Below are 67,615 nucleotides of genomic sequence, written 5' to 3' on the forward strand. Positions count from 1 at the left end.
AGTTAAAGAGGGCAGGGAGCAATTTTGAAGGACATGAGGTTTCAGCTCCTAATCCAGGGGAACGGGGGTGACTTGGTGAGGTCAGTTTGGGATGCAACCCAGGTCTTCTGGCACCCAGGCCCGTGCCCTTTCGCCTCCTGGCGTTGCCAGCGACAGTGGCCTACCAAGGGCCCCGGGATGGGGGGGGGGGGGAAGCGGCGGCTTCGCCCGGCAGCAGAACTCAAGGCTTTGAACCCCACCCTTCCGGACGTGGAGGCGACTGCAGTGCGCTCTCCTAAGGGCCAGAGGGCGGTCTCGCGCACACTCGGGCCGCTCTGGCCCCGCCCGTCTCAGTGGCCGCGGAAGGTGACGTGGACACGGAAGTGGTCGTCGTCGCGGCGGCACCGGTGGGAGCGGGGCGCGGGGCTCAGAGTGCAGCGGGCGGTCGGGCGGACGGCGGCGTTTCGCACCTGCGGCGGCGGCGGACGCAGGCGTTGTCGGTTGGGTGCGAGTCCGCTGAACCGACGAGCGGCTTCTCGGCGCCTCTCCTGCCCGTCGGAGCCCCGGAGCCGGCACCGCTCAGCCGGCGTCACCATGACCAAGGCCGGTAGCAAGGGCGGGAACCTCCGCGACAAGCTGGACGGCAACGAGCTGGACCTGAGCCTCAGCGACCTGAATGAGGTCCCCATCAAGGAGCTGGTCAGTACAGTCCCGCGGGGCACAGGTGCCCACCCGAGACCGGCGCTGGCCCCTGCGCGGGCCGCCTCCTTTCCCACGCCTCAGTTTCCAGGTCTTAAAACCAGGTGGGAGGATTGGGACTCGGTCCTCGGGCGCCCACCTCTGCCCCCAGTTTTCTTCCTTGGATGTACACGTGTCACTTTGGCGCAGTTCCAGAAGATGAGAAGGAGCTGCTTGTTCGGCCCTGAGCTTTTTACGGTTCGGGAGTGAATCTCCCCTCGTCTGGGGGCTTTCGCAGCGCTCAGCTCCGTGCTTGACTCAAAGTAGGCGCCCACGGTGTGGTTGCTGGCTGCATTGGGAGAATGAATGAACAAATGAATGAATGACTCGGCCGAGAAGTAGGCCTCTGGGTAGACCTGGGTGTGGCCCAGAACCGTGCATTTCTAGGAAGCCGGCCATCCCAGCCGGCTGTCCCAGCCCTGAGGCGTCCTTCCTTGAATTCTGCGAAGTGTCACTGCGGGGCCGGCGAGGGCTCTTCCCAAATTCCAGCTTAAACTGGCTGGAATCCGGGCGCTGCCGCCCACCCCACCACCCCGCTCCTCCCAGGCTCCCACTCAGGAAACTGAGGCCCGAGGTCCCAGAAGGTTACACGGCTGGATTGTTGCCAGGGTAGAGTTAGATCTTAGTCCCCGCTTTTCCCGCCGGGTTTCCTACCTGCACCCCCCACCCTAGCATTACTTGGGATGACCTACGTTTTCCCCACTGCCTTTAACGAATTGCACTTGGCTCTGTAGTGCGGAAGTTAGAACAGATTTCCAGTTTCATTGCTTAATCTCTTGAGTGCCCTTGGCAAGCTAGTTAATCTTTATGCCTAGACCTCCTCATTTATCAAATGGTGATAATAGTTCCCATCTTCTAGGGTTATGAGGATTAAGACTAATGTAGAATACTCGCCAGGTAGCAAGTGCTGATGCACGCTGCTCTTACTACGTTATATTTCAGTGCCGATTTTTTTTTTTCAACGTTTATTTATTTTTGGGACAGACAGAGACAGAGCATGAACGGGGGAGGGGCAGAGAGAGAGGGAGACACAGAATCGGAAACAGGCTCCAGGCTCTGAGCCATCAGCCCAGAGCCCGACGCGGGGCTCAAACTCACGGACCGCGAGATCGTGACCTGGCTGAAGTCGGACGCTTAACCGACTGTGCCACCCAGGCGCCCCTCAGTGCCGATTTTTAAAGGCCTTTCCTAGTTGTGGGAATTTTCTCTGGAAATTGCCTCGTTAGCAGATGTCACTGAATCATTCCATGTGCTGGTCTGACATTTTGTTCTTGTTCCTTTTCCTAGGTTGCCCTCCCAAAGGCCACCATACTGGATCTGTCCTGCAATAAACTGACTAGTCTACCGGTAAGATCGGCAAGCAAGCACAGTTCCTTCTAGAGCCTGATGCTGCTTCTCCTTCTTGTTTGGTTTTTTTTTTTTTTTCATTTCTTTAATGTTTATTTTTGAGAGAGAGGGAGAGAGACAGTGCAAGTGGGGGAGGGGCAGAGAGGGAGGGAGACACAGAATCCGAAGCAGGCTCCAGGCTCTGAGCTGTCAGCACAGAGCCTGACGCGGGGCCCGAACTCGTGAACCGTGAGATCGTGACCTGAGCCGAAGTCAGATGCTCAACTGACTGAACCACCCAGGCACCCCTCTCCTTGTTTAGAGGAGTTAGGTCATAAGGCGCAATTTCAGGACAGGCCCTGCAGACAGGCTGTGACTGAATCGGAGCATGCTGGGGGGTGGGTGAGGTGGGGTGGATTGTCTCAGCAAGAAGGGAAGCAAGGCTTCATTCTTCAGAACAGTGGGAAAGTCGGGCCACGAAACACTAAAGGCAGCGGAGTGCTGGCTGAATCTCTTATTGGGCTCATCTTTTTTTCTGCCTTATTTTATTCCTTTGAAGAACAGTTTACCTCTCTATCGGGTAGAGGAGATTAGAAGCCATTCCGGAAGTTGCTGTGCAGCGCAGGGAGAAAGCTGCTTATGAACAGCCTCCTTTTGATGGGGAACAGGAAAAAAGTGTGGTTTTGGGGGACTACCGTATTAGTATTCTCCCAGCCCTTGAATTACTCGAGACACTTTTTTTGTTCAACACAGCCAGTCTGTGGTCAGATCCTTTTGCTTTTTCTTGCACAGCTTCTCCCAGTTCTCCTCTTTCATATGCTTCGAGATTTGTTCAGTTCGCCATCCTTTATACCCGTCTAGGCCCTGGAGTGGTTCAGCCCTTCAGCCTCTCCGGAGTGATAGCCATTCTCCTCCAGAGCAGTGCTCCTTCCTCGTTGCCTTTTCCATCCATCACTCTGGCCGTGTCACTCCCTGACGTACCCCACTGGGCTCCGGCTCAGGGACCGAGTCTCAGAAGTTGGCAGGTCATTCATTGGATCATTAGTCTGTTCCCCTCTCAGTATTCTCCCGGGCCTCGCTCATTATCTGCAGCGTCTTCCTGCGGCTCATCAGGAACCGTTTTTTCACACTGAAAAAGCAGCTGAGGTCCCGCTGCCCCTAGGAAGTATTCCATGTCTAATGACAGGATGGTGGCTGTTCCATGTAGCCTGATGCTGCTGCACACTTTGTGGGGAGTCACTCAAGCAGCCCCTGGTGCTCTTTTCAGTCTGAACTCAGTTGTTTGTGCCTTCCTCGGCAGTGCAGAATCACTGGCGGTTTCAGGTCCCCGGAGAGCATGAGTAGTGTTTCTTAGCCGAGGCCGGAGCTTGATTTCAGGTGGGTACTGTGCTAGGTGCCGTGAAGAACAAAGAGTGACACTGAGCGCTTAAGGGGCGCATCATCTTTCCAGGAAGGCGGATGGTTCCGTTGTGTTTCGACAGCTCCTGTGAAAGGAGAACACAGGGTGCTGTGGGGGCACAGGAGGGACCCCCCTCATGGCTCCAGTCGCAGCGAGAACAGAGCATGAGGGAACACACTTATTTCGTGCCCACTTTGTGCTACGTCCTTTTCCACGTACTTCTCACTGCTTGGCACCAGAGGGGCTGAGTGTTAGCCGCACTTCATCCAAGGTGGAACAGCCGGTGGCAGGTAGGGTCAGGGTTTACACGTCGGTGCCTCTGGCTCGCGGGCTTCTGCAGTGGCTACACCAGAGCGTGCGCCCGAGGCTTAGGTGCTGTCTCTTTGGGTCCTAGTCGGATTTCTGTGGCCTCACACACCTGGTGAAGCTGGACCTGAGTAAGAACAGACTGCAGCAGCTGCCGGCAGACTTTGGCCGTCTGGTCAACCTCCAGCACCTGGATCTCCTCAACAACAAGCTGGTGACCCTGCCCGTCAGCTTTGCTCAGCTCAAGGTAACGGTTCACGAAGCAGTGTTCCACGGTCGGGTGAGGCACGGGGCTCGGGGGCCGATGGAGCATGGCTGTGAGGAAGGCCGGCAGAAATGCCACCTTGTTGGTGCTGCCTCGCACGGCTTTCCCTGCAGCTGGAACACACAGGGGCTTTCTTCCTGCTCATTTTGCTCGCCTTGAGGGACTCTCTTGTGAACTTGGGCTTAGCCAGCCTCTCTGTTCTATCCCTTCAGAGCCTGAAGTGGCTGGACCTGAAGGATAACCCCCTGGATCCTGTCCTGGCCAAAGTGGCAGGGGATTGCTTGGATGAGAAGCAGTGTAAGCAGTGTGCCAACAAGGTAAGCACGAAGCTCCCCCGGGTCGCCTCTGCCATTCCCCGGGGACTAGCCTCTGCCTCCTCTTGTTTTTCCCTCCCAGGGCACCTGTAGCTGTGCGTTGATTCGAGCACTAAGGTCCCAGTGAAATACATCTGCTATGAGCCTGTCAGGCAGAGGGACCTTTGTTTCTATGTTGACTTTACAAGTAGCAGAACAAGACTGTCTTCTCTACTGCAAAACTTCCGTTCTTAAGAAACCAGGACCTTGGGTCGCCTGGGGGGCTCAGTCAGTTAAGCATCCGGCTCTTGATTTTGGCTCAGGTTATGATTTCTTGGTTTGTGAGGTCGAGCCCCATGTGTCAGCGCAGCGCCTGCTTGGGATTCTCTCACTCCCTCTCTGCTCCTCCCCCACTTGCTCACGCACTTGCTCTCTTGTGCATTCTCTTTCTGTCTCTCTCTCTGTCTCTCTCAAAATAAATAAATATTTAAGAAACCAGGACCTTGCCTGATCCCACATTACACTATTGACAGTTGTTCAAATGGGACAAGAAGGGTAGGGGCTGTGGCCTTTCTAAGTCACGGTGGTTATAGGAATTTTGATAACGGTGTCAACATTTGGGTGCTGTACCGATAGGCAGACACGTCCTGGGCAGATCTGATTGATTTCAGTCAAGTCATCTGATAGAGGAGCGAGGAACCAAAGGCGGCACGGAAGCAGACACAGCCAGCAACCCTGAGGGGGCCTTGTGCTGCTTCTTAAGAACGACACCACGCATCTCTCACACTCCAGCCACAGTCCCTCTTCCCTCCAGCTTTAGAACAGATTGCTGCTGCTTCAGCTGAGCACCAGATGACTTACTTGGCCATGTTGAGGAGGCTTGACGAACAGAATAGACTTTAAACGCTTTAGATTTAAATCCTAGAATTGATGTCAGTGAGATGTGGGCACGAGGTGGGGGGGGGCGCGGGTCTCTAGGTGAGGCTCAAGAATAATGGCCTTGTCTTGTCATTAGCTCAGGGTTTCTGAGAGAGTCTCATCATCTCTGTCATCCACTGGCACAGGAGATCCAAGTACAAGGTCAGTGCAGCCAGGTAGCCACGGCAACAGCTTGCCCTTAGCTGAGAACAGTACAAGTGATCAGGGAACTCCTGGCGCTTTAGGAGTGATGTGCGTTCTGAGGAAGAACGATAGCTGTAAGGGATGACTCTCCCTTCGTCCTGCATGCTTTGTATTTCACCTCATGCTCCTCATAACCCCGGGAAGTAGATACGACTTCCGTTTCTCTGACCCGAGACATGCCCAGTACGCACACGTTTCATTTCTCCCTTTATTCATTCAACTAGTAATATGTGAAACCTCATGAAATTGCTGATACTCCACGAGGATAACTTCTGTTGAGCACAGAGGTCTTTAGTGTTAGCACCTACCTTCCAGACATAGCTCCAGGTAGCACACTGCGTCGTGACTATGGTAACTAGAGCCACGCTCCCTGGCACTGCTGCCCAGAGCAGTCTCTGGCACACCTTTAGGCGTTGTAGTAGCGTGGCTTGGGCCGGCCAGAACGAGGTCAGTTGTCCCCGGGAGATAGCGTAGATCTCACCAGCCCTGACCTTGTGGCTGCATGGGTCAGCTGTAGTCACTGATAAGCCTGGGGCATAGTACAGCACCTTTTAAAAATAATTTGTTAGCTGGAAAGCATTCATCAAGTGCTTATCAGAAAACGTGGACTGGGACCGGTGGACAAAATCCACCCTCGGGGCTCACGGTCTGCACCAGAGGAGTCGCTCCTTTTTCTGAACTGGCTGTTTTCGACTAACTCCTGATGTATTAGGGCCCGGGGAAAAAGGGAGGTCTCTTAAACCTCTCAGCTCTTTATTTAGCCACCTGTACACCCCTTAAAACCGCCGGAATGGTTGGTGCTTACTTAGTATTCGGAATTCAGAGTGAGACAGGGACTTTGAACTTGGGCTGCCTCTCACCATCAGGCTTGACCTTCCTGCAGATCCTGCACTCCTTGTTGAGTGGCCATTTTTTTTTAGTAAGACTGACTCCCTTCTGAGAGGTTGCGGCAGGTTCAAGGCCTGGGTTGCTCAGGACAGGGTTCCTTGTGGCTTCAAAGCAGGCTCTTGCAGCAGGGAGCCTGAGAGGTTGAGTCACTTGCTAAGGTCACAGGGTCCGTAAGTGGTAGCGTTAGGATTGTGCCGGGCTCTAAGCTTTCACTCTGTCTCTACAGACAAGGGATAGCTTCTAAAAACACAGCCTGAAAAAATAAAGTCTTTTACCTCCTCCCCTAACCATGCCCGTAGTGAGAATCTCTGGGGCTGTTTTTGTCAGGGGCTGTCCACGACTGACTGGACGAGGATTTGAGGGGCTCTGGGAGCCACGGCTTTGAGCGGTGTGTGGGCCAAATGGCTCTTGGCTTCCTGCTAGAGGCTTCCTTAGTTTGTGTGCTGACTTGAGTGGGACAAGCTCTGGCCCAGGAGCTCAGAAGACCAGTCCTCTGAGCTGTGCTACCTTCCAGCCACGCGAGGCGGACAGATCACCCCCCGTCAGCCTTGGCTTTCTTCCTTTTGAGGTGGGGATCCAGTCAGTCATCCATCAAACACATACTGAGTGTCTAGCCCGCAGATGGGACGGTAGTCGCCACCCTTAGGGAAACTAGCGTTACGACTGACGTAGGTAAGACACCTCCCGAGGACTGGGAAGAGCGGAACTTTGTAAGGTGGCCCAGGGAGGGAGGTCAGGAAGTCAGAAGGTCTCGGCGGAAGTGCCGTCCTGCCCACCACCAAGAGTTGCCTGGGGCACACGTGAGATCGTGCGTGTGACAGGGACTGTAAAGAGCAGGACTCCTTCCACGCTCCAGTTGGCAGTGGGTTTCACAAACGTGTTTGCTCACAGCTTTAGTGGCCTGGGCTCAGCTGGCCCTTCTCCAGCTAAGGCTGGCGTAGTAAGGTAGGAGACGAAGACAGGATGGCCTCCGTTAGCTCCGCGCTGCCACGGGGCTGTGCTCACCTAAAAGGAGCCATCGTGCGTTTGAGCCTCCTGAGCAGATGTGTGTGCCGTGGAGCCCCTGGCTTGGGCTAGTTCAGATCTCCGCTCCCCCTTTGCAGGTGTTACAGCACATGAAGGCCGTGCAGGCTAACCAGGAGCGAGAGAGGCAGCGGCGGCTGGAAGTAGAACGAGGTAGGTGCCGTCCCTCCGCCAGCCATCTTCCCGTCCTCGCCCGGCCGCTGGCTCCCACGGGTCAGGAGCCGGGGTCCGTGGAAGCATCGTGAGGAGGAGTATGGTGGTGTATGGTGTCATCTGTGTCTAGTCCTGGCTTCTCCGCTGAGCTCCAGAGTCCGGCAGCCGGCTGGGAGGGTTAAGAGGCAGCTCAACTTAAGTGTGGCCGAGACGGTCAGTCCCCTGCGAGCCCTCCCGGGGGTCCCCTGGACTAGACTGTCACCATCCCTGTAGTTATTCAAGCCTGAAACTGGAAAGATGTCTGGACGTCTGTCTTCAGTTCCCCAGTATCCAGTGTGTCAGCAAGGCCCTTGTGTGATGGTTCCTCCACCCCCGGGCCGTACTGTAATTCAGCCTCCGCGCTGTAGACCCCTCCCAGCTCTGTGGCCTGTCTCCACGCTGGTGCCCCTTCCGCACAGCAGCCACAGGGATCCCTTTACAACATAAGTCGGTGATGCTGCTATTTGCTTAAGACACTCTAATGGCTCCTGATTGAATTTAGGATGAAATTCAAACTTAGCTCCACAGACGACCGGGCCCGCCATGGCCCCAGGCCTGCTTGCTTCTCCAGCTGTGTCCCGCACCCAGGGGAGAGAACACTGTTAACTTCAGCCACACGAGCCTCTGCTGTTGCTCGAACACGCTAAGTCCGGTCTTACTGCAGGGGCTGTGCCTGGTTTCTTCTTCGGGTCTTTACGTGGCTGGGTTCATGTCCTTCTTGTCTGCTCAGATGTTGCCGTAGCTTTACCGTAACCCCTTCCGAACCACCCAGACGTGGGTAGCATCCCTCCCGTCACTCCATCACAGTCTCTGTTACTCTCTTTGTGGTGCATGTTGTTGTCTTTTTTCTGTTTGTTCACTCGTTTGTCTCCGTCTCTAGAAGGTCTTAGGTGCTGGAACCCGATTTGTCTTCACTGCTGTATCTCAAGCACTTAGAACAAGACTTGGCGCACAGCGGGCGCTCTGTTGACTGGCAGATGTCTGAGCCCCCTTACTGGAGGATTCCGTGGTTGGAGGGGGGGAGGACGTGCTTAGTACTGGTCATGGGCAGACCCTGAAAGAGCCTGAGTGACACTGGGCCTTCTCACATGCGTGGCTGCTGTGATGCTGTATTTCCTTGGACCACTGCTGCTTGACTTCCTGCCTCCACATGTTCTCTCCGGGTGGGGTAGAATGTGCTCTTGGCATTGTCGTTGCCCAGCTGGAACTTGGAGCTTGTTTGTACACAGAAAAGCAGTGGAAAGCTCCAGTACTTCGCATACTACAATTCAGCTACATTATGGGTCAGATGGGCTTTTAAGCCCAGAAAGACATTTAACTCCCTAATTTGTGGCATTCTGGCTTTGGAAAAATGTACTTCAGGCTTCCAAATAACTAATCTGGAAGTGCATTTTTAGAACCCAGTAATTTGTAAGCTGGGCATTGGATGTAAACGTACTTGAACCGTGAAGTAAATCAGAATGTGTCACAGATTCCTGAGTGGGAGCCTAGAGGTTCCCTCTGACAAATGATTAGTCTTGCTTTCTCAGGAAAACATTTCCATCGTGTCTAACTGTGAACTTGAGTGCTCACTTTGTCTTCTTACTTGCCCTTCCCATGCTACGTTCCCTTCTGAAGCTTGGGAAGACAGGAATCCCATAGAATCACGGTTTCTTCTCTTGACAGCCAAGTTGTATAATAAGGGTGTCCCTCTGTGCTTTCTGATCACCAGGCTCGCCACCCATGCCTTCCTCATGTACCCTTGTTACATTACCCTAATCTCTCCACTGCACGGGGCTGGGAACCTTTCAGTAATCCATCCAGCAAACCCTGAGAGCAGTTTACCGTATTTGAGGGAGGGCTTACTTCCTGGAGAGCAGGAAGATAGCTGCCTCCTTAAGACTGCTTCAGTGACCTGTGGCATAAGGGAAAGGCCAAGCCCGTGCTTTTAGTCACTCAGGAAAGCACTCTTGCAGGTTTGTGGGTGAGAAGTCATCTTGGGGTGGATTTTCCTGCAGAGGCCGAGAAGAAGCGGGAGGCCAAGCAGCGAGCTAAGGAGGCACAGGAGCGGGAGCTGCGGAAGCGGGAGAAGGCGGAAGAGAAGGAGCGCCGGAGAAAGGAGTACGACGCCCTCAAAGCAGCCAAGCGGGAGCAGGAGAAGAAGCCGAAGAAGGAAGCAAATCAGGCTCCGAGTATGTTTTCGCAGTTGCAGGGTTCCGGCGGGGGTGCCGTGGGGGCACTGAGGGGGCAGTGAGCAAGGCTGCAGACCTGGTCAGATCCAGCATGCTCTCAGTCCTGGGAGTCGCGTGGAGGGTTTGCCTACGGGGGGGGGGCTGTCCTGGGGAGCAGGTGCTTACGTGCAGGTGTTTGGTGAGACATGGCTTAGAGTGTTCCCAGAATAGGGAGCTGCCCTTCTTTCTTATAAGGGTTGGATGGCAAAATCACCATAAAGCGAAGATTGCATGTGGTCACATTGCCCTTAAAAGTCCCTCGCATCATCTGTGAAGTGCACTAGGGCATTCTGAGTGCACGGTACCGTCTCAGAGATGCCAGCACTACCTCTGGTTTTCTCTCCAAGTCGGAACAGAGCGCCCTCTTTTTGCTTGAACACAAGAGGAATCGTTTTGCTGCCTTCAGGGGCCATGCTGTATAAAAAACAACAGTGTTTTGCCTGAATACGTCCAGTTGGATTTGTGTAGGGACATTGCTCCATATATAGGGGAGGATTGTACACCTTCTGGGCCAATGGGGCCCGTGAGGGAGAGGCCCCTGAGCCGGGGAAGGAATTCTGTAGGGAAGGTGAAGGCGTGGGGCCCGGCCGCGGCTCTCCCTCGCTGGCCTGGAGCAGGTTGCCTGGCCACCCACCGTTCTGTTTCCTTGTGTAAAATGAGGATTCCACCTCCTCACAGGGTAGCGACAGCATTAAGCAAGAAAACCTATGTGACAGGATCATGTAGTTCTTGGCATGTGGGTGCTCAGTCAAGTTTTTAAAAGTTTTGGCTAAAAATCTCAAAACCAGGGGCGCCTGAGTGGCTCAGTCGATTAAGTGGCCGACTTCGGCTCAGGTCACGGTCTCACCTCGTGAGTTCAAGCGCCGCACCGGGCTCTGTGCTGACAGCTCAGAGCCTGGAGCCTGCTTCGGATTCTGTCTCTCTCCCTGCCCCTCCCCCACGCATGTGCACGTTGTCTCTCTTTTTCAAAGATAATAAACATTAAAAAAATTTTTTTTTAATCTCAAAACCGGTTTTTATTTTATTGTATTTATTTTTTTTAAGCGTTTCAAACATTTTATTATTTTTTAAAATGTTTATTTTTGAGAGAAACAGAGACAGAGCATGAATGGGGGAGGGGCAGAGAGACAGCAAGACACAGAATCCGAAGCAGGCTCCAGGCTCCGAGCTGTCAGCACAGAGCCCGGTGCGGGGCTTGAACTCAAAAACCATGAGATCATGACCTGAGCCGAAGTCAGACACTCACCTGACTGAGCTCCTCAAGCACCCCATAAAACCAATTTTTTAAAAAAATTAGAAATGTAACATATATACTCACTCTAGCATTGAAAGCATTGAAGCAGCATTCTAACTGTGCTTGTTGCCCCCTGAAAAGCCCCTCCCCTGATCCCAAGGGACCCTGGGGACTGAGCTCCGTGAGGCGCCCGGAATGACTCCTCGTTCTGAGTGTGCCCTCTTGAGATCCACTGGAGGAGGACTTCTGTTTCAGGCTCTGCATAAGCAGAGGGTTTCAAGAACTCAGATGGCCTTAAAAAGTCCTCTTGTCAGGGCCTGGGAGTTTGCCTTTGAGGAGGGGGTTCTGGCGGATCTGCCTCAATGGGTAGAGTGTGGGTCGTCTCCCACTGACTGAACGTTCTTGTCCGCTATGACTCTGTCCCTCCAGAATCGAAGTCCGGCTCTCGCCCCCGCAAGCCGCCCCCCCGGAAACACACCAGGTCCTGGGCCGTGCTGAAGCTGCTGCTGCTGCTGCTGCTGTGTGTGGCCGGCGGGCTGGTCTCCTGTCGGGTGACAGAGCTGCAGCGGCAGCCCCTGTGCACCAGCGTGAACACCATCTACGAAAACGTGGTCCGGGGTCTGCGCAGCCACGACATCCTGCAGTGGGTGCTGCAGGCCGATTCTCAGCAGTGAGCCTGTCCTCCACACCTGCTGCCTCCCAGCCTTGGAGCTTGGATTCCTATGGAATTGGGTTCTGCTGGACACAACCTCTTTTTAGCGTCCGACCTACCTGCCATCATCAAATGGCTGCCGATTGGTACTTGAGATCCCCTCTTTGTAGGACTTCTCCGTTCCTTGGTCAGGGTCCCCTGGCGGAATAAGAAGTGAGACGTGGGGAGAGTTACCTGCATGCCTAAAGGAATAGGCTTGGGGTGGGGAGAGGGAAAAACGGCCTTTTCTAGTTGTTCTACAAAGCTGTGTGAAGGCAAGGCTCGTTTCTACTAAACGGTCAGGTCAGCTGTCACTACATTTATACTTTTGTATGTCACAAACCCTTTCTTTCATTCCTCCCTGGGCAGCCAGGGCAGATCAGGAGGCAGTGTGATTGGGGACTATGGGAACACCATACTCGGCAAATCTAGCCTAAATTGGGAGGGGGGGGGGGATACCTATTTTCTTAAGGACCTCAGACATTTTTAATGACCATATAAAACCTCAGGCTGTGAAAGGGACTTCAGGACCACCCAGTCCAATAGAACACTTGCAGACAGGGAAACTGAGGCCTTCTGTGACTTGCCTATGGTCTCCCAGCTAGTTGAGGCAGAACTGAACTCCTGCTCCAGTATCCTCTCTCTCTGTCATTTTGCTTCCATAATAATGTCAGGAGAGAACAGAAGTCACACCAGAACTGAGTGTCTCTCAGCTGGGGTGTAAAATCTTTGATGGTAGGCAAGCTTCATGTCCCACAAATAGAAATCTCATAGCCATGAGGGTCCTGGCAGCTCCTGTAGAGCCCTGCCCCCGGCTCATGTGGCTTTCGCAAAATGGGAACGGCCCAGGCTCCTTGCCTCAATTTTAGAGCATTAACTCCCTGATTGCCAGTAAACAACGAGGTGGACCATTGCAAAGCCATATTGTCTCGGGCAGCTGTTGGTAGTTGGTGCGACAAAGTAAGTCAAAGTCAACCTGAAAACTCCAAAGTTTCATGGAGATGGACGTCTAGAATTGTTTGGGTCTAGACCTAGAACCACCTCTGCAATGAAGGGAAGCGAGTGGCACCACGGAGTTTAAAAGTGGCGCACTTCCTAATGACCAGCACAGACGGGCAGGACTGTCCATCCTCTTGTCTCCCAGATTATGCCTCTGCTTGCTCTGTGGCCTCCTTGGCCTCTCTTTTTCACAAAAGCCGGATGAAGGGAAAAGAAATGGCCATCATGGTGCTCATTCACTGAAAGGTCCCAGTTACGAGCTTCTTGTCTCTCCCTCAGGGGAACAAGAACCTGTCATGGTTCAGAGACAGAGTGAGGTCCAGGGTTTTTAGCCTTAGTGGCTCATTTGGATAGGATGGCCACTTATGACCGTCCTATTGGAAGAAGTGACTTGTTCCTTTCTCCCTCCCCAGATAGCTCTGCTGCAAAAGCCCATACCTTACTCAGAATCACTACACATTCCTTAGTCTTCCTCCAAGCTCCAGAGCCATTGGTACAAATGCTTTATTGAAACTAAACAGTACGTGACATGAGATTAAGAGGATATGGAAGTCCCCACGCAGGGGCTGGTTGAGGCGGCTTCAGTGGGTGTAGGAAGGCAGGGCACACCTGGCCCTAGTCAAGTCAACCCGCTGAGGGAAGTTCACTCATGATCTCGAGATTTGATGCTGAGGTTCTTCTGGATTTCTACAATTATTAAATATGTGTCTGAGTGGTCTGTCTTTGTTTCTTTGTGTTTTGAGGGTTGAGGGCTGGCTGGGGGAGGGGGAGGGGTGATTTGTGCACGGCAGCTGGGTTTTTGCTAGGAGAGGAAAATTAAAGGCTTGTGAAGGTAAACACAAGTATCTCAGCCATCTGTCCCAAGCTGACAGGGAGACTTCTGCAGATAAGGGCGCCCAGGGAACAGCCTGTGGTCCGACCCAGGCTTGTGCTTCAAGGAGGCGCGTCCAGTCTCTTCCTGTGGCCAAAGGCGGAGGAGATGCAAACCTCGTTTGTCATCCTTGTCCCCGAGGGCTGGCATCAGTCTGCACTGTCTAAAGAGAGAGCTGGCTGCAGAGTGGTCATCTGAAGGTAGATCCGCCTGGAGAGCTCTGGTCCAACACGGCGGGAGGTGGAGGTCACACCTTCCCCACGGCGAACCTGTATGTCCGCAAGCAAATTCTGGCGCTCTTGCTCCGAAAAACACCGCCTGTAAGCCTGCAAGTGGCAAATGACCGCTCAATACTGTACCATCCAGTCACCCTTGTGCATCCATAAGGGGGCATTAAGCTAGGGTGTTGGGGAGGAGAACCTGTCCTCCCCGGGTCAGTGTTAACGGCTTTCTGCAGGCCCACACTGTGGACCACCGGTGTGCCCCAAGGAAGCTGCCTGGGAGTCCACCGAGGCCATGGGGTGCCAGGTGGGGGGTGACCCCTGCAGCAGCATACCTGGACCAGACGCTGCGGGGAGGGATAGGTGTCCACAATGGCACTGGCCATGTCCAGGCTGACTCTGTTCAGCTGCTGAATCTGTCTCCTCCAGACCAGCGCGAGCCCCCTGCCAGCTCGGTCAACCTTTGCCCCTCCCGCCCAGTCACTCTCCAGGCAGAAAGAGAAACTGGTTTGATCTCGAAGCTTCCTGTGAATAGCAGTTGAAGAGTCATGAGTCAGTCACTCCACCTGTCTCCTCGGCTGGGAACTTAAAAACCCTCCCTTCCTTCCACTGACCTCCCAAGAAGCAGGCACAGTGTTGTATCTGGCCTATTTGAGTGCTTTGTTCCCAAACACCGCTAGTTGCTGGTTCCCTTAAAAACACCACCTAGTCCTTTCCATTAAGAGAGAAAGCACCTAGAAAGTACCAGATTGTTTCACATGCTGAAATTGGGTTGTGTTGACCAGAGAGCAGTGTGCACAAGGACAGACAGACACAAGGGACCGGGTGTCAGGCAATCGGGGAACCTGGTCCAGTTCTAACTTGCTAGGAGCTTAGACAAGGCACTCTCTTAAGGCCTCAGTTCCCTCAGGTATAGAATGAGGAGGGACTTGGCCTGAATGGTCTCTGAGGTCTTTTACTAACTCTAAATTCCGACCACGAACACTCCTAGAACTAAGTAGGCTAAAAGTTTGTTTCATGAGGGCTTATTACACTGTGACCTGCCATGTAATGAAACCTGGCAACTTGGCTTACTGGTGACCCAGGGCAGCCTGCAGGCCACGAACTTACATGAACATGAGCTAAAGCAGAACATTTTACAGGCGCTAGGCTTGAGGGCTCCTCATGAGAATCCCCAGCATGAGGTCTGCTCCTTCCACCGCCAGCTTGACCGACAGTGAGCCGGCAGCAGACCCCGGGGGAAGAGGACATCCGCACAGAACCAGGCCTGGCGGTGGGGCGGAGACTTGCTGGGGGCACTCACTTGAAGGGCGCCTCGGCCACAGCCTTTGTAAATGCGCAAGCGAAGTCGGCCAGCTCTTTCCAGCTCTGCACGATTCGGGCCTGGGCTTCGGTGTATAGCTGCAGATCCACCAATGCCTAGACACCCAAAAGCGCGACGGGCTGGAAGGGCAGAGGGACTCGGCCTCATCGAAGTTGCCCTCTCACACCCGCCGAAGCTGCACCCCAGCGCCATGGCTCCCTGTTTTAGCCCCTTCTCTCCTACTCGGTGCCAAGGCAGAGAGTCGTGTCCAGCAGGCACTTTGTTCCTTATCCACAGCAAACTGGGTTAGGGGAGAGTGAGAGCCCAGCCCGACTCAGGCAACACCGAGTTCTTACCTCTTCCACGTCTACCCTGGACACCATTTGCCCCGCGCTGGCCTCTGGTTGTCTCCGCTTCTTCTCCTTGGCCTGTTCTCTGTTTGCCACTCCCCGTTTCCTTCTTCTCGGAAGATGGGGAGCGCTGGAATCGGGGGGGGGGGGTCAAAGAGCAGCAGCTCCAGGCTGAGCTCAGGCAGGAAAGGGGTGAAAAGACCAGACCAGAGGGTCCCACAGGGCTTGCCAGGGAGGACCCAGATATGCGATGAGTAAGTGCACCCCGACGGCCTAAGAGCTGCCCCTTTTCAGGCTGTCTTGAGGACAAATTCAAACCTGAAGCATTTCTCCTGGTCCACAATCACCAGGGACAGAGCCTTCCCAGCTGTCCTCGCTGCGGTGTCAGTTACGAAGCTCCGGAGTGTTTCCTTCCCTTTCTCAGAGTCACCCAGGCTTCCCTGCGCGAAGGCAGACGCTGCGTTAACGTCTGTTCCCTAGAGTCGGCCCTCTGCCCCGTGCCTCGCGGGACACTCGTCTCTGCCCACCTGCTTGAACTTGTAGACCATGGACACAAACGCCTCTGCCAGGAGCAGCACCAGGACCATCGGTTCCTCCACCCAGCCTTCCTCTCCATCCTGCCAAAGGACCCGGGACCCAGCAGAGAGGGGCAGCTCAGCAGGTGCTCAGCACCCGTGAGAGAGACCCAGGCCTTCCGGGTGATGAACTTATTCCCATCAGCCGAGCCCACTTGTGCAGTATTCTTCTGGAATGAAGCCGTGGTGGCCAGAAACGGTAACCCGTGATCCTGTCCCTCCCAGTCCTCCCCTGCTCGACCTTGGCATACTGCATCTCAGAGGCGGTGAGTAAAAGGTGTGGAAATGCTGAGAACTGCCAATGTTTCTGGGCGCTTTGGATAGGGGGGTGGAGGGGAAGGAAACTCTTCCAGAGGGGTTGGTACAAATAAGTAACTTGGCCCTTGAGGGTAGATGTTGACTGGGAGCTGAGTGGCCCTTACACACACACACAGGTTTTGTGTGACAGAGATAAGAGCCACAGGGGAACTTCCGCCTGGGAGAGCACCTTCTCTTCACCAGGGCCAACAATCCAGTGTCGCACAGTGACCGGGAGCGGGGCCAGTGCAGTTTTCTGACTGGGTCCCTGGAAACAAAAGCCAAGGCCTAGAACAGAGCAAAGTGCAGTGGGAGGAGCTGTGGGCTCTAGTTGCCGCTCAGCTGTGCTCCTCTGACCTGCCTCCCCCCGCCTGTGATGTGGGGGTAAGAACTCCCTCTGTGCGGGGTGACTGGCGTGACTGCGACTGACGCACGAGGGAGAATGCGGAAGTGCCTTGAAAGGTTAAGCTGCGACATGGATATAAAGATTTGCTAACAACCCAAATTAAAAAGTGTGCAATTAGGGGCGCCTGGGTGGCTCAGTCGGTTAAGCGTCTGAACCTTGATTTCAGCTCAAGTCACAATCTCACGGTTCGTGAGTTTGAGCCCTGGGTCAGCCTCTGTACGGACAGTGCGGAGCCTGCTTGGGATTCTCTCTTTCTCTCTGCCCCTCCTGTGTGTGCTCTCTCTCTCTCAAAAGAAATAAAATCAATTAAGAAAAAAAAAAGTATGCAATTGCCCTAAATTATTGAGCAAATGAGAGCCAAATGCGAGGAAAAATATTTTTAAGCAGGCTCCACACCCTAAGTGGGGCTTGAACTCATGACCCCAAGATCAAGAGTCAAGTGCTCTACTGACTGAGCCAGCCAGGTGCCCCAAGAGGAAAAAATCTTAACGTTTTCATCTAGAAACTCTTAAATGAGGGGTGGAGTATTGTGGATTCACAGACCAGATGAGTGGAAGGCACAGCAGCTGTAGTAACCTGGGAGCCCGGGCCAAGGAAGGAACATTTGCTGTGTGCCTGCTACGGGCCAGTGCTTGGTTATCTTAGTCCCCACGACACGGGGCACCCAAAAGGATGTAACGGTGTCCTCATTTTACACACGAGGCACAAGGAGATAAAATAATTTGCCTAGGCTCATAGCCATAAAGGCCTGGGGCTGAGATTCAAGCACAAGCCCACCCATTCCCAAAGCCCAGCTAGAGAGAAGTAGAAATCCTGTGAGAATTACCTTCTCTCTGCCCCCCACGGATCCCCTCTCCCTCCTTCCCCACTCTGCTCCCTGCAGGAGGCCACACCACCAGGCTGTCTCGTGCAAAGGTTGGCGGGGAAACCCAGGAGGAGATTGGAGGGAGGGAGGGAGGGAGGGAGGGAGGGAGGGAGGGAGGAATGAAGTCGAGATATTTCCCTGGCTCCCTCGAGATGGGGTCACTTAGGGTTTGCTACCTTCCTCTACTGGAGGTCAAGCCTCTCTCAAGGTGGGTGCTGTCTACATTTCTCTCTCCTGGATTCTGATAACCACTTCTCCCCTTCATCCATTCAGGCCGAGGTATGGTAAGAAACATGTCAGTGGTTCTCAACCAGGGGTGAGTTTTTCCCACATGGGATGTTTGGCACCACCTAGAGACGTTTTTGATTGTCATGCCCGGGAGTGTGCTAACTGGCATCTGGTGGTTAGAGGCCAGGGATGCCGTTCAACGTTCTACAGTGCACAGGACAACCCCCACAACAGAGAATTATCGGACCTGAAATGCCGGCCGTACCTGAGGTGGAGAAATCCTGAGTTAATGGTGTTATCATTACCTTGAGGTACTGTGTCGTCCCTTGTCGTTTCCTTGTAGCCTGCCCACGCTTTACAAAACAGATCCTCTATTAAATCTTCCTCAAATTACCCTAAGTTGAGTGTGCCTTCTGTTTTCCTGCTGGGACCTTGCCTAATATTCTTAACAATAAAAGCACACGTATCGGGTGGCTCGAAGAGGGGAGGAGAGACGTCAGCCAGAAAGCTGCTACCTCAGCTAGCCCGGCCCTTCTCCTCCAGGTGATGCTGCAAGGCACGGCCTGTGCCTCAATCACACAGCGGCACTCCATGGACTGCAGCGCCCCGAGGAGCTGGCCTCCGCCTTCCATCTGTAAGAGCACTGCAACAGACGACAGGAAAGGCGCTATCAGTGGGTGGCCCAGGAGCAGGAAGGGCCCAGCACAGGATGAAGACAGTTGCCAGGAGCACCTGGATCCAGCCCCACAATGATGTGCCTTAAGCATTCCTCGGGCCTCTGCGCTTTCAGCCTATTCACCAGGGCCGCCTTCTTCTGCCTTTCCTGTTGTCTCAGGGTGCTCTCCTTCCGGCTTGCTTGTCCCCGCGGCTGGCATCCCCGTGAGCCTCTCCTCTGGACCTTCTGACTATGCTTGGTTCTCTTCTGAAGTGGGGGGGCTTCAGCATTTGTTTTGGTTGCTGTCAAGCTGTCGCTCTGCACAGGGCAGGGGGCTTGGAAGGCTGGAAGCTGATGGCACAGACGGTCTCCCACAGGGTCCCTGTTACTTGATGAACGTCTCTCTGAGGTGTCACGGAAGGAGGCATCAGGGACCTTTGGAAAGGACTGTTTTTTCCAGCCGCATGATGCTCCTTCAGTACTCCGATGACCCCACACAGTTTGAATCGGGGAGCTAGCGTCCTCAGGGCTCAGCTGCTTGTGGGTCAGAAACTTACATGTAAGCCTCTGGGCCAGGGGGATTAATTCTTCCTCATCCTCACTTCCACTGCTTAGCACCCTGACTGGCTCCGCTTGTGGGACAGGTTCCGCTATGTCTGGGACAGGTGGTGTATCTTTCAACTTTGGTGATGGAGGACGGGAGGCCTCAGAATCCGAGGTGTCAACCACAACAATCTTCTCCCTCTGAGGCTGCCTCCTCTTCGTTGAAGACACTACCTGCTTCAGAAAGGCAAACGTTGGCAACTCTTCAGAGTCACTCTCACTGGACTCCAGCGACAGTGATGACTTTGTTAGAGCCATCGATAGGCGCTATCAAATTAATTCCCTAAAAGGAAAAAGAGAGATGAGACACAGACTAGCACTGAATTCAGTCCAGTAGACACGTTCTGTGGCCCAACTTTACGGAAATACATACGGTATCTAGAGAAACAGAAAAGACAGGATGCGGTCCCAGCACATTCAACCTGGAACTCAGCTGTCTGTAGCCTAACGGGACGCCTCAAATCCCTTCTAGGTCAAGGCGACCTATAAACAAAGTGGAGATTACCATGAGAAAATTTCAACGCCAAGACTCACCACCACCCCTGGTTGATCTCTGCATTTGACATGCAGGTTATCAAGGCATCCTTTCTTTAAAGATTGAGGTGTAACACTGCGTAGATAGGCCACACTTTGTTTATCCATTCAGCACTGACGGATATTTGGTTCGTTTCTGGGGTTTGCCCATTATGAACAATGCTGCCGCGAACATCCATCTCCACGTTTTCGTGGGGGCGTGTTTTCAACCCTCTTGCACATACACCTAGGAGTGCAACTGTTGGGTCGGGTACAAGAATCCGTATCTTTGAATAAACACTCACTAACACTGTAGGTGTGACCCCCGGATGAGCCACCTAACCTTCCCCAGCCTCGCTTTCCAATGTAGCAAAATAGGGATGATAACAATACCTACGTGGTAACATTGTTGAGGAGTAAAATCGTGCGTCTACAGCGTTCGGTACAGCACGAGGCACACACGCTAAGCACTCAGTAAACACGCTGAATGCCTCCAGAGGGACCTCCTCCCGGTCCCCTCCCTGGGTCTCGCATTCGTCCGGCAAAACGAGGCTGCCTGCCAGACGCGCCCGGCTCGTCCACACCGCGCGGCACAGCCCCCGATGCCCTGGTCACCCAGGCCCTGCAGAGGGGTGCTCAGGAGGCAGGCCCCCGCTCGCCGCCCGCCGCGCCAGCACAGCGACGCTCCCCAGCCACTCCCCGCGCCACTTTTTCAACCGCCGCGAAGACCCCGGAAGTAGATCGCCCGGTAGCGGAAGCAGGTCTCTGAGACCGGAAGCGAATGTACGGCAAATATGGCGTTGGCGGCGCTGGCGCTGAGGACGCGGGCGGCCGGTAACGGGACGCCGCGGCTGTTGCGGGGCGAGGGGTGCCGGCGGAGCGGGGGCCCTGCAGGGAGCCTGGGGGTGGAGGCCGTTCTCTGCGGAGGACACTGGGCGCGGAGTCGGGCGTGTGGGAGGGCCCACGATCTTCGAGGGGCGGCTGTCACCGGTCACGTGACACCCCTCGGGCGGCCGGCAGTGGGTGGTGGATGGGTTGGGGGAGCACGTGTTCTTCCTTTGCCGGGCGCGCCAGTACAGCTTCCCTGGCGCTTGGTGACTTGGGCACCTCGCTTCCACTCCTGGTGTATTTGGATCCCTTCATCTATAAATACTGTACATTGGTGTCCCGCCCCCCCCCCCCCCCCCCCCAATAACCCGCTCGGTCTCTGTGCTAGACTGTGGTTCGGTGTTGGGGATCTCAGCAGAGAAGATGAAGACAGTCTCTGTCCCCCGGACCGGTTCTTTCTAGTGGAGAAGCCAATACATAATAAGCACGTACACAAAATGGTTTTAAATTGTGACACGTGCTGTTAAGGAAAGCAAAAATACGTGTGTGGGGGTGTCTTTTCTGGGCGCGGGGGGTTGGTGATTAGGGAAGGCCTTTCAGGAGGTGACATCTAAGTTAAGACCCAAAGCACGATAGGAGGCCTAGCCCTGTCAGAGAATGAGGGGCCGGAGAGTGACTCACGCCAGTGTTACATTTTGAGAAGCAAACAGCTGCTCTTACGTGAATTTAAAGAGGGTTTTAAGAGAGGAAACGAGGAAACCAGATGGGAAGCTGAAATGGGAGCCTTGATGAGAGAGGATTTCCCCAAGATGCTAGTGTCAGTGAACTTGGAGGGAAATGGTGGGTGGTTTTTAAGATCTGTTTGGGAGATAGAGCCCAGAGTTTGCTGGTGAGCTGGATATGTGAGATGAGCCAAGATGAGCTGGATATGTGAGCGATCTGCAAGGTCTTGATTTCTTCCTGAGCAACTGCATAGGTAGTCGCATCATTTACTTTGAGGTGAAGGATGGGGAGTAGGCTGAAAGGCAAAGATTTATGAAAGAGAAAATGTAGGTAAAACAAAAGCCCCATTCTTCAGGTTAATAAGAGGATGAATAAACGAATAGGTTTAAAGGTAGATAGATCCCGGTGCTGGGTATTTAACATGTCTTTTTGAGCATTTATATCTGGTCCTTTGCCCCAGCTACTCTCTGTGCTCATTAAAGCTTCAGAAACCTGGTTTCAGGAACACTGAACTTGTAGGCTCCGGGGACTCACAAGACTTCTCTAAAGACTCTGGCATAGCCCTGGCCGTGTCCGGACACCTGAAAGCAAGGACTGCCAGCCCTGTGCTTGTCATATAGCAAGGGGCTTCTAGCTTGGTTAGTGTGAATTTTAGTTCACTTCCTTTTTCAGAAGTAAATGCCGTTGAGCATTTCGGAATGCGTATGGGGAGGTCAGGTTGTCAAGGGCAGGGTGTCAGTCTTGGCTAGGACCTGTGCTGGATAGGCTTGCCCAAGAGAATCTAGCCTTCTGAAATGGCTGGGAGCCTGTGGGAGCCACCCTCAGAGAAGCTGCCCTTTTTTGTTTACACGTATCTGGTGTGCAGTGGATGGGTGGATGGCTGAGAAAGTGGTGGGTGAGGCCAAAGCAGGACCCTCTGTCTGGGTGTCCTGTTGCTGGGCCCTGTGGTCTGGCCCCTCCGCAGTGCCTGGAGCTTTGACAACATGTGGTGAGTGAGGCTGAAGCCAGCAGCTCTGTGGTGTCCTCTTGATGGCTTACGTTTCTGTGGTGTTTGTCTCTCCTCAACAGGACTGAATGTGTCAGGACCCAGGGCACATGGTGTTTATTTATCTTCCGTGAATATTTCACTACCCATCACCTCCCCTGGCCACACACACTCTTCGCATGAGTGCATACACCCAGGACAATACAAGGAACGACTTGTCCCCTGCCGTGGGAGAAGGCCAAGGGCTTGCAGACACTCCCTGAAAACCAACACAGTCAAGTGGCATTTCTGCTCACATATCTTCCTCCCCTCCCCTGCCACTGCCCCCCCCCCCCCCCCGTCACCTCTCAGCTTAGCAGATGGCCCATTGAGGCAGAGGACGAGTGATTGGGAGCCTCTCTGAACAACTTTTCTGTTCTGTCTGCAGTTACAACCCTGCTGGGCCCCCCTCAGACTGCGTCTCTTGCCGTCCGATACGCATCCAAGAAGACAGGCGGCAGCTCCAAAAACCTGGGTGGAAAGTCACCAGGCAAACGCTTTGGCCTCAAGAAAATGGAGGGTGAGGGTGTGCCTTGGCTTCCACTTCCCACCTGCCCCCTCCCGTGCTGTCCCCAGCATTCCTTTGCAGAACAGGAAAACCACGCACACGCCTGGTCCTCTGCTCTGCACTTAGCTCGCCAGAGCACTTGGTTCCAGATTCCAGATGCAGAGAAGACCTGGGGCAGGGAGGGGGTCCTGAGGAAGAGCAGATAGCTGTGAACCTGGGCCACGTGACTGGAGAGAGACAACTGGCAGAGGGAGACCCGGAGCTGCTGCTGCATGAAGAAATTGACTTTGTCCAGGGTCAGGCTTAGAGGTCGGCGTGTGGCACTTGGTCCAGGAAAGCGAGGGCCGGTGTGTTTTCCCAGCAGTTAGCTGTGCTGCCCCAGCACTGGGGCCCAGCGTCAGTGTGCTTGTGGACTTCTCTTTTAGATCACTACGTTCATGCCGGCAACATCCTTGCGACTCAGCGCCACTTCCGTTGGCACCCGGGTGCCCATGTGAGTTGCTCCATGGCCCTTTCCCCTTTTTTCTTTCCCAGGACCACCTCTCTGTGCTCCTAAGCATGATAGTAAATAACAAAACAGTTGCGTTCATTGGGTACTTATCAAATGCCAATCATCATTTTGCTTCCTGGGCCTGCATTATCTCGTTTCATCCTTAGCCCATCCCTGTGATGCGGTGATGGCACTGTGATGGCACTTCCATTGTCCAGGTAAGATGCCAGAGACTTAGAGAGTGGAGGGGTCCACGTGACAGAGCTGGGGTTCATGCGAGGGATGCCTGACTCCCGGTCACTGTGCCTTGCCTTGTGTAGCAGCAGCCTGGTTCTCTCGGGTCTCCTTTCTAACCCCCACCTGTTAGAGGAGGAGACACTTAGTGATCTGAGATATTTTTTGAATCTGGGGAAGCTAATTCCAGTGTATTCCTTTTTCTTTCTTTCTAATCGCTCTTTTGCACGAAGTTAATAGATGGCTGAAAAAGATAGTTTGGATTTAATAAATACAGCGGACGTGCAAGAAATCAGGTCTACAGCAGGCAGGGATTTCAGCTTCAGCAAGCTGGGATTACTTTCTGACGTAGGAAAGATCTTTGTCAACGCAGATCGGTACGAGACTCTTCACGTTATCTTAAATGTTGGTTTGGTTTCCTTTGGAATCCGTTTCCCCTACCGCCCCTTTTTTGGCAATTTTAGGAGGCACCGAAAGACTGATAGTAGCCAATACTTACGTCAGAAATGCTAATTTGTATGTGAATTGATTGTACTTGCAGGAGCTTTGTCTTTTAGAACTTGAGACATTGGCTGTGTGGCTGTGTTAACTCTTGGGACTTGCCAAAGTAATAACAGCGACAATAACAAAAGCTAACGTGTTGTGAGCTAGGCAGTATTCTGAGCTCTTAATGATGAACTCGTTTAATTCCTCGAGTTGACCCCATAAAGCAGTTAATATTACCCCCGTTTTGCAGATGAGAAAACCCAGACACAGTGAAGTAACACAGCTCGTCCGGGTCACACGATAGTAGGTAGTCGTGCTAGGATTTGAACCAGGCACTCTAGCTCCAGGGCTCATTCCTTTAGTCAGAGAAATACTGAGTACCGTGTTGCCAATCTCAAGCTCTAAAAGAAAAATGCCGAAATACATACAGTTTACAAACCGTGTATGCAACTCGTAGTTTATTTAGTTTACTCTCTGCTCATAGTCTTCGCCCAAAGAACAGCTAGAAATAAACAGCTGCCCCGGCAGGTGAGAGTTAACCGAGTTGATGCACATATCAGCGGATACCATTGGTACTGCTGTTTTGTTAGTGTACGTGTTGCCATACATATGGCCTTGCTCTGTCCTTCCCGTGAAGCCTGAACTTTAGAGATCACTGTTTGGATGAAAATATGGCAAACGTATGTTTACTCTGACAACTCCAGCGCTTTTTCATTTTAAGCGAGGCAAGCTTCCAGGGGCAGTGATGAGGGGCAGTTTCCCCGGGCCTGGGGTTTGGGGATTTGTCTGGTGTGGCTTCTGGCCAGCTGCACAGACACGGGTCCAGATCCCAGCCTTCGGGGACGGAGCAACCCTGTGGATTGGCTGTCGGAGTTTTTGTTTTCCCCCTTCTGTCCCAGGGTCGGTAAAGAAGTAGAAGTCAAGGAAGTGCCAAGCAGTAGGAAAGGGAACCCAGGGTAGAGCTTTCTGATCTCCCGTTTGGGCCCAGGGCCTGAATCCTTTCGAGAAGTTTGTTCTGAAGCCCTGGGATGGACCACCTGGCCGTCGGTCCAGCTGACTGGGTCTTTGTGTTGCAGGTGGGGCTGGGGAAGAAGAAGTACCTCTATGCCCTGGAGGAGGGGATAGTCCGCTACACTAAGGAGGTCTATGTGCCCAGTCCCAGCAACGCGGAGGCTGTGGACCTGGTCACCAGGCTGCCCAAGGGTGCTGTGCTCTATAAGACTTTTGTCCATGTGGTTCCTACCAAGCCTGAGGGCACCTTCAAACTGGTGGCTATGCTTTGAACTCCTGGTCGAGGCCGCCGGACAGAGACTGGAGCCCGGGTGACAGGAGAGGATGGCAGCAGCAGAAGTCAAGGGTTGGCACGACAAGGTCTGCTGAGGACGTCTGTTTGGTGGTGATTGCAGAAGACTCTGAAGTGACTGGCTCTTGGGAGACCTGACCTGGGGCCAGAAATAAAGTGTGCTGGAGTCATGAGTCTGTGCTGTGTGGGGATAAACCTGGATGGCGCTGCTTGCTGGTTTTTTGGCCCTTACCCACGTTCTGTAGTGTGCACCACGGAGCACCCTCAAAGCAGAGAAGCGGCCTGCCAGAGTGAGGAAAAGAGAAGAGGGGAGTGTGTTTGAGAAGGGATTGCTTTAGAGCCATCTCCCCGAGGGGAAGGAGGAGGAGAGCTTGTGCTTGAGGGTGTCACTGCTCCTTCTCCCCCAGGAACCCATCCCAGGCCGGGTCCTGGGGGGAGTGGGGGTGTGGGGGAGGGGCCGTAAAGGAAGCAACATGGTCATGTCCTCTCCTGGAGCCATATTTGGAGGGAGCTGGGGCTGCAGCCCCAGGAGTGGCCACATGGTCAACCCCTGTCTGACTCTGTGGGTCCAGCGTAGAAAGTCCCCATCTACCCTGGAATACCCAGGTCCTTTCAGTGATGAGGCAGAATGGGTGACAAATGGGCTGCTTTCCATTTCCTGGGGAAAGACACGCCCACCTCACATCCTTTTCTGGTTCTTGATCTATCACAAACCATAAACAGCAAAGGATCTGGCTTTAGGAACTCAATCTGGGCCTGGACTGGGCTGGGGCCTTCACTGTCAGTCCAGCCCAAGACCTTAGACGCTTGGCTTCGAGTGGCAAGGCCAGGAAGAAAGTCTCAGCTGGGGCAGAGGGCTGTCTTGGCTGTTGGGGGTGGGCAGTTTGGGCTGCAGCCCCAGCAGGGCCTGTAGGGTCCAGTGGCTTCCTTCCAAGGACTTTCAGCCCTGCAGGCAGGAGCTTCAGGGACCGGGGCACAGAAGCCTCCCAACCTAAGAAGGTCTGCCTTTAACTTGTCACCTTATTTTCTCAGGACACGACCCCAGATTCTCCACCTCCTGCAGATCCTTGGCAGAGGTGGCCCAGGGTTTGTTGAGGTTCACTTTGGCTTCCTTCTTGTGGGGGCTCAGGTACCAAGGCCCAGCTGGGGGAGATGGCTGGAGGTGTCTCTGTAGGCTCAGCACCGTCCCTGCCAGTCCTCTGGAAAAGCAGAAAGGGGCAGGATGGAAGAGGGTGTTCCTCCTACACAGTGGTGTTTCCCTGAGCAGAGCAGGTGTCGCTTCATGGGGTGGATGAGCAGAGCCGCAGTTCGGTCGTGGTGCAGGCAGTGACCTGAGGGCCTCGCCTCCTCAACTTGGTGACAGCTGAGGGATAGGAGAGTAAAGGCTTTAGCCGTTCCCTGACACACCAGCCTTTCCACCCGCCCGTACACACGTCCTTTCTTTTGGCTTCAGCTTCCTATGTCTCCTCTCCCCTAGTGATGTTCCTTCCTGGAGACACGCTGAGTCGTGGAGCTGTTGGCTGCACAGAATCCCTTCCGCAGGAGCCTGTTCTGAATCCCAGGGCAGACCCCCCCCCTGGGCTGGGGTCTGCCATCCTTCCCTCCACCCGAAGAGGTGAAGTGGGGCCTCCTCTCAAAGCCTGGGGCTCTCCACCAGTGACCCCTTCCTCACCCTGGGCTCTAACTGGGCATTATGTATCAGAGTAATATGAACAAAAGCTCAGTTGTCCAAGGCGCCCAAGGTTAGGAATGCCAAACATTCGCCTCTCTGCAGGCCCAGATCCCGAAGCGCCGTGCAATCAGCTGGTGAACCTGCTGCTGCTGGGTCTTCTTTCGAATACTCTCATAGCTGGGCAGGTGAGCCAGCTGCCACAGAGGCAGCTGGTAGCTGCTGGGAAGCCACGCACAGAATAGCCCTGTGACCAAGAAAAGCTGAAGGGGGGCAGGCAGGCACACATGACCCTTTAGCTTCCATCCAGCTAAGGGTCTTAGCTGGGGGAGCTTCTTCCCCAGGATGAGTCTGAGATTGGGGTACCACTCGGCCTACGCTCCCAGAAGTCTCTAGGCATCATCCCATCCCTAGCCACCCTGAGCCCCTGGCCTGACTTCAGCCTCCCCTCCCTTCCCGTCCCTCCCCCCCACCCCAACATCTCTCTGCTGACTCCCGGGTGACAGTCCCAAGGATCCTCCCTCACGTGTGTCCCCTGGGAATCTCAGCAGCTTCCCACTGCCTGGACTTCGCTAGGGTGTCCCGTGGTATGGAAGCAGGAAGGGTGGCAGTCCTGGGGAGCATGAAGGATGACTGAGTAAACTCAGGATTTGGGGTCAGCAAGCAAGAGAGCAGAGCCCAACCCCTTCTGTCCCTATGGCTCTCTCCCCTCTAGTTGTCTCCAGGCCAAGGCACAGAGCTCAATCCTCTGCATCTCAGAGATGCACCCGGTGTAGAGATCCCAGTCCTCTCTGACCACTAGCTCATTCTCACATGACCTGGCAGCCGGCTCTGATGACCTTTGAGAGTCAGAGAAAGCCTCCTCCTCCTGCCCTGGGGAGGTTACAGGTCAGATGATTCCTTTTGCTCTCTGTACCCAGGCTCCCATAACGGTATCCTGTCCCTGGGGAGCAGCCTGACTGTAGTCACCACCTCTCTCCAGTGAAGGCAGCGCTCTGGGCTTTCCCCTGGGAACTAGGGAGAGGGTGGGCCTCCAGTTGCTTGTAGAGCTGGGATGAGACCACTGTCCTCACCAGCAGCTCCCAGCACTGGGTCCCAGTTAACAATAACCAGGCAGGACGCTGACAACGTTATTAACCTTTTCCATGCTGATGCTCTGGCCCCAAGGGAACCCAGGCTGGGAGTGCAGAGTCCGTAACGCTACCTCCTCCCCGCCCCCAGGGGCACAGGTCAAGGGTCCAGCCTGGACCTGGCACGCACAGGCCCACCTCACCTCCCCACATTGGAATCCTGCTCCAGAAGTTTAGTAGGGTTGAGCTGGCCAGTCTGACATCAGCTTGACAGGCAGGGGAGACTGGGGTGCGGGCAGCTCCCTTTTTGCTGCTGCATCAACCCCCTGCGGGCAGAGATTTATTTAGGAGAGCCATGTAGCTTTATCCTGTCTCTTTCTTCAGTTCGGGGAAGTGATGTGTGTAAGGACTTTAGAGAGGGACAAACTTGAGGAGAAGGAACTTGTGGCACCCTTAGAAGCTGTGAGTCTGAAGGGAAAGGGGAGGACTCCAGAGCCTGAACTCTGACCCCAGTGCCCAGCCCCTTCTCCACTGTGACAGACTGTGGCATCTCAGAACTCGGCAGGGAAGGGACTAGCCATACACAGCATTCTTCCCAAGTGGCTTACCCTAGGTGACCCTATAGATGAAGAGGCTGGGCTTCTGGCCTACGGTGAGGGGTCAAGGGTACATCTGATCCAACCCTGGGACTCACCAGTGGCTACAACTAGGACGAGGAAGGAGGCTATTGCCCATGGTGGTCTCTGCATGCAGAACAGCAGTGGCAGAGGGGTGCCAAGACAGGGCATCGGCCTTGAGCCACCTTGAAGACAGTCGGCAGGGCCACAGGACTGCTGTCACCAGGCCACCCCCAGCCCAGGAACTCTGGCCCAGAGGAGCAACTGCATTCGAGGCAGGGTATCTGTGAGCAGGTCTGCCCCTGCTGGACCTGCCAGTACGGTGCCAGGACCTCCTGTCCCACAGAGGGCGCTCCCCTCTGTGGACCTGGCAGCCACCAAGTCCCCTCTACAACCTTCAGAAGGGGTTTTGGCAGGAATGGGCTCAGCTTCTTCTACACCCCATGGCCAGCCAGGGGAGCTCCAACTGGCCCAGACCTCTGTACTCCTCCGTTCCAGATCACCTCGCAGGAACTCTGGCCCGCCACTTCCCATTGGCCCAGGTAACTGGGCTCCGGATGCCAACTGGCTGTCCTCTGGTCTCCGCTCCTGCCTCTAAGGGAACCGAGGCGTCCACGGTTGCTCTGGAAACCGGGCATGGGCCACAAAACACAAAAGCCTCTCTGCGAGGGATCTCCCCCTCTCCTTCCAAAGGAATTATCCCAGCAGCCTAGGGGTCCAGCCTGCCCCAGAAGACCCCCACCCCCACCCCGTCCACATCCCGCCTGCCCTGAATCCTGATCTTGACCCCAGGGGCCCCACCAGGAGAGGATTTCAAAGAAGCCTCAAAAAGCCCAAGCCTCCAGGTTGAGCTCACCCTACAGACAGATGGGGGTGAGGAACACGGCGGAGAAGCTGCACTCGCTCTTGCCTCACTGGTTTGCACAGCAGAGAGGACAGGAGAGGAGAGCTGCCTTCTGAACCAGCCCAGGTCCTGCAATGCTTCCAGCTCAGGAGGCCAAAGCAGGCCCGCCAGAGCAGTGCGGGTGGAGCTGGCCCGCACATTAGAGTCTCCTGGGGGAGGGGCGACTGCTCAGGTCAGGATCTTCGGGTTCATGAGTTTGAGCCCCGCATTGGTCTCTGCATCGGTCTCTGCTCTGAAGGCGTGGAGCCTGCTTGGGATTCTGTCTCTCCTTCTCTCTGACCTTCCCCCGCCTGTGCGCACAGGCGCTCTCTCGCGCGCTCTCTCTCAAAATAAACACAATCTCCTGGGGGAGCTTTGAGCCCATACTTTCCCTGGGTTCCCTCCTCACACCAGTGAACTCTGAACCCTCAGTCAGGAGGCCAGGCCACTAGGCTAAAAGTGCAAACTCAGAACGCCCACACCCGGGGACAGTCCGGAGTAATAAGTAACAGAGGGCCTGGTGTGATGGGGTGAGTGTGGCAGGGGCCGAGATGGCGCTCACGCCCCACCAAGTTAAAGAGACAAGACTTTGGAAACTGTTGCACTAAGCCCAACAGCAGCACAGCCCGGGTGAAACCTGCCCGCTGGACAGCAAGTCCTCAGCCAGCAGAGTCTCATGTTCTGACCCTTACTGCCTGTGCGTGACAGGCTGGACCCACTTAGCAATTTTTCTTTTTATCGACCTGAGAGTCGATGTGAAAAGAAAAAAAAATTCTAGAGAATCGGAGGGGAGTTTCAGATGTTCACAAAAAAAGCAGCCGGAAAAAAAGTCATCCTAGCCCCTAACCCGAGCACTATTTCCTGGGAGATCCTACTGTGGGCTCCTTCCTGGTTCGCCGCCCTAAGGACAGCAGGGTGTAGTGAGAGTGGTTCGGAGGCAGGAGGCAGGCGTCTGTGAGGCTTGCTGCCACCCACCTGATAGCTGTGGGCTCGTCATTCCAGTCTCCTAATGTGCTACATGCTACATGCAGGTAATAAAAGTTCCTGCCTCACAGGTTGGGAGGATGCCACAGGACGCCGCCTGCAGGGTCAGCACGCGGGCTGCAAGCACAACCCCAGGGCTGTTCCTGGCGGGCAGGGGTGCCCTCTCCTGGCAACTAGGAAAACTGGGCGTGAGGCCGTCTAGGCAGGAACTGAGCCCTTTGTCCCCAGGCGTGATGTTAGGACGGTTTTAAAGGTCTGAGAAACCCTCGCTCCTGCATTAGGTAATGTGTAAGGGGCTGATACGGAGCCCTTGCTGACAATGGCGGGAGAGTTGGAGGGAGAAAAGCCTTGGGCAGAGGAGGGAGGCTGGACAGACCTTTCCAGCCTGGCCCTCCCAGGTCTTGGGGCCGTGGCCACGGCCCCAAGCCACCGTGGCTCTTGCCCCTAAAGCTCCAACAGTAACGATCAGGCCGTGGCTGGGGCTGCCTCCATTCTCAAGGATGCTCCATAACTCAGAGCTGGGCAGGAGAGTGAGGAGGGCTTGTGGGATGGGCCCTCATTATGCCAACGGCAAAGAAGCCACATCTGCAGGAAAGCGCTGGGTCAGGACCCATGAGAACTGAACTGGCTTTTGTGCCGGCCTACCGGGTGGCAATGAGCAAGTCTCCAAGCCTCTCTGGGCCTGCTTAGCCCCCAGAAAAAGAGGGAGCTGCTTCACATGGGTTCTTGTATCCCTTCTGGCTCTTGGATTCTTAAACCGTTCCCACTCTAGGCAAATGGGACCTCCACCTTCTCACGGCTGCCAAGATATACCAGCGAAGACGTTTCCAGGGCCCGACAGTGATGGCTTCCCGACACCCAGGAGGAAAAACACAGAGGCTCGACTTAGAGAGATAGAGATATATTTCTTCTGTTGCATATTTCAGACTTCACACTGAGCTTCAGGCACAATGCTGTTCTAGGTTCTTCTGAGAGCCCTGACAGAGCCTTCTTCCCACACTGCTTGTGAGGGCTCGCCCTCCCGGGCGGGAGCCCAGGCCCTGCTTGCAGTTCTGGGTACCTGGGAGACTTTGCATTGGTCTCAGCAGGCCCTGGTGCCCTGTGTTGCCCATCAAGGGGCAGGACATGCTGGAAAGCCCTAGAACCAGCCCCACCCCTTCTTCCACGGTCCCCTGGCTACAAGAGGAGAGGCTGTCCCGCTAGAGTCCAGCTCTGCAGCGCTCCCCCAAATCACCTGTTCTCCGGGCCTCAGAGCCTGGCATGGCACTTGCACCCCTGTAGAGCCTCAGCCGTGAGCACCACAGGCCCCGGCTGGGAGACGACGCCCTGGAGCGTGAGGCAGGCCCAGCCTCCTCCAGAACAACAACAGATGGGCTCGTCAGGCCCCTGCTCCCCAGAGCCATGGCCCACTTCCTGGAGCTGCCCTGAGCCCTATTGCACAATTTCGTTTCCAGTTCCTCCCCCTATCACCCGTTAAAAAAAACCAAAACAGAAACAAAAACACACACACAAAAACCCAAGAAACCTGGAAGGAAAAGTGAGGAAGAGTGGGGCGTGGAAGCTGGAGCCCTTCTCCCCACACTCCTGCCAACCTCTGGTCCCCAGCAAAACCATTAGCAGGAAGTATGATGCCCACCTTCGCTGCCGCCCGCGCGGGTTCGTGATGGCTGGCGTGGGTGTGCTGCCTGGGCTTCTGGTTCTTGCCTGTAGGGAGGGGACGTCCCTCCGCTGTCTGTAAGGTGCAATGTCCCCCGGGGTCATCCGGAGGTGCTGGCTGGGGCCCTGCTACCTGAGTCGCCCATCTGCTTTGACGGGCCCCAGCTCTGATTTGGGGTCGGGGAAAACAGAACTCCAGCTGGTCAGTCTGCAGAGCTCCAGGGAGGGGCAGGTGGAGGGGCCCATGGCACACAGTCCGGCCACAGACCAGAAGCCACTCAGCTCCCCATCTGTCCAGGCCTCGAGTGCCGGGCCCGTGAGCTCCGCGTGCCGGCGGGCGGCCTCCTCCGCGGGCTCTGGCTGAGGCAGGTTCAGGATGCCGCTGAGGCCCTGGAAACTCTGCTCCATGTACTCGTTGTGAGGTGGCCCGGCGTGCAGCCAGCTGGCGTCATCTGGCGGGGGGGGGGGGGGGGCGTGGGGGGGGGACACAGAATAGGTGGTAAGCATGCCCCGCCCAACTGAGGCCACGAAGGCCAGACTCTTAAGATTCAGGTCTGGGCACCCCCGCTTCTGTCCCAACTCTACCACTGAGTCACGTACGGCTGAGTGACCTATGACCTCGGGCTCATCTGCCGAACCTTCTGTGCCTGTAAAACTGTTAGTTTTATAAAATCACAGCGGTCATCTCTGAATCCCCGACTTGGGGATTAAGTAGAACGGTAGGTTCAAGGCATGACGGATGATAAGGTAACGCTCCTGTAGTGGTCTGGTCTGTGTCCCCTGTGCCCCTTCTCAACCACTTCCAGTGGTTCCCAGAGCCATGAACGGCCCCCCACTCAGGCCCTCAGCTCTGGGGCCCAGCTCGCTTGTCCAGCCTCCCTTCCCACCGCTCCTTACATCCTACTCCTGCAACTCTCTGTTCCCCTTGTGCATCAGACACCTCAGCTTAGGACAGCCCTTCTCTGTCTATGAAATTCCAGTCCATCAAGGCTCAGCTCCAACAGCGGCCTCCATCTGTCCCCATCTCCTGCATCAGGCTGGGAGTCCCAGGAGAGCAGGGGTGCGGCTTGTCTGCTCTGGATCTGCCACAGCGCCCCCCACCCTTCCTTCTCTAGATTACCCCTGCTCTGACGCACTTTCTCTGTGATAAGATGTAGCCGGAGGAAGGGAACCTCTACCTACCCATTGAGCACCTGCTGACCTACTGGATACGGGCTACTTTCACCCACATGCTCATCCCTCACATCTCCCGGGCGGTGGCTGTACTAGGCCCCTCTCGAGGGAACCTGAAGTCTCTGCCTGTGTCCAGAGCCTGCTCGCTTAGCCTCAGCCAAGGGGGGGGTGGGCCACGTGACCCTGCCCACCCAGCCACACAACGGACTGAGGGCCAATCGGATCTGCTGTCCCAAGAATGAGGAGCGGAGGCCCCAAGAGGCCCTGGTTAGTTTCTGCTGCCCTGAGAGGCCACGTATCATGTACTGAGAAGCCAGAGCCTGAGGCTGACACACAGACGGGACAGGATGAGGGACAAGATGGCCCCACAGAGACAGACAAAGCACCTCCGGTTCCCGGTGAAACCCGAGATGTTTCCTGGGTTCTGGGGGACAGCCCTGCATTCTTCCAACAATTTTCCCCTTGTACTTGAGCTAGTTTGAGGGGACTTGTGCTGCACACACCCAGGAGGTCTCCAATAGTTATCACTCCTACCTTACACGTAGTAAGACTGGGGCTCAGGAGGCCAAATAATTTGCCAAGGATAAAGGTCCAAGTAAAGCGTCAGCTACACCTCACAGCCAAGTCTGCCTGACTCCAAAGCTTGCCTCTCTACCCTACCTCAGTGCGGGGACACTAAGGGCCAGACCATCAGGGCCCCAACCCTGCCTCTTTCCCTACTCGAGGGTCAGCTCTGATGGTCAGCTTTTCGGGGTCACCTGCCAGGCAAATCCTATTCTATCTGGCTTCTGGGCCTAGATCCTTACCTTTCCTGAGAGGTAGTTTGCGGTTGAAGGTCAAGGGCAGCACGAGGAAGCGGGTCTCGCCCAGGGGTTCCCAGAATTGAAGCAGTCGAACAGTCCAGGCCCCTGGCCGCAGGGGCCGGCTCAGCGGGGGCTTGTACTGCGTGACCTCGGTGTCCGCGTCTACCGCGATGTCGTAAGATGTGGCCACCACGTAGGTGGGGTCAATCCACACCACGGTGGCCGTGAGGTTGGGGCCCCGGGCCCAGCGCTGCATGGCCACAGGCTCGTCCAGCGGCCCCAGCAACCCCCCAAAGTTCCGGAAAAGACGCTCCTTGGGGTCCCACTCGGTGCCGACCTGTAGGGAGGGAGGCAGCTGGGCAGGAGCCTGGGGAGCAAGTCCTCTCTACTCTGATGCTGCCTCTAACTCTCTGTGTGGCCTCAGGCCAGGCACTGTATCTTTCTGGGCCTCAGTTTCCCCATTTGCAAAACGAAGGGCTTGGACTAGGATTTCCTTAGTATCTTTCTCAGCTCTCAGATTTGTTCTACACTCCTGTCCTGGCTTGCTCTGCAGTGGTGGGGGCGGTAAGGCAGAGATGAAGTTTGAGGTCCTGCCCAGAGACCATCTCCACACAAAGCCAAGGCCTCTAAGAGCAAGAGGACACTCAAACGTCTAACGGAGTATCAAAGTCCCTCCAGAAGAAAATCACTGTAGTTTCTGAAGCCTGGGCTCGTGTCGTAGAGCAGCTACGGTCCCCTCCCTGCTCACTGCACGTCCTCCTCGGTGCACCCCAAGTGGGGAGGTGCTTCTCAGTGTGCGCATGCGGGGGAGACACAGGCATGAGCGCAGGGCATCACCAGGGTTCCATCATGGGGAAAGAGCCCATGGACTCAGTCCTGAGAGGCCCAGCCCAGTCCTTCTCCCTCCCTTGAGGTCTGTCCCTCTCTTCCCACTACCCTGAGTCTTGCTGGGGGTCGGGAGAAAGCAAGGGGGAGGACCTGTCCCACCTCCAAACTCTGGAGCCGGCTGGCCTGGTCACTGCGCCCCAACAGCTTCAGCGACCCCTGGGGCATCAGCCACATCTCAAGCGTCTCTGCCGGCCCCTGGGCTGAGGGTTGCACCGGCTGCGTCACCAGGTAGCCCTGGAAATGGTCGTCATAGAAATACAGGTGCACGCTGGACGGCAAGCCCCTGGGCTCAAACCTAAGAAGGTTCCAGCAGGGAGAAAGGGAGATGCCATCAGCACACCCGACTGGCCTGGAGTCCCAGGGAGGGGGCTCTGGGGAGTCCCGTCCCCAGGCGCTTCCTTCGCCCCAAATCTCACGCCCCCAGCACCTGCACGCCTGGCTCTTGCCTTTCTCCCTGCCTCAGACTGGGGGCTCCCTGGGGCGGGGGCTGTCGCTTTCTGACTGACCTCCCCACAGGGCACCCTGAGGACCTGAGCTATGTCAAAAGGAGGCCTCACCAGCAGAGGGGGGTGGCCAGCGGGGGTGCGGCGGCGGCAGCATGGCGCAGGCTGAGGCGGACAAAGGCGTTGTAAGCGGTGAGCATCACATCGCTGAGCCCACTGGGGCCGTCGGCCGCGTCGTACGTGTTCTCCCAGTAGGCCTTGAGGGCCGGCGTGCCCGGGGGGTAGCTGCCATACAGGTGGAAGTCCAGGATTTCCAGTACCTCCTGGTTCACAGTCGACTCAAACTTCCGGGCGAAGAAGGTGGGTCTGGAGACTTGCTGCAGCGGGAGAGGTAAGGAGGGTGAAGGGGTCCGGAGGCCCCTTCAGATGGCGTGGCTGGAGTGGGGGCCCTCCCCGGCCTCTTGGGGCCCTTCCTGCTGCCGCTGGAAGCCCCCTGGAGCCGCAGGCGCTGCTCCAGGGGAGGCCCCCCCAGATGCTCTGGTGGGCTCACCCTGAATCCCTTCCGACCCTGGGAAGCGCACAGAGCGGCTGGGCAGGGGCCACGGGGAAGCACCTGCAGCCGGAGGAAGTCCTGTGGCTTGAAGTCGTTGGGGGAGCAGCCGCACCAGTCCACGATGTGCTTGTACTGGCACTTGCAGCCCAGCCTGCGGTTCCAGTTGGTGACCCGCAGGTTGTTGTCCACGAGGCTCTGGCAGGCTGGGCTGTTCTCCAGCACCGTGTGGAAGAAGGACTGTGGGGGGCGGGGGGGGAGAGGTGGGCAGGGCAGGATGGAGGGTGAGCCTCGGGCACCCCGTCGCACAGCCTCCCTGGCCTCGCCGGGGACCTGGGCCACCCACCTCCGCAGGGAGCAGCGTGTAGGTGTAGAACTGGCGCAACTGGGCCACCAGCGGGTCGTCCGTGTATACCACGTACTCCACAAAGCCGCGCGTCAGCACGAACCAGTCGGAGCCGCCATCCACCACGATGCCCGCCGGGATCTGCCGCTCGCCCAGGCGCCACATGTGCGAGTCACATTCATGGAAGAGCCGGTCTAGGCCCTGTTTCTTGATGAACCTGCGGGTGGCAGACGAGCTCGCTCGGGCAACTTGGGACCAGTGGGCCTCAGTCTGTGGTTGGTTTGCAGGCTTTGCAAACCGGCCGTGTGTGGGAGGGGCTGTGACGAGCCCCCTGGCCGGGCGCCCGCCCCAAACCCTCACCTGGAGTTGTCCCGGCCATGTGACTTGAGGAAGTTCTTGTCCCGGTTCTTAGACAGGAAAGCCACCAGCTCCTCGTTCGTCCTAGAGAAGGGAAGGGGCGTGGGCGGTGTGGGTAGGGGGCCTGGCTCAGGCCCGGGGCACAGCCCCCTCAGCACCGTCTGCCTTCCCTCCCCACCCCTCCCTGCCTCATGGAGAGCTGTCCTAGCCACTGGCCCTGCCCCCGGATGATGCTCCGGGGTGGGGGCACCCGCAGCCTCCCTCTGCCCCTTGCCCTCTCAGCTAGCACCCAGGTCCGGGCCTCTGCCTGCTCCCTGGTCCCTTGTCACTCTCAGTCCTGACATCACCTTTCACCAGCCCCTCCCTGAACACATGGCTGTGGTCCAGGGACTGGACCCCGGGGGGGGGGGGGGCGGGAAGGGAAGGAGTCTATCAGGCCCCTCCCACCCCAAGCACCCCCACGGGCCGCCCTCTGCTCTGCGGGATTCAGAGCACTGCCCCACACCTGGTCGGGTAGTCGGTGGCACTGAGGTTGATGAAGAAGTCCCAGGCCCAGCCGGGCACCTCCAGCAGGTCCCGCATGCTGCGCAGATACATCCTCAGCAGGCTGGCCCCGCCCCAAATGGTGACCATGCGCCAGGGCGTCACCCGCACATTATCGTACCGCCGGGCCAGCTCCACCACCTCGCGGTGCAGGTAGTTGGAACGCTGGGGGCAGGTGGGCGAGACTCAGTAGCCACAGGGGACCCCCGGTATCACAGCCTCCCCACCCCACCCCCGGGGACAAGTGACATGGAATGGAGAGAGCACCGGGCAGGACTCAGCTCCTAACTGGCTATGTCGCCTTGTGCTGGCCATTCCCCATGTTCTAGGCCTGCTCCCCTCTCTCCGGGCCACCTGAGCAGATCAGAGACCCTGTCCACCTGTGACCTTCTGGGTCTTGGTGCCGCTCGCTCAGATGCCTGTGTGGTTACCCCCCGCCCCCCCCCCCCCCCCCCCCACAGTACCTTGTCTACGTGGATGTAAAAGAAATGCTGCTCGTGGTAGACAGCCTTGAGGAGACGCTTTAGCTGGCGGATGGCACGGCCATGAACCACCAGCATGTAGGCGATTCGGACCGGGGGGCCGTCCACGGGCTGCTGGGCCCGGACTTCGTCCCACTGGATGCCGGGGCTCATCTTCCCTGAGAGGAGAGACCAGGGGCATCAGTGAGGCCCCTCCCCAGGCCACGGGGCAGGGCTGAGATGGGAAGAGGGACCGCCCGCCGACGCTCCCTGGTCCCAGCACTGCCTCTGCCACTCAGCGCAGGTTATCGCCGGCTTAGCCAGGGAGGTGAGCCCCTCTGAGCCTTCTTCCTGAGAAATGAGGTGAAGACCCTGCCACCCCTGCGCCCGTGCCTGTCTCGTACTCTTACCAGCCAGCTGGCAGTGCCGGGGCACAGCCTTGGGCATGAGGCTCCCGGCCTGGTGCAGGCACACCACGTTGGCGATCTCCTGCTGGCACTGCTTGGAGCTGGCCCGGGCCAGGGCAGACAGCGCGTCCTTGCCCACAATCTCACACTTGGGGGTGAAGCCGTTGTCCGTGGGCTGGGAGGCGCCCTCCACGCTCCCCGTGTCTCCGTGTGGCAGGAAGCCAGCTGCCCCGACCAGCGCCTCCCCGGCTGCTGCCCCACTGAGGTTCTGGCGGCCTGGGGCCTCCGGGGGTGGGGCTGGCGGGACCCGGCGGTTGGCTCTGTGCCGGCTGGTTACGGCCCGTACCACCTTGGCCACGGGCATGCCGGGGCTCTCAGCGCGACCCCGCCAGCGCCCATGTCTTCTGCCCGCGCTGCCCCGCCGCCCAGCTGAACTGTCTGTGTCCTTGGAGCCCTCGCTGGGGTCCAGTGGCCGCGGCTTTCTCTGCCTTCCTTTCTGTAAGAGACAGGCAAACACAGGTCACAGGGACGGTCACCCTCCTTCTGCTCCCTTAGCTCCCTGCTGGCCCCTGCCACCCTGCACCCAGTGAGTGCTCCTCATGGGAGGACTCTGCACGAGCAACAACGTCCGCCGAGGGGCTTCTCCGACCAGCCGGCCGAGGAAGTGCCATCCTACCTCCATGGCACCATTGCACCCCTGTCCCCACATGTCCAGACCACAGGGTACCTGTGCATCCCCCCGTGCTTGGGAATCAAATACCACCCTCTTTCCCAGCAAATACGATGTCCGCGTATGTCACAAAAGAAGGGTGGCGGGCCCGGCCGAGGACGCCAGGGTTCTACCCAGGCCTGGCTGGGAAGAGACAGGAAGAAAGCATCCCACCAACTACAGCGTTTCCACGTGGGAGTGTGGAGGCTGTGCGAGTGAATGGGCCGTGCCTGGGGGGGGGGGGGGCGGGGGGAGCACCATACTCGTTGGGCTCTCTGGGAGGCAGAGACCAAGAGGGAGTCAGAGTGTGTGACTTTCCCTGGGGGGTAAGACCCGTGGGTGATGCAGGGGCGGGAGCCGGAGCTGGGCCGGCAAAGCCGTCAGACCACCGAGCAGGCCTGACTCCGGTGTTAGGAGGGGGGCAGAAGGAAGGGCTTCAGACAACAGCGCAGCTCAGAGGGAGCCGTGGCCAGCTAATGCGAATGGCGTGGACCACTGCCACATGCTGTCACTGGCCGGAGGGCTGAGGCTGAGCCTCAAGGCGCCCGCAGCTGGAGGCCGGCCCCTCACCGCTCCTCTCGGTGGGTTCTCTCCGGGAGGGAAATCTGTCCCAGCTGCCTCACCCTGCTTCCTGGCTCCCCTGCCTCTTCTCAAACTGGCACTCTCTTCCCAGCTCCCTCTGTCCCCTCCTCCACCCCCCGCCATCCCTGCACCCCATCCCACCTATCCTTCGTGATCCAGCTCCAAGCCCCCTCGTGCGAACACCCCATTTGCCCCCGAGGGTCAGGTTCCTCCGGCAGGCAGAGCTCCCAGGTGAGAGACTGTCACACCAGGCCCACCTCCCAGCGTCTGGTGGAGTAGGACACCTGGCTGTTGTCTGGCGGCTGAGATGTGGGAAGAGCAGGAGGCACTGTGTGACTGTCCCCCTGGCCACCTACCTCCTCTGAGCAGGTCCCTCAGCTCTAAAGGGGGGAGGGAGGTGTGAGCGTAAGTGAGATAGAGCACAAAAGAGTGTGATGGAAGGAGCCATCTCCACCGGCCATCCACTGCTCCCTTGCGACCCCTCTGTGGGTCCCCCCGGCCCCAGCAGTACCGCACAGGCCACAGGCCTTTTCTGGCCTGGCCTTTCAGCACAATCACCTGCTGGTCCACAGCACCCTCCCCACTCAGCCGCCGGATGCCCTCCCGGGGTTTCCACGGCCTCCCTGGCCGGTGTCCCTGGCCCCCCTGCTCCTACTCTGGTTTCCCGATGGTCTGTTCCCATCGCAGTAGTAGCCAGTGTTCCTGTTCAAACAAGCCCCGTCTCGCCACCCCCCTGCTCCAAACCACCCCCGGCCTCCCCGCCGAGCGTGAAACCCCAAAGCCCCTCCAGGAGCCCATAGAGGCCACAAGAGCTGCGGTCTGGCTGTCCCTCCCACCACCCTCCCCCTCTGACCTCATCTCCTATTAACCTCTCTTCACGCCCACTCTCCTCCAGCCACAGTGGCCTTCCCGCTGTCCCTCCACGCCACTGGCCACACACTGTCCCCTGTGCCTGGAATGCCCCCCCCCCCACAGATGTCTCCATAGCTCATGCCTTGCCCCCTTCAATTCTTTGCTCAGATGGCATCTTCTCAGCAAGGCCCATCCTGACCGCTGCATTTCAACTCCAGCTCTCCCTCAGCCTCCACTTTACCTTCCCCACAGCACTTACTTCCTTCTCTTATCCTATAATGCATCCATATTGTGTTATCCCGTGTCTCTTCGCTCATAGGAATGCAACCTCCACGAGGACAGGGCTTTTTTTGTTTCCTCAACCAGTGCCTTCCAGCGCCCAGAAGCATGTCTGGCAAAGGCAGACACTCCCAAAATATTTGTCGTATGGAGGAATGAATGAATATAAAGTTCTTGATATAGGCTCAGCGTTCAGTACCTCCTGACATCCTTATTATTACCGCTATTACTATTACTGGAGGAGGATTAGGGAAGTCAGAAGAGGCGCAAAGGCGCTCAGACATTTTGGACGCTGTTGGGTTGAGTGAGTGTTCCCTGCCCCTCCCCTCCCTAGGCCCTTTCTCCCCTCCCCTGTCAAAACACGGCAGGCACCTCGCATGGCAGGGTCCGCCCCCCCCCCCCCCCCCCCCCCCCCCCCCGCTCCTCCACCCAGGCGCCCGCACTCTCCGCGCACGGCACCCAGCCGGCCCTCTGATCTCTTGAGAGGTGCCCCACGAGAGCTCCGGGCGTCTGTCCCCGTCTGAGGAGATGCTACAAGAGCGACGGGTAGGGTGGGGAGGGCGCCCTGGCCTGGGCAGCCCCCAGGAAAGGAGAAAGCAGCTCCGTGGCGCTGAGTGTGTGTCGACCCAGTGATGGGTGACCTGGCGGCACGGTGGGCAGACGTCAGGTGGACAGAGACGGCAGAGCAGCTGTGGGCTCTCGGGGTGGAAGCCAGCACCAGTGAGGCAGGAAGCTGGTCAAGAGGGCAGGGCACGGGGCACAAGGCCAGGCTGGCTGCGGTGGGGGACGGGATGTGGGAGGACATGGGCGGGCTGGTGCCCTGCACTGCAGCAGGGAGCTGGCTGACCCTGAGAAGGTCAATCCCAGAGGAAGCTGGGGGCCCTAGAGGCAGCAGTGAGGACCGGGAGGGGGCCCCTGCTGGGCAGCCAGCCCCCACCTCTGCCCCCTCCCACCAGCGTTCATGGGGGCATCAGCGGGGCCCCTACTTGTGCCCCCAAAGGGACGATCCTCAGTAGCCCGGAGGTCAGGGTCCCCTCTGATTACTGAGGGGGAGGGACTCGCCCTCTGACCTCTGGCCTGGGTGCATTCTGGCCTCCCAGGTGCCTCCTCCCCACTGAGGAGGCATTCAAAGTCCTCTGCCATTTCCCTGGCCCTGCAGTCCTGCTTGGAATCCTTCTCTGAGCCTGGGAGGCAGACAACGCAGAATGGCTTACCCCACATCCTACCACCTTCAGACTTCTCCGACGGTGTTTAAAGTTAAGTGGTGAGACCATGTTTGTGAAAGCTTTTAAAGCCGTAAAGTGGCTCTTTGGATGGTAATGGTCAGCCTTGGTCTGCATTCTAGCCCCTCCACAGATGGACAGAGTGTGCGTCTGAAAGGCACCGTCTGACCCCAGCGCCGCTGAAACCCCTCCGATACCTTCCCACTTCACTTACAGCAAAACCCGAGCTCTCCCTAAGGGTCTCTAGGATGTGCCCCAGACTAACTCTTGAACCTTCCTCCAGGGAGCAGGCCACACCCTTCTTCCCATTCCTCGAAGGCACCCAGCTAAGCCCATTCTCCTCAGGGCCTCTGCCCAAACTCAAACTCGGATGACTGGCTTCTTGAGCTCACATACCACTTCCTGCCAAAGCCTTCCCTCACCAAGCTCCACCAACCCCCTTGACACTGAGTTTCCTTTCTGCTGTCAGTCTCTCCCTGCACTCTGTCTGCCCTTCAGGGCCCAGGCCTTGTCTCCTTTCTTTCTTTCTTTCTTTCTTTCTTTTTAATTTTTTTAATGTTTTATTTATTTTTGAGAGAGAGAGAGAGAGAGAGAGAGAGAGAGTGAGTGGGGGAAGGGCAGAGGGAAAGGGAGAAACAGAATCTGAAGCAGGCTCTAGGCTCTGAGCTGTCAGCACAGAGCCCGACGCAGGGCTCGAACTCACGAACCGTGAGATCATGACTTGAGCTGAAGTCGGATGCTTAAGCGACTGAGCCACCCAGGCGCCCCTGCTTTGTTTATTTTTGTAGCCCCAGTATTAGCACAGCACCTGCTGCTACTAAGGAGGAGTGAACAAGTGTTTGTTGACTGACTGACTGACTGAATGGCTGGCTAATGAATCCCTATTCCCAGTGTGTAGCACTGAGATAATAGCAAGAGTTACTTCCTGACGGCTTAGCTTGTGCCAGGAACTCCTGCAAATCCTTCCCAGGTATCATTTTCATTTTCATTTTTAGTCTCCATAATCACCCAATGAGAGAGGGGCTATTATTACCCCCTCCCGAGAGGGAGCACTGATGAGGACACGGAAAGAGGTTAGGTGACTGGCCTGGGGTCTCCCTGCCACTTAGCAGCAGGGCTGGAAACACAGACAGGACGTGGAGGAGCTAGGGCGGTACAACTTCAGCACCCACCTTCCTAAGCTCTATGCTAGGCTGCCTGGAAAGCCTTGAGCTCTAGCGAGGTGGCCGCTGAAGGGGTCCAAGCACCAATGACTGCCTGGACCGCCCAACGTTTAGGTCATCGAGCATCGTTTCTGTTCCAGTCCAGTCCAGCCCCTGTCAGCTTCTACCAGGAACCTGGGAGAAGGAGGTGGGATGGTGGGACCCCAACTGCTCTACTCCCCAGTTCTCCGCCCCAGGCTATGGGCAGGGCAGCTGGGATTTGAGGCCTGGACAATCTCTTAGCCCATTGGGAGACTCACAGAGCCACGCAGCTCAGGGCCATTTGTTTCTGAGAAGCCACAGCCCTCCCCACAGTGGTCACTGGCGTCTACTCACAGACTCCAGGATCAGAGGGTTCCCTAACTGCCTCAGCAGCCTAGGGCGCCTGGGAACATCTCATCTGCCCAGTCTTCTCACACTGACCCCCAAACACTCTTCATCGTCCTCCTACTTATGGGTCCACACAGAACAAGCTCACTCCCTTTGGGTGTCACAGAGCCAGCCTCCCCTCCCCCATCCCCCCCCCCCGCCCACCCCCCTCTGCTCCTCTTGGAGCTGTGGTCTCACCTGACTCTCTTCCAGCTCCTTCACCCTCCCAGCCTCTTGGTTCTCCCCAGAAAGGCAAGGGCAGCCCTTCTCCCAGTCTCCATACCAGGCCTTCCTGGCCACTGAGATGCCGTAAGGGGAAGGGAACATGGAGCCTCTCTTGGCCTTCTGACTGCCAGGTGGAGAGGCCCAAGAGGAGATGCCAAGCAGAGTGTCTGACTCAGAGCCCTAGAGGCACCAGAACCGACAGGGTGGGGGTAGGGGCAGGGAAGCCTTGTCCTCTGGTCCACAGCTTAGGACCAGGGTTTGGACCCTCTAGAATGGCCTCAGACCCCACTGGATCCTTCCTGAACACCCTGGGAGGGGACGTGTATGGGCCTCCAGCTGAACCCAGCCACGAGTGAGTGACACTCTCAAGGCAGGGACCTGGGTACTGAGCTGGACAGGTTTGTCCCTGCTCCCGGGCCTGAGTCTCTATTGAACCAGCTGATGCCGTCCCCATTCCCTAAGGGCAAGAGGCCCCCCTCACTCCCCCCACCCCCATTCCCTAATGTCCTGAGGCCACTCACCGGCTCACTTCTCCCGACCATCTCCTCCTGAAGACCCACGACTTTTTTCAGACCCCAGGCTAAGAAAACCACACCTGGGGGACACACTCCCAGTTCTCTTCCTCGGGGTCACTCCCTGTTCCCTCAGTTGCTGTACTGAGTTCCAGCCCAGGGCTCCACCTCCCCATTGGCTGCAGCCCGTCAGGCGCAGCTGGGCGCCGATGCCCGGGGTCCCTCGGCCCCGCTCCTCCGCCTACGACACGCACACCCCCGCCCCCTCCCAACTTCAGAAAGTTTGGCCTGGGGCTCCCCACCTCCGAGCAGGCTCGGGCCCGGCCCCACCTCCCGGTCCTGCTCCCCGCGCCTGACCTTCATAGCTCCCCGGGACGGAGACCACCCCACCGATACCCGCTCCTCCCGCCCGGGCCCCCTGCCCGCCCGAGGCCCGGGCCTCCGGGTCACGCACCGCCTTCGCGCGCAGTCCCTGGGGCCCTCCTGGGAAAGGGGCACCAGGGGTCCGATGTCCTGCTCCCCGCGGCCGCCCGCGCCAGCACGCACGCGGCCGGTGCCCCACTTCCCTGGCCCGGGCCGCCCGCAGCCCCGCCAGGACCCCGCGCGCCCCCGCGCCCGGCCTGCCCGCCTGCCCGCCCGGCCGTCGGAGCACCTCGCCCGGCTCGTCTTCCTCCAGGCCGCTGAAGCTCCACACCACCAGGCCCTGCAGCAGCAGGATGGCCAGCGCCGTGGCGATCGCCAGCTTGTAGCGCCGCACCAGCTTCTGCACCCGCGCGCTCGCCACCATCTTCCTGCCCGGGACGCGGGGCGCGCGCCCAGCCCTGCAACCCGGCCGCGGGCGCGCGCCTGGGCGCGGACGGAGCCGGTGGGCCCCCCCATAGGAGGCGGGCCTGGCGCGCGCCGGGGCGGGGCGGGGCAGGGGGCGGGGTCCACGGGCCAGAAATGCCGCGCCCCGCAGGCCAGGGGCGGAGCCTGGGGTCGCAGAGCCGCGGGCCCGGCCCGTGCGGGGTCCGCCTCCCTGGTGGTGCCTCCGCGGTCTTCGTCCGTGGCCCGGTCCCCGTGGGCGCACACTTGCTCCAGGATGGCAAACCGGCTTGCGGAGAGGTCTGCGGCCCGACCTCTGTCTTGCTCGCCGCCTGGTGTCGCGGGAGGTGGGGCAACTCAGCCCCCTGCTGATCAGCTCTCCGCCCTGGGCGCGCAGAGAATGCTAAAGCTCCCAGAAATGCCGAGTTGAGAGAGTGTATAAACGCCACAGGCCCCTGCTTAGAAACCGTGGAGGCCGCGCCCACGGGGCAAAGTCTAACCCCCTTGACTGGCACCCGAGGCTTTGCACAGAGCCTCGTTTCCTCTTGCCTCTTCTTTTCATCCTAAGGATCTTAAGGCCTCTACTGGAGCCGGGGATTCTCAAATTCTAGGGTTCATCGGATGCTCCTGGAGGACCATGATAGGTTCCCACCCCAAAATTTCTGCTTTGGTAGGTCGGGAGTGGGGCCCCGAGATTTAGAATTTTCAACAAGTTCCCAGGTGATGCTGATGCTTCTAGTCTGGGGTTACACTTGGAGAACCATTAGACCTTTGCATATCTGATCTCTTTGCCAAGTGCTAGCAGCTGTTGCCTGCCTCCTTCCGCCTCCCCATCAGTGACATCCCTCCCACCAAGTGCTTCCCCAACACTGTGCAGTTGAGCACTAACTACATAGCGGGTCGTGATTTCTCTGGGATCCTGCCTAATTCACCTTTGAATTTTTGTCTTGACATTGGACACTTAGCAGTGCTCAAGAAATGTTTCAAAAGAAAGAGGAGGCGAAGCCCAACTTGCTGTTTAACCAGCTGACCCTAACAGTTTTTGAAAGTTTGGCATGTTCAAGCACAGTGTAGACAAGGTCTAAACACCCACAGCCCTCCCCTGAACCTGGCATGTCCACAGAGAGAGGGCCAAGAGGAGGGAAAGCAGTGCCCACCGGAAAGTGCATGCCCAGCCAGTGCCAAACACCGTGGGGACGAAGCAATAAAAAGAGCAAAACCAAATTGGAGGATTGAAAATAAAGACTTTAAGGGGCGCGTGGGTGGCGCAGTCGGTTAAGCGTCCGACTTCAGCCAGGTCACGATCTCGCGGTCCGGGAGTTCGAGCCCCGCGTCAGGCTCTGGGCTGATGGCTCAGAGCCTGGAGCCTGTTTCCCATTCTGTGTCTCCCTCTCTCTGCCCCTCCCCCGTTCATGCTCTGTCTCTCTCTGTCCCCAAAATAAATAAACGTTGAAAAAAAAATTAGAAAAAAGAAAAGAAAGACTTTAAGATCCACTACAGAGTGGTCTGGAAAAAGAAATGGTTAATATATGCATATATATATTTGAATGTTTATTTATTTTTGAGAGAGAGAGAGAGCAAGAGGGGAAGAAGCAGAGAGAAGGAGACACAGAATCCAAAGCAGGCTCCAGGCTCTGAGCTGTCAGTACCGAGCCCTACGCGGGGCTGGAACTCACCAGCCCTGAGATTATGACCTGAGCCGAAGTCCGATGCTCCACCCACTGAGCCCCTATATATATTTTTTAAAGCAATGTAAATGTTGCAAGTGGCCAGGAGATAAACCTGGTGAGGGAATTCTAAGCTGTGTTGAGTACAGGAGATCCAGTATTTGATGGCACTTAAATTTAAGACCTACTTTAATCATCTCCTGCCCCTTTGGTATTTGTAATCATTCCATTCTTCAGCGTTAGTTAAGTGGGAGAATTGTAAACAATGTTTCAGATGACAGTTTGGCTACTTAAGAGAACCTATACCTCAAGGATTTTGGAAAACATCAGTTGACACGCCAGCAATTGATATGTTAATTAAATATTGATCTTGTGTGCTCATTAAATCAGGTCCCCTAGGGACTTCTACCTGCCAATACTGCCCCCCCACACACACACACTGTGAAAATAGCTTTATTTTCCACTGATTATTTAAATAATATATACTCATCGTATAACATTTAAAACACAGAAAAAATGTAAGGAATAAAGTAAAAGTCACCTGCAATCCCATCCCTCAAGATAATCATCATTAATATTTTGGTGACCCTCTTTTCTGCCATTTCTTTATGTGTACATTATTTTGCACAGATGGGGTCATATTACGTGGTTTTCAAATATTTTCAAGGGTTTTTCTCACTTTCCCACCATGTTAACAGCTTGGTTTACTTCCTTGCTTCTTTCTTTCTTTCCTAATTTCCTTCCTTTCATCTTTCTCCTAATAACACACACACACACACACACACACACACACACACACACACAGACTTTTTTGGTGGGGGGGGAGGAGTATCATTATATTTGAAAAATTGAATCATATTACACTCACTTCTCTGTATTTTGCTTCTTTCCCTTAACCATAAATACATAGTAGAAAGTCCCCCAAGTCGGATGAGACAGGTGTAAACCATTCTTTTTTTATTTATTTAATTTTTATTTTTACACGTTTTATTTGTTTGTGAGAGAGGGCTAGCGGGGGAGGGGCAGGGAGAGGGGGACCGAGGATCTGAAGCAGGCTCTGTGCTGACAGCAGTGAGTCCGATGTGGGGCTCAAACTCACGAATTGCGAGATCATGACCTGAGCTGAAGTCAAGACTCAAACGACTGAGCCATTCAGGTGCCCCTAACCCATTATTTTTTTTAAATGACTACATAATATCCCATACCTTCTTTTTTTTTTTTTTCTTTTTTTAAGGGCCATCTTTTTTTTTTTTTTAAGTTTATTTATTTTTGAGAGGGATGGAGAGAGTGTGAGCGAGGGAGGGGCAGAGAGAGACAGAGAATCCCAAGCAGGCTTCAGGTTCAGTGCAGAGCCCAGCTCAGGGATCGATGCCCTGACTGCAAGATCATGATCTGAACCAAAACCAAGAGGCAGACACTCAACCAACTGAGCCACCAAGGCACCCCTCCATCCGCCCCCCCTTTTTAAAAAATTTTTAATGTTTATTTTTAAGAGAGACAGACACACAGAGTGCACGTGGGGGGAGGGGTAGAGAGAGGGAGACACAGAATTTGAAGCAGGCTCCAGGCTCTGAGCTGTCAGCACGGAGCCCATGAGGGGCTTGAAGGCGTGAATGGTGAGATCAGATCTGAGTCGAAGGCGGATGCTTAACCGACTGAGCCACCCAGGCGCCCTTATCTTACCTCCATGGCTTCTTGAATGGGCATTCACTTGGTTTATAGCTTTTACCACTACCAACAAGGCTTTGGTAAACCTGGTTCTATGCATATCCCTATGCACTGACGCTTTTATTTCTATGGTAGAGTTTCCCAGAAATGGCTTGGGGGGGGGAGGGGGGGAAGGAATTTTAAATCTTTTTTTTTTTAATGTTTATTCATTTTCAAGAGAGAGAGAGAGCAGGGGAGGGGCAGAGAGAGAGAGAATCTGAAGCAGGCTCCAGGCTCCAAGCTCTCAGCACAGAGCCCAATGGGGGGCTCGAACCCACGAACCACGAGATCGTGACCTGAGCTGAAGTCAGACGCTTAACCGACTGAGCCACCCAGGCACCCCAAGAATTTAAAATCTTAATAGCATTGCCAACTTGCTTTCCCCAAATGCTGTGACAATTCACATTTCCAACAGCACTGTCCCAAGAGTGTTAATTTTCCTTTCAGCGGCAGATTTTTATCTTTTTTTTTTAATGTTCTTTATTTTTGAGAGGGAGGGGAGGGGCAGAGAGAGAGGGAGACAGAGGATCTGAAGCAGCCTCCATGCTGACAGCAGGGAGTCCCATGCAAGGTTCAAACTCATGGCACCGTGAGATCATGACCTGAGCTGAGTCAGACACTTAACTGACTGAGCCACCCAGGCGCTCTGTTTTTAATTTTTGCTAATCTGATAACTGAGAAGTGACCTCCTTGGTTTTTTTAATTTTCGGTTCTCTGCTGGGGGGTGCGTATTAATTGGTTTCTTGACTGTTTGGATTTGCTCCTCCCAAAACAGCCTCTTCACCGTCTTCCTGAGTTTTTCCATTGCAATTGCATTATTTATCTTTTTCTTATCCATTTTAAGGGGTTTTCATCATTTTAAAAATTGAAAGTGTCCCTCAATTTATCACAGCACTTGGACTTTTTCAGACCTTTCTAAAAATATTTAACTTTTTGGAGGATCAAGTATGTTTCTCTTGTTTTATGGCTTCTCGTTTTCCGTTCTGGTGTAGCAGATGTCTCCTGTCCTTCACGAGGAATTCGGTGTCATACATTTTCTCCTCCGATTTTTATCGTACATTTTTACATTTACGTCTTAACCCACCTGGAATTTGTTTTGTGTTATGGTATGAGGCAGAGGTGCAGAAGTCTTTATTTAGCATTTCTTTTCGGTTACTCTCTCAATACCTGTTTAGATTTTATTAATTTTTCTAAGACACTTGCTACTGAGCTATAACATGCATAGATTGATTTAGATTTGACCATAGAAAATGCGAGGTTCATTGCTCCCCACGGTCTCCTCGTTTCTTCCGGCTCCCCTATAACTTCCATCCTTTTATTTTTCCTTTTATTGTAGAGAATTCTTGAAAAGACAAAATGGCTCCTTAAAACTCAGAGCAGGAAAACATTTTTTACGTTTGTTTTTTTAAAACATTTTTTACATTTTAAGGGGACTGCTTGTATGACATAGTCTTTCTTGTGTGAAGGCTTTCTCCTTAGTCTCGGTTTTAGGAGCTATTTATAAGACCTGGATGCTGAATGTTTTCAAATGCATTTTCAACAGCTAGCGTCCAAACTTGGCTCAGGACTAGAGGGTGTGCAGGGCCCTGCAGTGAAGCCTGGAGGCTGTGCCTCCCAGCATCTCCCCAAGCTCTGTCTTCTGACCTTCTTCTGGTTTCCACCTCTCCATCTGGTTCTCTTGGATGGACACTTCACTGGACTGTCTGTTGGGCCCAGTGCTGGCTTCATCCCGCGATGCTACGTTTGGGACACCTTCTGCCAACCCACGGCCAATGCAGCTCTGGGTCCCGGGGCTTCTGCTTGTCAGGAAATAAGTTCCAACATCTATTGAAATGATCCTGTGGGTTTTTCTTAGGCGACCTGTTGAGATAATGGGTTATTTAAAAAACAAAAAACAATTTCCACATATTAAAACATTTTTTTACATCTCTTAGGGTAAATGTAACTTGGTCTTATCAGATTTTTTTTTTAATTGTAGTATAGGTTGAATTGGATTTGCTAATATTTGATTTTAGAATTTTGGCATCTGTGGTTACAACATAGCCCGACCTACACCGGAGGCTGCAGACTGGTGACTCATGTGACTTGTTTGTTTCAGCAGCCCAGGGCTTTGAATTTCTTTTTTGAGTTTGTTTATTTATTTAAGTCCTTTCTACACGCAATGCGGGGCTCGAACTCACAACCCTGAGATGAAGAGTCATACGCTCTTCTGACTGAGCCAGCCAGGTGCCCCTGAGGTGTCTGGATTTGAATTTCTCTCTAGTTCCAGCACCTCCCACTTTCCCCTGTCATTTCACACCTAAGCAACTTCACCCATTTATACTCCTTTCTGGCTTATAGACACTTGTATTTGAAAACCCTAGTCGATGGTTTTCTTTGTTCTTTTTATTTTTTGGTAAATCTGAGAGTTATATCAGTTTACAACACAAATCGAGGAACATTCTTTCCTTATTCTGTGTTTGAAATAATTTATACAACAATAGACACTGCTGTTCCTTAAATGTTAGAAAAGCCTTGTCAGAAAAAAAAAAAAAAAAACCCACCCAAAAAAACCATGTAAACCAAGAGTCTTCAAGGAGCTAATTCTTTGACAACTTCTTTTTTTTTCCCCCTCTTGGTTATTGGTCTGTTCAGAATTTTGTGCTGAAATTTTGGGCCGGTCCTGAAATTCGTGAATCTCTTTTCAGGAGAAGGATTTAAACACTCCACTATGTCTCTTTTGTTTTTCGTTCTCAGTTATTTTGTTTATAGTGTATGTCAACGGTATGAATTGTTCCAAAAATGAAAGGGTCAGATCGCTTATCTTTCTGTTTAACCAGTTGAGGGCCCATATGCAGGATTAGCCTTTTCTTGGTCTTCTGAGTTGTCTAAAAAGCCTGTGCTGGGCACATGCAGTTCACAAAAGGAGGGGGGGGAGGGTGGGCAGCTGGGTTTCCACCCCCAAACAGGAGAGCACTTTGGTTGGAACCTTCTGCTCCTGCAAATCATTTTGCTGCCACGTGGAGGCGGTGTTCGAAGCTGGTCAGTAATTAAAAGGTGCCCAGAAGGGCTTTTCCTAGTTTGACCCACAGCCCTGCCCAGCCGACTAAACCCACACAAAAGCCCATTACTTGTATGTCCACGGTTGTGGTTTCAACACCCATCTCTTTAATCCCCAAACTCTATCTGCCAGCACGTTTTCACTGTGAGAGGCAGAAACTCCATCTCCGAGTGACTTAAACAAAAACGTTAACGGGAGGAACGTTGGAGAGTTCGTGCTTTGACGTACTCTCTATGTTCCAAACGCATGCAAGAGACAAAAAGGATAAACAGACTAACACAAACAAACCAACAAAAACAAAACAAAACAAAACAAAACACCAGGATAAACATCTCACTGGAAACCAAGATAGCAAGTAGAGCCAAAGTCAAGGGCCTACGGAGTAGTGGAAGCTAAAATGTTGCACATGAAGTAGAGGATAAAGCCAGACTCTCTGGCTAAAGCCAGGGACTGGAGTAAGGCCCCTGGTTTGTGAAAAAGCGGCTGAAAAGCATGGCAACTGGGGCGCCTGGGTGGTTGAGCATCTGAATCTTGATTTCAGCTCAGATCATGACCCTAAGGTCATAGGAAAGAACCCCGAGTCAGGCTCCCCACTGAGCGTGGAGCCTATTTAAGTCTCTCTCTCTCTCTCTCTCTCTCTCTCTCTCTCTCTCTCTTTCTCTCTCTTTCTCTCTCTCCCTCTGCCCCCTCTCCCCGGCTTGTGCACACTCTCTCTCTTTAAAATAAATAAATAAATAAAAAATTTTAAAAAAGGATGGCAACTGGGGCACCTGGGTGGCTCAGTCCATGGAGCGTCTGACTTCGGCTCAGGTCACGATCTCGCAGTCCGTGGGTTTGAGCCCCGCGTCGGGCTCTGTGCTGACAGCTCGGAGCCCGGAGCCTGCTTCTGATTCTGTGTCTCCCTCTCTCTCTGCCCCTCTCCTGCTCACCCTCTGCCTCTCTCTGTCTCAAAAATAGATAAACACATTAAAAAAAAAAAAGGATGGCAACTGACCAGCTCTTAGGGGCTTTGGCCGAAACTGCGGGCCTGAGGAAGCAGCCTAGCAAAGACAGCTTCACGGCCAATAACTGGGTAAGCCCTCCCCTAAGCCCGTGACTGAGTCTGCAAGACCCCCAAGTCGGTGAAAAGCACAAGTTCACAGCTGCCGTCACAAGACCAGTTCTGGAATCATCTTGTGGATGCAGTCACAAAACTAAAACCACCAGACAAGGAAGAAGAGAGAGAGAAAAACATAGCATAAAGTAAAAGCAAAAACTCCCAGCCATAATGAGCCTATAAACTAAAATTCCAAAGCACGTGAAGAAATCAAATGCTAAATAAACCAGCCAACTCAACAACTGAAATATACACTCACAGATGAGATTCATTTTTGGACTAATCTGGCAAAGACTTGAAAATAAGGATGCTCAGAGAGATAAATGAGGACATCATTTGACAAACAAGAAATTATGAAACAATGCAGATGAAAATAAACTCAACATATAGAAATGAAATATAAGTGGGGCACCTGGCTAGCTCAGTCGGGAGACTACGTGACTCTTGACCTTGGGGTTGTAAGTTCAAGCCCCACATTGAGTAGAGGTTACCTAAAAAAATCTTTAAAAAAAAAAATGAAATGAAATATAAGCAACTATAAGTCTCAGAAATAGGGGCACCTGGGTGGCTCAGTTGGCTGGTTTTGGCTCAGGTCATGATCCCATGGTTAGATTCTCTCTCTCCCTTTGCCCCTCTTGCCTGCTTGCTTTCACTCTCTCTTTCTCTCCAACAACAAAACATGAGGGTTACTGGAGGGGTTGTGGGAGGGGGGACAGGCTAAATGGGTAAGGGGCACTAAGGCATCTACTCCTGAAATCATTGTTGCACTATATGCTAATTTGGATGTAAATTTTAAAAAATAAAAAATAAACAAAAACAAAAACAAAAAACCTCAGAGATAAAATTTAGTCATGAAATTAAAAAAATATCTCAAAAGATGGGATGAATTTCAGACTGGATATAGTTAACAATAAAATTAGTGAATTGGATGATAGTTTGGAAGGATATACATAGAATTCAGCAAGAAGAAATAGAGCAATTCAAAAGAAAAGACTTCAAAGAACAGGAGAATAGATCTAGAGCCTCTAACAGGATTTACAAAGGAAAAGAATGAAGAAAATGGCAGGGAAATAATATTGAAGGTTTGATAGCTGAGATTATTCCAGAGTTGGAGAGAAAACTCATAACATACAATAGAGGTTTTATTTTTTATCCAATCTCATAAGCCATATCTTCCTAAGTGTGTTTAATCCATTCATATTTATTGCTGTGAGTGATTTATTTGCACTTTCTTCTGCTATTATGCTATATTTTCTCCTCACCTTCCATTTTCTCCACATTTTTTCCCTCGTTTCCTACCTTCTTTTGAATTGAGAAAGTCTATTTTCCTTTTCTCTCCTAGCAGTGCCAGGATTGGTATTGTTTTTGTCAACTTATTTGAGCTTTCTGGGGTTTTTTGTTTGTTTGTTTGTTTGTTTTTATATCTTCTTGTGTTTTAATTGCCTTCTATGCACCTCTTTGGTGAAGGAGGGATTCCTTCCCTAGGGTCATTGGGATGGCCGAACACATGATGCCCTGTTCTGGGCAGTTTATTAGTCACATATACTCACTGCCCAGGGGAGGGGAAAACAGTACACTGTGCAGGGTCATAGGAGGTTTGTGTTCAGGAACAGAGTGTACCAACAGGCCGTGCAAGGCAGGCTTTACACTATCAAAGGGGTGTGATAACCCCTGGTTTTCATGGGAGAACATTATTGGCTTGTTTGAATAATTACGCAGGCTAGCAGGGAACTGAAACTTGTTCCTCAGGTATAAGCCGCACCTGCTCTTGGTACCCCTGATAAGGAGAGTTCTTTGGCTGGGGGACCTTATTTGAGGAGCAGAGTGGGGAGGGGAACTCGGCGGTCAGGCCATTCAAGGTCCTCCTCATTTCACCACCTGCCAAAGCAGCACTTAAAATTGTTGTTAATTTCCTTTCTAGTGCTGTGTAGACTGTTTACTGTAATGCTCAATAATTTAGAAGGAAAAAATTAGAGTTCTTTGTTCATTCTACTTGCGTTTACCTTGAAGGTTTTCAGATGTTGTGGATGTGATATTTAATGATCATAGTCTGTAGGGAACTATGATTTTAACTCCCTGTTGTGGAAAATCAGTTTGCCCCCATTCACTCCCACTTTTTCTTCTTTCTTTCTTTTCTTTTTTTTTTTTAAATGTTTATTTATTTTTGAGAGAGGGAGACAGTATGAGTTGGGGGGGACAGAGAGAGAGGGAGACACAGAATCCGAAGCAGGCTCCAGGCTCTGAGCTGTCGGCACACAGCCTGATGCGGGGCTTGAAATCATGAACCACGAGTTTGTGACCTGAGCTGAAGTCGGATGCTCAACCAACTGAATTACCCAGGCGCCCCTCTTTTCTTTCTTTCTTTTTTTTTTAAGTTTAAAAAAACTTTGAGAGAGAGGGAGAGGGAATCCCAAGCAGGCTCTGCACTTCCAGCAAGGAGCCAGCCTCGGGGCTGGATCTTACAACCCTGAGATCATGACCTGAGCCAAAATCAAGAGTCAGAGCCTTCATCGACTCAGCCACCCAGGCACCCCTTGTTTATTTGTTTTAATTTCAGTTAGTTAACGTGCAGTATTACATTAGTTTCAGGTGTACAATATAGTGATTTAACATGTACATCCATCACCTGGTGCTCAGGTGCTCATCCCGACAGGTGCCTTCCTTAATCTGCATCACCTAGTTCACCCATCCCCCCCACCCACCTCCCCATCAGTTTGTTCTCAATGCTTAAGAGTCTGTTTCTTGGTTTCTCTCTCTTTTTTCCCCTCTGCTCATTTGTTTTGTTTCTTAAATTCCACATATGAGCGGAATCATATGGTATTTGTCTTTCTCTGAGTCATTTTGCTTAGCATGATACCCTCTGACTCCATTCACTTGGTTGCAAACGGTGAGATTTCTTTCTTTTTTTTTTTTTATGGCTGAATAATATAGAATTAACCAGCTTTGACAGTTTGTTTTCTTCCCTCCACATTTTTCTCTCTGCTCTCGTGAATACATGCAGATGCAAGCCCTGAATAAGTCCCCCTCTACATTTCACAGAAATGGGATCACGCAGAAATGATTCAACTCCTTGCTTGTTAACATCATTGTATCCCAGACACTGTTCTAGGTTTATTTCATCACAGACACTCTCCCAGGTTAATGTATACATAGCTAATTTATTACAAACAGCTACGCGATGTACACTACTTTAGTATGGATATACCGTCATTTATTAAACCATGAACTAGCTATTGGACATGTTGATCATTGCTAATTACTTTGCCATTACACACATTGCTCTAAGAACCACCTGAGTTCATATTTCCTCCTATACTGTTGTCTTTACTTTTGTATATAGATTTGCAAGAGTGAAATGAGTGTGTACATTTCAATTTTTGAAAAAGACATTACCAGAAGATTGCAATATCTGAATCCTTCTGAGAATATATGAAAGTGGTCCTTTCCCTAGACCTCTAAGCAAGGGCTTCCAGGTGGATTTTTTTCTCGTTCACGAGTTCCTGCATCTAATTTTTTCCTGTAGTTTCCTACCAGGACATTTTCAAGAGGAGTTTTTGATTTATTCAAGGAAAGTACTCGGGAGGGATTATTTTTTAAACAACTTCTGCACCTAAGAAGGTCTTTTTGTTGGCCTTCATTCATGAATGACAGCATGGCTTTTCCTTTAGGTTTTCTACATCAGTGGATTTCAAACCCGGGTCACAACGCACTCAATTTAATACATTGCAGTGGCATTTGAAAAAGCATAGAAGGACAGAGACAAGAATAGAAAATACTGAAGTGCACTGAAGGTAACTTTTGCATCATGAATGTCTGAAGATCTAAGTAAGAGGTACATTTAGAATTGTTGTATCTTTTGTCCATACTTATCTATGGTTTACAAAGCACAATGTATTTCTTTTTTCATATTTTTTTTTTGAAAAAGAGAGAAAGAGAGAGAGAGAGAGGGAGAGAGAGAGAGAGAGAGAGAGAGAGAGAGGGAGAGGAGCATGAGTGGGGGAGGGGCAGAGAGAGAGGAAGACACAGAATCCGAAGCAGGCTCCAGGCTCTGAGGCCTACACAGGCAGGGCTCGAGCTCACAAACCCCGAGGTCATGACCTGAGCCAAAGTTGGACACCTAATCGACTGAGCTACCCAGGCCCCCCAAAAGTAAAAAATGTGTTTCTAGCAAGGAGTTTAGGTAGGAAAAGATATTGACATTTACTTCTCTGGATGACGTGAGAACTTTGAGATCGTTTTAGTTTAGGCTTTTATTTTTTCTTCTCCCCTTTTGTCTGTAAGATCCTAATTTATTGCCCCTCCCCCCATCTAAGCTTATTTTTTTTAATTATAAAAGAAATATAGGCATGTGGTGTTTCTTAAGCTTTTTTTAATGTTTATTTTATTTTTGAGAAAGAAAGAGACAGAGTGAGAGTGGGGGAGGGGCAGAGAGAGAGGGAGACACAGCATCCGAAGCAGGATCCAGGCTCTGAGCTGTCGGCACAGAGCCTGACGTGGGGCTCGAACTCACAGACCACGAGATCATGATCTGAGCTGAAGTCAGACGTTTAACTGACGGAACCACCCGGGCATCCCTGCATGTGGTGTTTTTTAAAACACCGCCCCCCCCCCCACACACACACACACACAACATACCCCAGAACAACGGATTATCAGAAGAAAAGTAAAATCTGTCTTTAATTTCATTCCAAGGGCGGTGTGTGTGTGCCTGTGTTCTGGAAATTTTAACTTTTATTTTTCACTTTGAGAATGCCACCATAGTGTCTAAATGTGGCCTTCTTCTTGTTGTCAACTTTGCTCGGGACTCCGAACGTATGCTCAGCTTCCAACTGAGTTCTTTCTGTATATCGGCAACGTTTTCTCCTGCCAGGTCTTTGATGACTACTTTTGTTGTATCTATTCTTTTCTCTCCAGAATTCCTATTATTCCAGGTTGTATCCCCTGTGCCTGACTGCTTGCCCCTTTCCTTTTCATCCCTTTATCGTCTGACCCTTGACCATGTTAATTGTATTGTCTCCCGTGTCTCATCTATTTACAGCCTCCATCATGGGTTTTAACCCAGCTATTGTGGTTTCTGTCTCCCTGCTTTACTTCCTGCTCTTAGATTTCTGCCTCGTTACTATGATCTTTTCTAGTTTCTAGATCTTTTCCAGAGCCCCCATAATCTTTTTTTATTTTTATTTTTTTAATGTTTATTTATTCTTAAGAGAGAGAGAGAGAGACAGAGACAGAGTGCAAGCAGGCGAGGGGCAGAGAGAGAGGGAGACACAGAATCGGAAGCAGGTTCCAGGCTCTGAGCCGTCAGCACAGAGCCCGATGCAGGGCTTGAACTCACCCACTGGGAGATCACGACCTGAGCCGAAGTCCGACGCTTAACTGGCTGAGCCACCCAGGTGCCCAGCCCTGGAATCTTATTGAAAATTCAAATCAGATATTCAGATATATTTTTTGATTTTTTATTATTTTTTCTCTTTTTCAGATATATATATTTTTAAACCTGTGCCGCAGTAAAAATATTTTCCCCCCAGGGAGGCAGCTTCTACAGAACCCTTCCGGGGATATTTATCTTTTGAGTTGCAGAAACTTCCCGGATCCTATGAGCTTTCTTTTGCCTCATCCTCACAGAGGGAAGTCTGCCCGGTATGGATGTCAGGGTAGAATACTTATTCCCGTTTCATTTTCCACGTGGGGGTGAGATTAGGGGTGGTGACAAGGGGAGGCGTCTGTCCCATTCTTCAGAGGAGTGTCTTCTCTGATTGGTAACTGTGGCTCAGCTCCTTCTCAGTGTTTCCTGGGCTGCTGTGCCTGCAATAGCAGGCTTAGCCCTGCAGGGGGCAGTGTCAGGGGCTGCCTGCCAAGTCCGTCCAGGTCAGGTGTCCATGACTAGGGAGCCTATGTGTCTAAGGAGCCAAAGCCACACTCTGTAGTCCCCTTCATCAGTGATAAACCTGGGGTTTTGATCTTCAGTTGTCTAATTCCTGTGACCTTTGTCTCTGATGAGGGGAGGGAAAGAAAGGGATACTTTTTTTTTTTTTTTTTTTTTGGCCTATCCAACAATGACTCAAGTCAAGGAACCAAGCCACATTCAGTGGGAGGCTGGTAAGAGTTCCTGCCTGAATCTCTCTCAGAGGGTCACCAGGTTCAGGCCACAGGAATTGAGGAAAATAGAACACAGGGGGAATGATCACGTCGGACATGGTGCAGCCCAGGAGGTGTGAGAGAAAGGAGGTAAGCGGCCACTTCTGGTTGAGTTTGTGCCACCTCTATGGATGCATTCTCAGAAAAGGGGGGAAAAATGGGGTGGTATTATTTTTAAATTCTCAAGAAGCCATTAACCATTGCAAATGAGTTCATCAAAGGTTTGGGGGAATTCCTGGCAACAGGAAGAAAAGGAACAGAAAAGGAGGCTTTTCTGCTTCGGAGAACTACCAGTAGCTTCTCAGGGCTTCTCTGTGGCTGTGCCCAGGTGCGACCAGCCCAGGCACGCAAAGTACACTCGGGGTGGTCAGAAAGCTGCACACGTGCAGAGGTAGGAGGGAAGCTTAGGGGTGACCCTCTCCCCCCCACCTCTCGGGCCACCCTGCCTGCTGAGTGAGGGCACTTCCTGGGTGGCCAGCATCCCCTACTTTGTCCTGGACACGTGGCCTCTGTCCAATGGGGTAGCAGCCTGCCTTCTCTCAAGATGCCTTCTATTTGGCCCTGACAGAAAGTTCTGGTTTCCTCCGCGCGGATGGCTAGGTCCCGGGGCCGACGCACATCTTCCCCTTTCTCTGGTGTCCATTTCGCGAGTGTTCTGTCGGGACGGGAGGAGGGAAGGCTGAGAGCGATATCCGGGGAGCAGTGTCCACGCCACTCTCCTGCCAGGAATTCCCGGCCAAGTTTTACTCACTTCCTCACAATTCTTAGGTCTGTTTGAACATTTGAAAACAAGAAACCTCCATGTTTTCTCACTCTTAACATTCGATGCTTCAGGGGTTTGGATCCCTTCCCCCTGACGGTGACGGGATTTTTTCATGAGCACAGGCACTGAGGACAGAGGCCTGGTTGGCCCCTGCACAGCTGGCTGGCTGTGGCCTGGTGAACGCCACGTCATCTTTAAGTGCCGTTTAAAAAAATTTTTTTTATGTTTATTTATTTTTGAGACAGAGAGAGACAGAGCATGAACGGGGGAGGGGCAGAGAGAGGGAGACACAGAATCTAAAACAGGCTCCAGGCTCTGAGCGGTCAGCACAGAGCCCGACGCGGGGCTCGAACTCACGGACTGAGAGATCATGACCTGAGCCGAAGTCGGACGCTCAACCGACAGAGCCACCCAGGCGCCCCTTAAGTGCCGTTTAAAGTCCTCCTTCTGTCCTTCTCTTCCTGGGCCCTCCCCCTTCCCCAAGCAGAAGTGGCCACATGTTCCCCCGCACCCCAAACCCCGTGCACGTATCCCCTCCCATCAGTGTGTGCTCATGCATTTTTGGGGGGCATGTGGTCCACTCCTGGCCTATTCTGATTATTGTTTTTTTATTTAATTAAAAAAATGTTTCAGTGTTTATTTATTTTGGGGAGATAGAGAGGCAGAGTGCAAGCACGGGAGGGGCAGAGAGAGACAGAATCTAAAGCAGGCTCCAGGCTCTGAGCTGTCAGCAGAGAGCCGAATTCGGGGCTCAAACTCACCAACCCGTGAGATCGTGACCTGAGCCGCTGTCTGACGCTTAACAGACTGAACCACCCAGGCGCCCTCAGGCCTGTTCTGATTTCAAAAGGTTTCCTCCTCCCCTTTGATTTCTGATTGCAAAAGCACTTAAAGGAGTTATCTTCTGAGCTTTTAACATTTTAAATGTTCTCAGGGAGAGGCTGGTACAGCTAAAGCCATTCCCCGTGAACCAAGCCTCCTGGGTATTTGTGCCAGAGGAGATAACGCAAGTGAGGTGCACTTTAGGGACAGGGAGGGCGGTGCTGTGGTGGGTGGCGTGGAAGGCTGGAGGCCTCCCGAAACCTTGCTGGCTGGGTCTGGGGGAAAAAACCGCCGTCTGCAAATTAGAAGCGGTTGTGGAGGACATTCGAATTCCCCTTGCTCCAAGGCTCGTTCTTATTCTGGGCCAAACACCAGGAGACACGAGTTACCTGGCTGACCCGCAGGTTCCCACTTGTCCCTCCTGGGGAGGACCCTTGAGTCACTGACCACACCGACCCCGAGCACAATGCGAGCGGTCTGCTTCCAAATGTCAATGCGGTGCGTTTGTGCAGAACTGGACCTCGGTTTACAGACTCAGAAGCTTCTCAGAACGGATTTCAATGGTCTGTGTCGCCTCTGTGTGTGTGTGTGTGTGTGTGCGTGTGTGTGTGTGTGTGTTCATACACTCATAGATCAGGGGCCCTGAGCCTCTGGGGAAACTCACACAGGCCCGACCCTGATGGACTCTGACTTAAAAGAATCTGGCCTGGACCTGGCAGGACTTAATTCCGACCAGACTGCTGGTGTCTCGGACAGTGGTCTTCAACCCTAAGTGACGACCGGGTGCCCCAGTCGGTTAAGCGTCCGACTCTGGCTCAGGTCATGATCTCACGGTTTGTGTGTTCGAGCCCCGTGTCGGGTTCTGTGCTGACAGCTCAGAGCCTGGAGCCTGCTTCCGATTCTGTGTCTCCCTCTCTCTCGGCCCCTCCCCTGCTCGCACTCTGTCTGTCTCTCAAAGATAAACATTAAAAGAAATATTTAGAAAGTGTCTCTCTTCTGCTGGCCTCCTCTCCCCTCACACTTGCAGCTGGGTCTTTACAAGGTGAACCTAGTCTCCTACTATCGCATCAAACTCCCGGGAGCGCCTGGGCCAGTCCTGGGGATGAGGAGGGTCACCCTGACGGGGGCCGGGGATGGGCTGTGACACAGTGGGCAGGGGATGGGTGGCGAAAGCAGAGCCATGGTAGGGGCAGAAGGCTGGGAAAGGCCGGGTGTCCCACAGATGATGGGAGGGGAGCGGGAGCCCAGGCTGCTGAGGCCAGGGCCTGCCAATCACCCTGAGGGCTGGGGATCCTCGCTGAGCCTCGCTGAGCTGCAGGATTGGAGGAACTGGGGGCCCTGTGGGCTCTTCCGTCTGAAATGATACACATGGGGGCATGGGCTCTTGCACTGAAGGAGGAGGCAGGAGGGATTCACTTTATTTTCTTGTTCTTTCTACCGTTTCTTGAGCATCCATTATGCGCTAAGCACTGTTCCGAGCACTGAAAAGCCGATGGTGAAGAACACGGGCAAAAAAAATACCTGCGTTCATGGAGCTTACATTCACGTGTGTGTGTCTGTGTGCGTATGCCTATGTGCACGTGTGCACACACACACATGCACAGCGTGTGGAAGGAGATCCAGGAGAGGGAGGAAGTGAGAGTGGAGAAGGGAGGGAACGGAGTGGCCCATGCGTCTTGGCCCAGCCTGCAGAACTGGTTTAGAACCTCCACGGTGACAGGTGCGGGGCCAGAAGCTGAAGGATGTGGGGAGACTGCACATGCCCCTGTCCCTCTGGAGCCCAGGTGACAGGATGCCGTGTGGAGCTGCGGAGGGGCCGTCCTCCCTCTCCCCTTCCCCTTCTAGGTCTCCACGGGCAGGCGGCAGCAGCTTCCCAGCGGGAGGGCTCTGGGTGTCCCAGCAAAGACTAGCAGGCATCAGGAGAGGCCTTGGTCGCTGCAAAGCTCCCGGAGCAGAGACGGTGCTGGAACCGTCTTCGAGGAGACGTGCGGGCAGTGGCTGGCTGGGGAAGAGGCTCAGACAGGGAGGCTTGTCCTAGGGCACAGAGAAGTCCCTCATTCGGAGATGCTGTGGAGGGGGTGGCCGGCCATCTGGGGTGCTGCAGGCCAGAGCAAAGAGCTTTTGTGTTTGGGGCATTAATGATGATGTGTCTGTCCTCACTTGGACCCACAGGCTATTGAGGCCAGAGGCCAGGGGGACTGAGAGACCCAGGTGCCCCTTGAAACCGACATTCCCCAAACACATTAGTTGTAGATGGGGAGAAACAGTGCTCTGTCAATAAAACCTGTATATAAATTCCTTTATGTTAAAAAATGACGGGGCGCCTGGGTGGCGCAGTCGGTTAAGCGTCCGACTTCAGCCAGGTCACGATCTCACGGTCCGTGAGTTTGAGCCCCGCGTCGGGCTCTGGGCTGATGGCTCAGAGCCTGGAGCCTGTTTCCGATTCTGTGTCTCCCTCTCTCTCTGCTCTTTCCCCGTTCGTGCTCTGTCTCTCTCTGTCCCCCAAAAAATAAATAAACGTCAAAAAAAAATTAAAAAAAAAAATGAGGGACTTATTGGGATGCCTGGGTGGCTCAGTTGGTTGAGCGTCCAACTTCGGCACAGGTCATGATCTCACAATTGTTGGGTTCGAATCCCATGTCGGGCTCTGTGCTGACAGCTCAGAGCCTGGAGCCTGCTTCGGATTCTGTATCTCCCTTTCTCTCTGCCCTTCCTCCACTCATGCTTGTCTCTCTCTCTCAAAAATAAATAAAAATGTTAAAAAAAATTTTTTTAATAGGGGCGCCTGGGTAGCTCAGTTGGTTGGGCAACTGACTTCGGCTCAGGTCATGATCTCTCGGTTCGTGAGTTTGAGCCTCTCGTCGGGCTCTGTGCTGATGGCTCAGAGCCTGGAGCCTGCTTCGGATTCTGTGTCTCCCTTTCTTCTGCCCTTTCTCCACTCATGTTCTGTCTCTCTGTCTCTCAAAAATAAACTAAAAGGTTAAAAAAAATTTTAATAAAAAAATGAGGGACTTACTGCATATATTTGTTATATGGTCTCTTTTGAACCATTCAGACAATGTACTGGGAGGCATATTAAACTGTTTAAATATTAGACAATAAAATAAATCTCGCCTTCTGGGTAAGCAGTCTTCCCCTGGTGTGATTTGGTTTCATAATTTCAGCTGACTGCAGCTGCGGTCTTTAGGGAAGTTCCTCAGAGCCGGCTGGCTTAGGGCCCCTGTCATGACCATGGCTGCACCTTGTGATTTCCACGTCGGAGGAAATACTCAACAGAAACTGTTTGGGGGCCGATGAACACTATTTTAAAATTTGCACCACAGGCATTGCCCCCTCTGGCAAGAGTGGGGTCATTTATATCCTGCCTCTAAGGTACAGAGTCACATGTGGAAACCTGAGTTAGCTGGGACCGCTTTTCTGATTAGGGTCAAGGGTTCTCCTCCCAGCAGGCAGCTGCCATGCTGGCCTTCCTCCTAAACTGGCCCTACCAAGAGACATTGGTTATACTCAGAAATAGTGCCAGTCCTCTTGATTTTGGCTCAAGTCACGATCTCACGGTTTGTGGGTTCGAGCCCCGCATCCGGCCCCGCGCTGACGGTGAGGAACCTGCTTGGGATTCTCGCTCTCTCTGCCTCTTCCCCGCTTGCAGTCTCTCTCTCTCTCTCAAAATAAAAAAATAAACGTAAGAAAAAAAAAAGAGAGAAAGAATTAGTACCAGTTTAAGCTAAAGGAAAGAATAACCCTTCAAATTTAAAAGTAAACCCTTATCATTAGACAACCAATCCTTGAGTCTGAGCCTCAAGAATGGTACAGAAAATTTCACCCTATTTTTTGTTGAGCTCAGACCAGCAGACATCTGAAAGCTCCCTCTCTGGTTTGTCCTTATTCTCTCCTCCGCCCCCTACCCCCCCCCCCGCACCCCCCCTCCCCAAACAGCTAGTCCTGGGGCCATTTTATCCCATGTGCTACATTCCAGGCTCTTAGTCAAATGGTTCTTTCTGGGTTTTCTCTCAATGGAAGCAGAGGTGGTTTGTGTTTGAGGGAGAGGGTTTTAGTTCCCTCTGAGTGAAACACTGACCAGTGAAACAATTCTTTCTCCGGCTAAAATGGGTCACTTCTTGCAGGCGACTTCGTGGAGTTTTTCTGCTACCAAAGTATCTTTCACTTCTCTCCATTTTACCCAAATACTTTCTTGTAGGTCCTTGCGCGGCCTGGGACCTACAGAGGGGGAGGGGGCGCACCTCCTTGGCGGACAGGAAGAGAAAACCCCAACTGGCCACGTAAGGCAAAACCACAAACGTCCTCAAGAGAAACAGGTTCCCGGGAGAGGTAACGAACGTGCTGTCTGAAAGTGTTCAAGCGGAGGCTGGTTAATTATCTTTTTGGTGAGAGCTTGGATGCGATGATCTCTCTGCTCCGTCCTAGAAGTAAGAATCTAGGCACATTTTTCTTGGCGACTTGTTCCCCAAACAAATCTGTCATGGCAGTAGGCATCTACTGTTCCTGTCCCCTTCTGCCCTTTATCCCTTCTCTCTGGCCCGAGAGGGATTGGCTTCAACCCCAGCCCCCATGCGGGGCTCAGTGATCACATTAGCGAGTGATAGAAAATGTTCACACCTTGTGCCTCCTCCCACGAGTCTGTCCACACGCCTTTCTCCAGACCTCCTTTTTCCTAATCTTCGAATGCTACTCCTAGGTCCCTGACTGACCAGCCAAACTATTTACCACTCCCCTGCAAATGCACGCACATCCCCAGTTCAGGCCATTTCTCTTCGTGCACAAAGCAGATGACCAGATGTAGCGCCTGAAGCTCTGCCCATGGGAGACAGTTTTCTCCCGGTTCCAGGACCGCCCCTGAGAAGACTATAGGGCAGCTGTAGTCCTTTGTGGCTTTCCCCCACATGCCCAGCCAACTGATCCGTGAACCAAACGTTGTCTTTTTCTTCTCCCACCAGCTAGCTGGTTGTGAGCCCAATCCCTCCATCCCAAGGTGGCTATAGATGCGGTCAAAGCAGGAGGTGCGGATCCCATGGCGGTGGATGGCAGAGGGTCAGACTGAGGGACTAAATGGGAGAAATGACGAGGTTGTCCTTTAAGGACAGCACTCATCTCTGCCATTGCCCCGAAGAGACAGGATTATTGGTTGGCTGGGGTGGGAGGCAGTTCCAGAAGCTTCCCCTTCTCCTGCTTCATCCTCGTGGCCCTTACCCCATAGGACGAGGATCCAAATCAGCTCCGTCTATCCCAATTATATATGGAGAGGCCAGAAAAATGACTGCTATGTGGTTCTGTGGACCTGGGGGACCCACTGTAAAGCAGGTCATGAACTTGGACTATGCTTACTACTTGACCTTCATGCTCTCCCTTTGGGAAGGGGCCACGATGACATTTCGGGTGCCTGGGTAATAATGTCCACTTGGACTTTGGGTGCAACAGTTTCCAAAATGTCTGTGTAGTCCCCTTTCCCCAGTGTATGATTCTCAAGTACCCAATTTCTTCCTATGGAAAAGCGTGGGGAAACCTCACCCTATGTGTTTGCCAGGTGATGTAGGGCCTTCTTTATTCAGTAGGTTCTAGGTCTTACCTTAGCCTGGGAGCTGGCAAGGGATCATGACTTTTTATTGGGGTGGCTGATCGTTTTTATTTTTTTTTTAATTTTTTTTAACATTTATTTATTTTTGAGACAGAGAGAGACAGAGCATGAACAGGGGAGGGGCAGAGAGAGAGGGAGACACAGAATCTGAAACAGGCTCCAGGCTCTGAGCTGTCAGCACAGGGCCCGACGCGGGGCTCGAACTCACGGTCCGTGAGATCATGACCTGAGCCGAAGTCAGACGCTTAACCGACCAAGCCACCCAGGCGCCCCTGGCTGATCGTTTTTAAATAAGCAATGTTCTTTTTTCTTTCTTTTGTTTTTTAGAGAGACAGAAAGAGAGAGAGCGCGCGCGCGCGCGCACAAGCGGGGGAGGGGCAGAGAGAGGGAGAGAGAATCTCAAGCTTCATGCCCAGCGCAGAGCCCAACGCGGAGCTCTTTCCTGTGACCCTGGGAACGTGACCTGAGCCGAAATCAAGAGTCAGAGGCCCAACCAACCGAGCCACCCAGCCGCCCCAAGCAATGCTCTTTCTGTCTGTCTGCGTATCTTGCCTCGAGGAATATCCTGTGCTCTTAACCATTTCCGTGGCCCCCTGGGAGTCCGGACCTCCGGCTGCTTCTGTGACCTTGCTGCTCCTATGAGAATTGTGCCCACTTTGCAGCAGTCAAGTGCTACCACGTGGTCTCTGTCATTACAGGTTCTTCTCATCCCCGCTGCTCTCAGGGAGTCTGCTCTGGAACAGCATCTCCCACCCGCAGCCCCGGCCAGTGGAGGAAACAGTCAACAACGAACTTCTTCCAGAAGGTCAGCGTGTCCTGTGGGGTCTCCGGAGAAGAGCCAGCTGGGGGGTCTTCAGGCCTTCTGTAGGATAATCCGGCCTAGCAGGCCCTGTCCAGTAAGCCGTTCGATCCTTCCTTCTATCACCTGCCACCAGAGTTCTGGCTTTTCTGCTTCACTTACTTTGGGCCACTGCTGTGTCCAGGCCCACCCAAGCCATCTTGGCGGAATCCTGTATCACAGCAGCGTGCTCCCATATTATTAAATCTTCTCTAAGCAGGAGTCCCTGGATGGCTCAGTCGGTTAAGGGTCTGACTCTTGATTCCAGCTCAGGGCATGATCTCATGGTTCGTGAAGTTCGAGCCCCACATTGGGGCTCTGCGCTGACAGAGTGGAGCCTGCTTGGGATTCTCTTTCTCCCTTTCTCTCTCTGCCCTTCCCCCACTTGCATTTTCTTTCTCTCTCTGTCTCTCTCCCTCAAAATAAATAAATTAAAAAAATACACTTAAAACAAAAATCTTCTCCAATCAGACCTTATCTTCTGCCCCCGGGGCCCTCGTTCTTGGGGCCCAGCCTCAGATCCACTCTCCGGACTCCTGCCAGGACTTGTTGGCAGGACATTCCGGTAGCGCCTCCAGGGTATGGTATGGGCTTCTTCCTCCCCTTCGCAGGCTGGGTTTTGTTGCGACTTGACTCGTGTTCTTTGTCTGGGGGCCGGGCGAGAGCATGCATGCCATGCTGCCTGGCAGGGACCCCGCACCATCTATAAGCTTGGAGGGGGAGGGGGGCTTTAGCCCTTAACAGGGTGGGTGGAGCACTTCCTCAGGGGCAGGGGGTTCAGTGGAACCCGGAGACTCGAGCTGTTTGAGTGCATTGACCCAGATGCTTCCATGCCAAGTCTCTGAGTCCTAATCCTTGTCTCCTGGGGCATGACCTTGGCAGGACAGACTTGTCTTTGGTTGAGAATTTGATCTTCTCTGGATCTCCATTCTTCTCTTTCTCCGCTGGGGTCGGTTTTCACACTGCTGTTGGGGGCCACAGAGGAGGCCTCCTCCTTGTCGACAGAGATGCTCACAGTTTCTGTAGCCTGTCCAAACTTGGGCCCTGGGGGTCCTGGGGTGGCTGGGCGTGTCGGGTATGTTCCCATCACTTCAGAGGGGCACTGGGTAGTGGTAGGGTGTGGCCTGGTGAAGCAGGATGGCGTACTTGGTAGGTAAGAGATGCTGAGCGGGGGGCAGAATTATAGTGAGGCCCCC

General features: G+C 53.7%; 4 protein-coding genes across 7 annotated transcripts; 2 read left to right on the forward strand and 2 right to left on the reverse strand.

The window, feature by feature from the left end:
- Window positions 1-343: 343 nt before the first annotated feature.
- On the forward strand, window positions 344-13,383 carry LRRC59 (leucine rich repeat containing 59). Its single transcript, XM_015083362.3, has 7 exons — window positions 344-678; window positions 2,005-2,064; window positions 3,837-3,995; window positions 4,226-4,330; window positions 7,420-7,492; window positions 9,529-9,702; window positions 11,405-13,383. Exons 1-7 carry the CDS (start codon window positions 574-576, stop codon window positions 11,647-11,649), a joined length of 921 nt encoding a protein of 306 aa, XP_014938848.1. The 5' UTR covers window positions 344-573; the 3' UTR covers window positions 11,650-13,383.
- EME1 (essential meiotic structure-specific endonuclease 1) lies at window positions 11,640-20,216 on the reverse strand. Of its 3 annotated transcripts, XM_015083360.3 has the most exons (10): window positions 19,950-20,216; window positions 18,514-19,322; window positions 18,297-18,424; window positions 15,938-16,027; window positions 15,729-15,850; window positions 15,417-15,540; window positions 15,061-15,176; window positions 14,093-14,282; window positions 13,653-13,862; window positions 11,686-11,825 (listed from the first exon to the last, which is right to left on the reverse strand). In XM_015083360.3, the coding sequence occupies exons 2-9, from the start codon at window positions 19,295-19,297 to the stop codon at window positions 13,686-13,688; spliced, it is 1,731 nt and encodes a 576-aa protein (XP_014938846.3). In that variant the 5' UTR covers window positions 19,298-19,322; window positions 19,950-20,216; the 3' UTR covers window positions 11,686-11,825; window positions 13,653-13,685. The 3 variants fall into 3 exon arrangements, with proteins under 3 accessions (XP_053068718.1, XP_053068719.1, XP_014938846.3); XM_053212743.1 differs by lacking the exon at window positions 13,653-13,862 and having other exon boundaries at window positions 11,640-11,825; window positions 19,950-20,212; XM_053212744.1 differs by lacking the exons at window positions 13,653-13,862; window positions 15,938-16,027 and having other exon boundaries at window positions 11,640-11,825; window positions 19,950-20,214.
- A 40-nt stretch (window positions 20,217-20,256) lies between these two features.
- MRPL27 (mitochondrial ribosomal protein L27) lies at window positions 20,257-25,321 on the forward strand. 2 transcript variants are annotated; one of them, XM_027034058.2, is made up of 4 exons: window positions 20,257-20,386; window positions 22,516-22,647; window positions 23,061-23,128; window positions 24,922-25,321. In XM_027034058.2, the coding sequence occupies exons 1-4, from the start codon at window positions 20,347-20,349 to the stop codon at window positions 25,126-25,128; spliced, it is 447 nt and encodes a 148-aa protein (XP_026889859.1). In that variant the 5' UTR covers window positions 20,257-20,346; the 3' UTR covers window positions 25,129-25,321. The 2 variants fall into 2 exon arrangements, with proteins under 2 accessions (XP_026889859.1, XP_026889858.1); XM_027034057.2 differs by lacking the exon at window positions 20,257-20,386 and adding an exon at window positions 20,579-22,091.
- Window positions 25,322-31,256: 5,935 nt separating this feature from the next.
- XYLT2 (xylosyltransferase 2) lies at window positions 31,257-44,810 on the reverse strand. Its single transcript, XM_027034055.2, has 11 exons — window positions 44,604-44,810; window positions 38,002-38,494; window positions 37,595-37,770; window positions 37,093-37,295; window positions 36,591-36,671; window positions 36,231-36,447; window positions 35,948-36,124; window positions 35,449-35,711; window positions 34,991-35,186; window positions 34,007-34,340; window positions 31,257-32,479 (listed from the first exon to the last, which is right to left on the reverse strand). Exons 1-11 carry the CDS (start codon window positions 44,736-44,738, stop codon window positions 32,157-32,159), a joined length of 2,598 nt encoding a protein of 865 aa, XP_026889856.1. The 5' UTR covers window positions 44,739-44,810; the 3' UTR covers window positions 31,257-32,156.
- Window positions 44,811-67,615: the final 22,805 nt, after the last annotated feature.

Source organism: Acinonyx jubatus, chromosome E1 (genome assembly GCF_027475565.1).
Source record: "Acinonyx jubatus isolate Ajub_Pintada_27869175 chromosome E1, VMU_Ajub_asm_v1.0, whole genome shotgun sequence".
Lineage (NCBI taxonomy): Eukaryota > Metazoa > Chordata > Mammalia > Carnivora > Felidae > Acinonyx > Acinonyx jubatus.

Bases quoted from the DNA above. Each gene is read 5' to 3' on its own strand.
- EME1 (XM_053212743.1), bottom strand. From the start codon at position 19,297: ATGGCTCTAACAAAGTCATCACTGTCGCTGGAGTCCAGTGAGAGTGAC. The intron at 16,028-18,296 runs GTAGCAGCTTTC...GTCCTTTGGCAG, and splicing joins GAAGGGCCGGGCTAGCTGAG to GATGGAGAGGAAGGCTGGGT. The intron at 14,283-15,060 runs GTGAGTGCCCCC...TGCTATTCACAG, and splicing joins GTGGCCGAGGCGCCCTTCAA to GAAGCTTCGAGATCAAACCA.
- LRRC59 (XM_015083362.3), top strand. From the start codon at position 574: ATGACCAAGGCCGGTAGCAAGGGCGGGAACCTCCGCGACAAGCTGGAC. The intron at 2,065-3,836 runs GTAAGATCGGCA...TTTGGGTCCTAG, and splicing joins ATAAACTGACTAGTCTACCG to TCGGATTTCTGTGGCCTCAC. The intron at 7,493-9,528 runs GTAGGTGCCGTC...ATTTTCCTGCAG, and splicing joins GCGGCTGGAAGTAGAACGAG to AGGCCGAGAAGAAGCGGGAG.
- XYLT2 (XM_027034055.2), bottom strand. From the start codon at position 44,738: ATGGTGGCGAGCGCGCGGGTGCAGAAGCTGGTGCGGCGCTACAAGCTG. The intron at 38,495-44,603 runs GTGCTCCGACGG...TGTCTCTTACAG, and splicing joins AGGAAGACGAGCCGGGCGAG to AAAGGAAGGCAGAGAAAGCC. The intron at 36,448-36,590 runs GTGAGGGTTTGG...TGCCACCCGCAG, and splicing joins CATGGCCGGGACAACTCCAG to GTTCATCAAGAAACAGGGCC.
- MRPL27 (XM_027034057.2), top strand. From the start codon at position 21,980: ATGGCTGAGAAAGTGGTGGGTGAGGCCAAAGCAGGACCCTCTGTCTGG. The intron at 22,092-22,515 runs GTGAGTGAGGCT...TTCTGTCTGCAG, and splicing joins TGGAGCTTTGACAACATGTG to TTACAACCCTGCTGGGCCCC. The intron at 23,129-24,921 runs GTGAGTTGCTCC...TTTGTGTTGCAG, and splicing joins GTTGGCACCCGGGTGCCCAT to GTGGGGCTGGGGAAGAAGAA.